Below are 72,089 nucleotides of genomic sequence, written 5' to 3'. Positions count from 1 at the left end.
ACTTTATTGCAGGAATGGCCACAGTTTTTATTTAAACGTATATATGTATACCAAAAACTCGTGGCCCAACATGCCACTCAATTGTTAAACTTAACCTTATACATATATACCCGTATAACCAGAAACCCCGATAGATCCATCCGAGAGGCCAACCATCATTCCTAACCCCCCGGCCGTAACCTCCAAACCGGCCCAGAGGACCACCTCGGCCGTGACCACCCGGCCCAAGGTGAGGGGTAACAACGTTCCATCGTTGATTACCCCTACCCAGAACCTGCGGGCCCTCCGCCCACAAGTTCCCATCCAGTCCGAAGCCACTCCCCTTGAGCGACTTCGTACCAACAAACCGACTGTCGGTACTCCCAACCTCTCAGACGGACCTATCACCCCGCTGTGACAACAACAAAATTGGCAAATCAACCTTGCATTCTCATTTATTCCTCTTTTCTTTGTTCTTTTTTTTTTTTTTTTAAATTTTTTTTTTTTTTTTTGAAAAAACCATCACTTTTCATTATTATTTTTTTTTTTGTTATAAACATATACATATACATATATCAGGGCGGGCGGGTGGGACACAACTTTCCGGCGACAAAAGGGGAGGTAAACAGTACACCCCCTCTCTTATACCTCCCCAAACTCCCCACCCCTTCCTTGCTCCCCTCCCAATCCCCTTACAGCTCCCTTCCACCAATCCTATAGCCCCATATATCCCCTATCCATGTAAACCAAATTAACCCCTTCCTAATCTGGCACCCTCCCGATCGTCATGGGGTCCGTTCACCCCTATGGGGCTCACTGCCCTTCTTGACGTATCTATAAGGGATAAGCAGGTTATCATGCTAACACCCCCATACCAATCTACCTAAATAAAGACGAGAACCACGACTTTATTGCAGGAATGGCCACAGTTTTTATTTAAACGTATATATGTATACCAAAAACTCGTGGCCCAACATGCCACTCAATTGTTAAACTTAACCTTATACATATATACCCGTATAACCAGAAACCCCGATAGATCCATCCGAGAGGCCAACCATCATTCCTAACCCCCCGGCCGTAACCTCCAAACCGGCCCAGAGGACCACCTCGGCCGTGACCACCCGGCCCAAGGTGAGGGGTAACAACGTTCCATCGTTGATTACCCCTACCCAGAACCTGCGGGCCCTCCGCCCACAAGTTCCCATCCAGTCCGAAGCCACTCCCCTTGAGCGACTTCGTACCAACAAACCGACTGTCGGTACTCCCAACCTCTCAGACGGACCTATCACCCCGCCACAGACCGGCCAAGTGACACCCTTACTTGGCCCGGGCCCCCCACACCCCTAGTGCTTGCTCCAGGCCATCCCTCAAACCCAACATCCATAAATCCAGACCCACATCAGTCAGATGAACCCCATCTCTCCTCAGATACTGCTCCGTGGACTCCTCCAATTCTCTATGCCGTACCACCAACCCTCCATTCCTCGCCACAAACCTACCAATTGCCTGGTTCAGCTTGCTCCGAGCCCTATTAATACGGTCCACCGACCTACCAAAACGCCACTGCATCCGAGCTATGATGTCCGACCACACAATAACTATGCCCGGGAACGCCCTCCACAAATGTAACAGGTCCAGCTTTATGTTCCTTTTCAACTCCCTTGCCGACCTTACTCCCAAATCGTTCCCACCCACGTGCAAAATTAACACATCAGGGTCACGATCCATACGGCTATAATAAGCCACCTCTGGGCGCACTCTACCCCAAGTCATGCCCCGAATTCCGAGCCACTTTACTCGGGCTTCCGACACCGACACTCCAAGCTGCCTACCGTCACGACGCACATCCGCCCGCAACGCTCCCCAATACACATAGGAGTGCCCGAGGATCCACACAAGGCACGGACCTACAAAATACAAAAACCACGAATAAAAACAGCAACAGCACAAGAAAAATTACCACAAATCAGCATCAAACACAAACCAGGAATCCCCCACCCCTGACCCTCACCTGACCAAGTGAGGCCTAATGTACAAACGAAACCTGGAAGACTCCCACCTCCCAATCCGCCGGATACAATCCTCACTCAAACCCCACCTGGCGGCTTCCGTCGCCGCCCCTATCCGAAAGGAGTGAGACCCGTACTCACGTGGCTCCTCCCCCACCCTTGCTAAAGCCATCTTCAGCACCGCATTGAATTGGTACCTCGACAAAGCCAATCCGTCCACATGTCTAAGAAAAACGCCAGGAAAACCGCCCCGCACCTTTAAAAACTCAGACACTTGTGCCACTGGGCACAACTGGTGCCCCGGTAAAGCAAACAACACTATTAAGCGCCCCCGACCTCTCTGATCCGTCTTCGAAAAGCGAAGGCGACATTCCACTCTGTCCTCCCCCAGCATTACATCCTCTAACAGCAACCCACCCATCGCTTGCTTGGTCTGGCTGACCAATTCACCAATGCGAAAGGCCCCAAAAAACGCCAATACAAAAGCTACTGAAAACAACACCCTCTCATAAGAAGACGAACACAATTCCCCCAAACACCCCACTAAACAAACCAACAATGGCAATGACACCGGCCGCCTCATGTCACGCGACTGGGCCCCCTTTCGAAAACCTTTCATTGCCTGCCGCACCAGAAAATCCTTAGTCGCGTCCCGAACCCCTTGCATCTGAAACAAGAAGGCCAATGCCGCCAACTTGCCACCAATCACCGAAACGGACCGACCTGCCGAAAAATCCCCACTAATTAACATCAGGACCCCCAACACTCGGCCCTTGTAACCCGACTCCAAAAATTCCCCTCTCTCCAACTCTGCCCAAGCTTGCCACACCGCCTGATATCGGCACCAAGTAGCTTCAGACACCGATCTCCTAATTCCCTCAAATGCTATACCGATGCCAGGTCCCACAGCCATTCCGGGCAAGGTTCTCCATCCGCGTCCGCTCCCGGCACCAGCTTCCTGAACCTGCAAAACTGAAACCGAGATAGCGCATCAGCCACCTCATTCCGAATCCCTGGCACGTGCCGAGCCACCACGCAAATGTTCAACTCCAAGCATCGCAACACCAGGTGCCTTAAATACCCCACAACCGGTGGGGATTTTGCCGACAGTGCATTGATGGAATGCACCACCGCCATGTTGTCACAATGCAAGCAAACCCTTCTTCCGGAAAAAACGGGGCCCCACAACTCGATTGCCACAATGATGGGAAACAATTCCAGGAGCGCCAAATTCCTCACCAAACCTGCTTCCACCCAAAGCCGTGGCCACTTTCCCACACACCAGCGCGTCTGAAAAATTGCCCCAAAACCTGTCGCTCCAGCCGCATCAGTATACAATTCCAACTGGCTATTGGACAATGCCTCGCTCATCCAAAGGGTCCGACCGTTGTACCGGTCCAAGAACTCCTCCCAAACCAACAAATCCCCTTTCATCACTTTGGTCACTCTGACAAAGTGATTTGGAGCTTTTACCCCCGCGGTTGCGCTCGCCAGTCTCCTATTAAATATCTGCCCCATCGGCATAATGCGACAAGCGAAATTCAATTTTCCGAGCACTGACTGCAAATCCCGCAACCGCACCTTCTAGGCCTGCGACAAAAACCGCACCGACGCCTTCAAATCCAAAAGCTTCCCCTCCGGCAACCGGCATTCCATCGCCAGTGTATCAATTTCGATACCTAAGAAACATAGGGCCGTCACCGGCCCTTCTGTTTTTTCTTTTGCCAACGGAATACCCAGACTCCGCGCGATCCGCTCTAATGTAAACAACAACAAGGAGCAAACCGAAGAGCCCGCCGGACCCACGCAAAAGAAGTCATCCAAATAGTGAATCACTGAATGGACTCCTGCCACCTCCTTGACTACCCATTCCACAAACGTACTGAATGCCTCAAAATAAGCACACGAAATGGAACAGCCCATCGGCAGGCAACGATCCACATAGTATTCACCATCCCACATACACCCTAAGAGATGAAGGCTCTCTGGATGCACCGGGAGTAAACGAAAAGCTGCTTCTACATCCGCCTTTGCCATCAGTGCCCCCCGCCCCGCAACCCTTACCAGCTCCAAGGCCCTATCGAACGATACATAACATACCGCAGACAACTCTGGTGATATCCCATCATTTACCGACAATCCCGCCGGATAAGATAAATGATGAATGAGCCGAAATTTGTTCGGCTCCTTCTTAGGTACCACCCCTAGGGGGGAAATCCGTAAGTTGGAGAATGGCGGGTCCTGGAAGGGGCCCGCCATCCTCCCCAACTCCACGTCCTTCTGCAGCTTTTCCTTCACCACCGCCGGATGTTCCTTTGCAGACCTCAAGTTTCCCGGGCGAAACACCGGCGCCTCAGATTCAAACGGAATCCGAAAGCCCTCCGTAAAACCGCGTTCCAACAACTCCGCCGCCCTAACATCCGGGTATCTATTTAAATAGGGAAGCATCGCCTCTACCCTCACTGGCGTCCTCCCTTTTTCCAGACCCCTCCCCCGCCTTTCCTTTTCCTTTCTTGAAGCACCTGGCCAGAGGGTGGGACCCTCCACATCCGGAACACTCATGTTTGAACCGACAAGAGGCCCCGAACTTACACTGTCCCTCGTTATATTGCCAACAAGCCCCTTTTTTCTGTCCTGCCGAGGACCCGCCACTCGCACCCGGGCTCCCGGCACCCCCTCGAAAGGGCTGAGCCGGAGCCGTCATTAACCGCATCCACAAAGAAATGTCCTTGTGGCCCCACTGGACACCCGGCCGCAGAGCCTTCCGTTGCCGGAACTGCTCATCATATCTCAACCACCCTAAACCGCCGTACACTCTATACGCTTCCCCTATCGCGTCCATATATCCAAATAGGGCGGAACAATGCTCCGGCTCCTTTTCCCCGATCACGCTGGCTAAGATCGCAAAGGCCTGTAGCCAGTTAGTAAACGTCCTCGGGATCAACCGATACCTCCGTTTTTCCTCATCCTCTTTCTCCTTTTTTGTATCACTGGGTTTCACCTTATCCAAATTAAACTTTTCCAAAGGAAGCAGGGAAAAAATTTCCACATACTCCCCTTTCCAAATCTTTTCCCTCACCTCCTTTTTTAAATGAACCCCTAACTGACCTTCAAAACACACATAAATTTCACTACGCGCCCTATCATCCAAACGCACAACCTCATCCTCCTTTTCTTTTTCCTTTTCCTTTTTCCTGCCCTTACTCGCACCCACGTCAGCTGCCCCTCCAGCCGCCTGTCCCGTACCTACCGCCGAGGTAGGATCCCGTGTCGCAACCTCGCGCACCGTCGCCTCCGTCTGCACCACCTCCGTGGGGCCCACCCACGCCCCCACCGGGGCCCCAGGCCCAGTCCGACTAACCCGTTCCGCAGACAACCCCTGCAACACCCCCAAAAGCTCCCCCCAAAACTCCGGGCCCGGCAAACCAGACTGACCGACCGCCCCCACTCCCTGCGCGACGCGTCCCGCAACGGAACCCCCGCCCCCGCCCGCGCTACCCACAGAATACAACATTTCTGACGTCCGCTCACCAGGCTGCCGTTGCACCGACTCCGGACCAGCCGTGCCACGATCTTCCTGCTGCCGCTCTGTCCGACCTGCCGCTGCCGTTGCTCCTTCTTCCTCGCCGGATTCCGACGAGCTGGCGAAATCCTCAGGGGGGACCAGCGAGGGGACAGCACGCACCTGGCGGCCATCAACCCCCACGGTCACCGCACCCTGCTCGTCCGGGCGACTCCTGCTGGACCTCTTCCTCTTTGCCCGCCGTGGCGCCCTGCCGCCGTCCTTCCTTGCTGACATCATGACAGACTGCTGCGCCGCTACCTCTCCTGTCGCTCTCAGTGGGCTCCCTCCCTGCCGACTGCAGGAAGGCCGTGCAGAACTTGACCTTCGCTGGGAACGCCCCCCAGCCCGATCCTCGCTGGGGGGGACCGTGATTACAGATCTCATCCCCGTCTGCGGGCCACTGTAACCCTCCTCTGATCTCCCCACGTCGCCGCTCCCATCCGCTCCAGCCCTCCGTCCTGTGTCTCTCCCCTGCGGCCTGCAGGGAGTCTCATCCGACCGTCTGGAACGCCGAGCGCCACCCCCAGCCGGCACATCACTGGGGGCTGCTGTGATCATCGCTCCGGTCTGCGGCTGGGCAGGCCGCGGACCGGAAGTGGGCCTCGCCGAGGCTCCGCCCACCCCCGACCCGCGGGATCTCCGACGAGGATTCCTCCCGGTGGCCGGCAGCTCCCCTGGGTGAGTAGAAGGGCTCCGCCTCCCCGGAGGGTCCCCGCAGGGGCTCCTTGATCTCATTCTCCCCCTCCAGCTGGGGGAGTAGCGCTCCGGCGGTCGCGCCCGCCGAGCACGTAGCAACGGGCCGGGCGCAGGAGCAGCAGGCAGCGCCGCTCCAGGGCCACAGACCGCCGCCAGCTGCTGCCGCAGAGCATCCACCCCGACTACCTCGGAGGCCCCACGCACCATCTCAAGCAGCTCAGCTAAGGCAGCCATGGCAGCAGGCAGCAATACGTCCTGGGGACACAACTTTCCGGCGACAAAAGGGGAGGTAAACAGTACACCCCCTCTCTTATACCTCCCCAAACTCCCCACCCCTTCCTTGCTCCCCTCCCAATCCCCTTACAGCTCCCTTCCACCAATCCTATAGCCCCATATATCCCCTATCCATGTAAACCAAATTAACCCCTTCCTAACCTGGCACCCTCCCGATCGTCATGGGGTCCGTTCACCCCTATGGGGCTCACTGCCCTTCTCGTCTTTCTCAAGGGGGTTTTGCTGAGTGTGTGCAGGGGCTTGAACTCCACATGTACTCCATTCCGAGCTTATATCGTGTTAAATGCTTATAGATCTCCCTGCACAAATCATATTAAGCTTCCCCTGGTTTGCATTACATAAACCCAGGACATAATTAAATGGAGCCTTTACTGTAAGGAACACTGTCTAGGAACCTGTATTTTCTGCCGCATAGACCTTATGACTACACCATACAGTTGAAACTAGGGACCAAATTGCCCAAGTGCAGACTGTATAATCTGTTTGGTCCCGAGATAGAGTATATAACTAAGATTTTGGCTAATGGACACAATAAGCCATCCTCGTCTCCTGTGGCTGGGGGATAAGAAGAAGGATAGTGATCTACGACCAAAGCTGGACTTCCCTGCGCTTAACCAGTTTATAATTCTTTTTCCGTATCCCATGCCTCTCATTCTACAGCCATTTAATCAGATTGCCGGTGTTAAATGGTTCTTTAAACTCGACTTTAGGTGGGCCTATAATGTGATCCGGGTCAGAGAGGGGGATGAGTGGAAGACGCCATTCAGTACGACAGATGGGCATTTTGCAATTTTAGTGATGCCAGTCGGTCTGACCAACGCACCTGTGGTTTTCAGCATTTTGTTAACGATGTGTTTTCCCACCTGTTAGGGAAATTTGTTATCATTTATCTTGATGACATTCTCATACAGTATATTCACGGGATTTCGAGTTTCATAGGGAACATGTCATACCGGTATGGCAAATTCTCAGACAAAATAAGTTGTACGCAAAATTGGAAAAGTGTCTTCGCTGTTCAGGAACTTCTGTTTTTGGGTTACATAATTTCCGCTTCTGGTTTTAGGATGGATCCCTCTAAAATATAGGCTATGTTGAAATGGGACTGTCCTCAGAATACTAAAGTTTATTAAGATGTTCTCTGCCATAGCAAGACCCCTGACTGACGTGACTAAAAAAAAGGTACAGACTTTTCAAACTGGTCTGAGGGTGCTATGTACGCATTTGACTGTCTAAAAAAATGTTTCAGGGAGCGGATGGGATGATCTCTTCGTCAACTCCATTAGGCACTAAAGGACACACAGGGATAACATACAAGGTAAAACAACAACCAACTTATCTCTAGTTGACTAGGGAGAGAAGCTGCAACAACCACCAAAATTCTCCAGATGTGTACAAGCCGACTGCTTGCACTGAAGTCTTGATAAAGATGCATCAAATATTACCAGCACTAATAGGAAATGAGGGTATATAAAGACAATGGAAGTACTGATGAACAGCAGCTGACAGGTAGAAGAACCCCACAGGGTCCCAAAGGGAAAGGGATAAAAACCAAGCTGGACTGATAGAAGGTCAAGGAGCAGTTTGTGCAACCAAACGCTGTGACTTTCTATAGCCGGACACCACAGTATTGTCTGTCACCCATGAAAGTCATTCAGATAGAGAAGGAGAGGACATTGTAACAGCAGCAGTACTGCCAAGAGCTAAGGGAGCTAAGAAATAGTCTGCAGTAGATGATGTGACTGAAGTACTGTGCCCAACTGTTAGTAAAAGACTGTTGAATGAGAAAACTGAATCTGTGTCCATCAATCCTCAGTGGGAGTCTCCTGGATCTTCCAAGGGCCTGTGGAGAGCTGTGGCTTGTACACATAAAGTCCATACACCCCTCCAGGAGCCCTGCCAACCACCCCTTTACTCTCGCTCTGTGAAGGGTACCGGAGCCCACACCAAATAGAGAGAAGGGTCTATCCACAGTAGAAGACCTGAGTCTGCCCCGCAGCCGCTGCCTCCTCTCTACAGGTACTATGTTCGGAAGTCCCTGCATAGATTGTGCTCTCGGTATTTGCATTCTGTGAAATATTGTCTTTAAACAGCCATCATGCACCGGTGGCAGAGCCGGTAGTGGCTTTGTCACGCCCAAGGAAGGGGGTACTAGTTCCCGGGCGGTTGCAAATGTGGATGTCACTGTGGTGGCCGTTGCCTGGTCCTGTGCCCTGGGGCTTCTTTTGTATAAGAGGGTAATATGTACAGGGGGGATAAGAGTTAATGTTCGTGACGCCACCTGCGGGTTGCGGTTAATGATGGAGAACCGCCGCTCCTAAATGTGGGTACTCCCAGAGCTGTTGGTGGTTGCAGCAATAGTGTTAGGCCCTCCGCAGGTAGGGCTGTGCCTGGGAGATGTGACGGAGTAATAACGGAGACCACACCAGGTTGTCTTGAACAGTCTCTACTCACTCAGGTCCTTGGATTGCTGGTTCAGGTCCCTTGGAGTATCAGTGCTAATGTAGTGACCAAGGTTGCTCTGTCCCCGGCACTCTCTGTTGATTGGGTCCCCGTAGCATGGAGCGTTTGGGGCCTGACTGTCTTTTTTAGGGGGTACAGTCACCTTCTCCGTACGGTGGACAGTGCGGACCCTGTGGGGAGGTAAGTGTCCGAACCCCGATCCTAGTTTACTGCTGATGGCCCCGGATTATTTGGTTCGGTGAAGTCCATGAAGGTGTCCTCACCGGGCAGATATTTATCAAGCCGTGTAAAACTGACGGCTGATCTAGGCCCCTGTGCCCCGTGCGTGCTCCGGTCCCAGCAGTATCTCCGGTACCCGACCTGGCGACCTTTCTCCCGTGCCCCGGGGTCACCGCTGCACGGACCCAGCTCCGGCACGTTCGCACACCTCTCTGTGTGCCTCACTTCACTAGACTGACTGCTGACCCCTCCCACCAAGCTGGCTAATCCTGAGACTCGTTCCTTCCATGGCGACCATCCCCTTACATGGTTAACCCTCTATGCCCGGTGTGGAGTGGACAACTAGTATTTTGGTTGTGCTTTGGTGGTATTGGCACTGGTACTCCAGGTCCCAGGGGGTAGGTCCTGCATCCCCAAGAGGATGCAGTTCCCTGTAGTGCCCAGAGTGGATCAGGGGCGCTACAGCTTTACCTTCAGTCATTTTGCAATGAGTGGTTCTTTCTCTACGAGTGACGATCTGGTCTGAATACAGAAAAGGATTAAATTACTGCGCTGCTGACTAAGAATAAAGGCCGGAGGGAAAACGAACAGTGATCACACCTCGTTTTACCTCCAGCCTTTCTTCTTACACGGCAGCACAGTAATTTAACCCCTTTCTACCTCTTCTCATATGTATTTGCCTATGGGGACCGCAGCAACTCTTACCATCATATACCCTTCATAGTGGTGGTGACTGATCTCAACTACTCCAGGTGAGCGATTCCTCTTTGGTTTACTTATCCGATTTCCACTTGGATAAGACCCTATCTGAGCCCTTTTTTGTCTTTACAGACTTTTTCCAGATCTGGTCTGAATACACTCATAATCATGAATGTTGATCCAGTCTGTCGGACACTTGAGATCCCAAGTGATGGTCTCGTCTCTGACACTCGGGATCCTGGATTCATGATTTGGTCGGATCCACACTCGGATTTATGAATGTGAATCTAGCCTTTACCTCAGTGTTGATCCCGAATAACGATCAGGTCTGATGGAAACTCGTGATCGTAAACCTTGATTCAGTCTGATGGACACTCGTGATCGTGAAGGATGATTTAGTGTTAAGGACAATCGGGATTAGAAATAGATAAAGTCTGATCAACATTTGGGATCAAAAGGGAACTTTTTACCTTTAAGGGCAGATTCCCTCACACTTTGCTCTTCTTTCTAGTTTACTTTGAAGCAATCATGGAGAAAATCCTTCTACATACCTCCGCCCTTTTCTTCATTCACATTTTTTCCCATCGCATTTCTCTTTTATGTAATTATTTAACATTGACGCTGCACAGGCGGCCGCCTTCAGTATCCTATGGGCTGGGCTAAGGTATAGGAAGGACTGGATAAATACAGGCAGCACATTGTGCTCGTTGAGACACCAGGACACATCGCACCATGGCTCTGAAGCCGGACTCCTACGTGGTCCTGAATGATGGGTATAAAATGCCAGTGATCGGATTTGGCACCTACGCCCCGGACACGGTGAGTTCACTAGACAGGGGCTGCACCACTGAATCCAAAGCCCCGCGCCATTACTGCTCGTCACATGCCACCTCAATGTTTCTGTATTTCAGACACCATTCAACAATTGCGCCATTTACCCCATAAATTGTGCCCGATTTTCGGTAACGCTGAAATTTACCCATGACTTATAATGGTTGCTCCTTATTCCGCACAGTACACCAAAGAACAGGCAGGTGAGAGCACCAAGGTGGCCATTGAGGCCGGATATCGCCACATCGACGGCGCCTTTTTATACAGGAATGAAGTCCAGGTCGGCCAAGCCATTCGATCAAAGATTGCCGATGGGACGGTGAAGAGGGAAGAGATATTTTACACTGGGAAGGTGACTGCAAAATTTTATGTACTGACCAGTCAAAATATTATTTTTTTTCTCTTTCTCATGGCCACTAGGGGGCGAAGCTGATCCATTATTGGTGTTTAATTTATTCTACAGCTTTGGGGCAATAACCAAGCTCCCGAAAGGGTCCGAATTGGGCTGGAGAAATCTCTGAAGGATCTTCAGCTGGATTACTTGGATCTCTTCTTGATCCACACACCCATGGAGTTTAAGGTTTGTGGATCTTTGTGTGGGATCGGTCGTGGCTCCTGTGAGTAGAGCACAAGACGTGATACTTTGTGAATTGAAGGTGAATTCTTTTTTCCTCTCCAGCCCGGAGATGATCTCTTCCCCAGGGATGAAAATGGGAAATTCATTTTTCATAACACAGATATCCGGGAAACATGGAAGGTAAATGATCTCCCGGCAGGACGACTTCTCCTTCCCCAATGCAAGATAAGATTCCCAATTTTGGATGGACCATATCTCTGATTATCCAACCCCCAATTTTCTAGGCTATGGAGGCGTGCAGAGATGCCGGGCTCACCAGATCCATCGGCGTCTCCAATTTCAACCGAAGGCAACTGGAGCTGATTCTCAACATGCCCGGACTCAAGTACAAACCAGTGTGCAACCAGGTACATATCACACACCGGTGAGGATAAAGCACGCATAAACACGTACCGAATAGGAAAAATTTGTATTCTTTTCTTTAAAAAAAAGCAAAAAAAAAACCCAAAAAAAACAACCCAACTCCACTCTTCTCCCAGGATGTGTGTGATTTTGTAGTTCAGCCCATTCACCTGATATAACCCATAGACAGGTGCGGTCTGTTTCTGGGATAAAAATACAAAGGCCATATTTTATAGCAGAATTTTAACCTTTGAAGAAGACGATATGTTGTGTAGAGTGAAATGTTCTTCCAATAATTGCACATTGTACACAGTGTTATATACTGTAATGGTCCATTATATCTCTGCACAGGTGGAATGTCACATATTCCTCAACCAGAGCAAATTACTGGAGTTCTGCAAATCCCAGGACATCGTGCTGGTGGGATACAGCGTGCTGGGGTCCAGCAGAGTAGAGTTCTGGTAAGAATGGGGGCAACATGGGTGTATTATATGCGATGGTACTCTAGAAAGAAGGCAAACATAAGAATATAACTACTATAATACTGCCCCCTTTGTTCAAGAACTATAACTACTATAATACTGCCCCTGTGTACAAGAATATAACTACTATAATACTGCCCCCTATGTACAAGAATATAACTACTATAATACTGCCCCCCTTTGTTCAAGAACTATAACTACTATAATACTGCCCCCTATATACAAGAATATAACTACTATAATACTGTCCCTATGTTCAAGAATATAACTACTATAATACTGCCCCTATGTACAAGAATATACCTACTATAATACTGCCCCTATGTACAAGAATATAACTACTATAATACTGCTCCTATGTATAAGAATATAACTACTATAATACTGCCCCCATGTACAAGAATATAACTACTATAATACTGCCCCCTATGTACAAGAATATAACTACTATAATACTGCCCCCTATGTACAAGAATATAACTACTATAATACTGCCCCCTATATACAAGAATATAACTACTATAATACTGCCCCTGTGTACAAGAATATAACTACTATAATACTGCCCCCTATGTACAAGAATATAACTACTATAATACTGCCATCTATGTACAAGAATATAACTACTATAATACTGCCCCTATGTACAAGAATATAACTACTATAATACTGCCCCTATGTACAAGAATATAGCTACTATAATACTGCCCCCATGTACAAGAATATAACTACTATAATACTGCCATCTATGTACAAGAATATAACTACTATAATACTGCCCCTATGTACAAGAATATAACTACTATAATACTGCCCCCTATATACAAGAATATAACTACTATAATACTGCCCCTATGTACAAGAATATAACTACTATAATACTACCCCCTATATACAAGAATATAACTACTATAATACTGCCCCTATGTACAAGAATATAACTACTATAATACTGCTCCTATGTACAAGAATATAACTACTATAATACTGACCCTGTGTACAAGAATATAACTACTATAATACTGCCCCTATGTACAAGAATATAGCTACTATAATACTGCCCCCATGTACAAGAATATAACTACTATAATACTGCTCCTATGTACAAGAATATAACTACTATAATACTGCCCCTATGTACAAGAATATAGCTACTATAATACTGCCCCCATGTACAAGAATATAACTACTATAATACTGCCCCCATGTACAAGAATATAACTACTATAATACTGCTCCTATGTACAAGAATATAACTACTATAATACTGCCCCCTATGTACAAGAATATAACTACTGTAATACTGCCATCTATGTACAAGAATATAACTACTATAATACTGCCCCTATGTACAAGAATATAACTACTATAATACTGCACCTATGTACAAGAATATAGCTACTATAATACTGCCCCCATGTACAAGAATATAACTACTATAATACTGCCATCTATGTACAAGAATATAACTACTATAATACTGCCATCTATGTACAAGAATATAACTACTATAATACTGCCCCTATGTACAAGAATATAACTACTATAATACTGCCATCTATGTACAAGAATATAACTACTATAATACTGCCCCTATGTACAAGAATATAGCTACTATAATACTGCCCCCATGTACAAGAATATAACTACTATAATACTGCCATCTATGTACAAGAATATAACTACTATAATACTGCTCCTATGTACAAGAATATAACTACTATAATACTGCTCCTATGTACAAGAATATAACTACTATAATACTGCCCCTATGTACAAGAATATAGCTACTATAATACTGCCCCCTATGTACAAGAATATAACTACTATAATACTGCCCCTATGTACAAGAATATAACTAATATAATACTGAATGAAACAGACAATAGTCTAGCACTGATGTCTCCAAAAAAAAGGTAGTTATTCCTTTGCTTCAAACGATAAAAGTTCCCAATTTACAGCTTTTTAAAAGTTAATAACAGACGCGTTTCGGTATAACATCTTTATTCATTGAGTGTTAGTATTACAAGAGGGGGGCGCTTTACAATGTATTGCTAATCCGGTTGCGCCTTCATGAAAGGATCTGGTTTCTTGGAAACTTCAGCTGATGCGTCTAATTAATTCCATGTTGTTCCATGGTAAATACAATTTCTAACTACCGTATATGCTAATTTAATCTCTAAACATAATTAATTCATTCATAATGATAAATTAAATCCTGACATTTCTTGATACCCAGGGGGACTGGTGTTTTTAGTAGATAGATCACCGGTCTCTCTGTTAGGCCTGGTTCACACCTTTGTGTCTCCAGTACATGTGTTGTCCATTTACACAAATACAGGAGATGCGTTCACATGCATACATACTAATTAAAATGAATGGTTATCTTCACATCTCTGTGTTTTCGCGGGTACCGTGTCTCCATGTAAATCACCTGTATGTCTGTATGATTCAAACATCGACAAGTTAATTTTCTTCCGGCAGCATGAGTCAAACACGAACATTACACAGATGGCATTTGTGTGACATCCGTGTGACAAGTACCAGAAAAAAAATAGATGATACTGAAGCGCAACACAGGTAAAGCAGCAGCTGCAACCTCAGCTGTCTGCTGTACCTTAGCTGGCTATCAAATTAGAGGAGATCCCATGCTGTTTTTAATTATTTAACTAAATAATTAAAAATAACAGCATGGGATCCCCCATTTTTCATAACCAGAGAATGTAAAACAGACAGCTGGGGGCTGGTATTATTAGGGAGGGAAGGTCCATGGATATTTGGCCCTTCCCAGCCTAAAAATAGCAGCCCGCAGCAGCCACAAAAGTTGATTAGATTCATCAACTCTGGCTCTGTACCCACCTCTTCCTGTTGCCCTGGTGCCATGGCAATCAGGTTAATGGTTTATGGGGTTGATGCCAGCTGGGAATTGACAGCTGGCATCAAGCCAAGAGTTTAGTAATGGGGAGGAGTCTATCAGACAGCCCCATTACTAACCCAGGAGATGTAAATAGAAAATAGCACACAAAAAAATGTTTATTTGGAAAAACACCCTCCAACTTGATCCCTCATCTACCAATTTATTATATATATAAAAAAAAAAGAAGTTTTGAAGTAATCCAACTAATCTGAAGTAGTCGACAAAAGCAAAATATACAGACAAAAAAATAGATTAAAGAAATAAAAATAAGACATAGTCTCTATATCATCAATTTGTTAAAAAAAGAAGTTAACAACATAATCAACATGGAGGTGCTACGACGTTGCCCAACTCAGTGTCCCAGCCTATGAAGAAAGTTCAAAGAACGTGCCCCATAGGCTGAGACAGCAGCCATTGCCGGCTCTCATGCTGCGCTCTGTTGGCAGTAAACTGTGGTGACCTCATGAGGTCATTGTAGTACACAGCAGCTGGCTGACACCGTAGCAAGCGATGATGTCATGAGGTCACCGCCGTTCACTGCCTCCAACAGTTCTCATGGAGCATAGTGTGACGTTTATTGACTATTTTGTTGGTGCTTATTGGAGTACCCTAAACAAATGTGTCTACCATGTGGCCAAAATTTTGGTAAGAGTTTGTTTTAATTCTTACAGGGTTGATCAGGATTCCCCCAAAGTACTTGAAGACCCCATCTTAAATACAATCGCTAAAAAGCTGAGCCGCTCTCCAGCGCAAGTGGCCATGAGATATTTGCTACAGAGGGGAATTGTCGTCTTGGCAAAAAGTTTCATCCCCGAGAGGATCAAGCAGAACTTCCAGGTAAATGAAATTGTTCCAGTTCCAATAATTTACTTAATCTTAAGTAATAAAAAAAAATCTTCATTATTTATTACTTTTCGCTTACAGGTTTTTGACTTTGAATTAAGCGATGAAGACATCAAATCTCTAGATGGAGTCAATAAAAACATGCGTTACCTTATTGTCGATGCGTAAGTGTCTTTCCTGACGTTCTAGTTATTAAGAACTTATTTATTCATTATATTTTTCTTAATATTTTATTTTATTAATTTATTAATATTTTTTATAAATATTTTGTACTACACTTTTATTTATTGTCTATTGTTTACTTTCATTATTTACTCATCTATTTTATAATTATTTATTTTTATATTTTAGCTGGAAAGAAAGCCCTAAGTTTCCCTATAATGATGAGTATTAAGAACATTGGTCAAGATCTCTGGTTTCCTTCTGTTAAACCACTCCATCTTAGTTTTTTAATCTAGGAGATTCTGATGTACAGAGAAGATACGATCTATGATATGGATTCAGACTGTGGTATAACGTTTACTATGGCTCATATTTGATATTACAGCATATAGAGACATTTTTTTACATGCATTCAAATATTTAATGGCTGAGTTTAGATGCTAAAAAAAATTGAAAAAAATCCAGCACTCAAAGCATTCAACTGAAATTTTTATATTTTATTCATTGATCTGTGTAATTATTAAAGACGTTTCGGTCATCCGACCTTCATCAGTTTACACTACAATAAAAAGATACATAAAAATTTTTTAAGTATACAGAAATAATGGCATTATACAATCATGGTAACAAAAAAGGGCAGAAATATTCACCACATTATAATGCATGAACCATAAACTATGATATACAAAAAATGTCAACAAAAAGACAAAAATGAAGAATCTGTCAGTTGAGCCGCTTCACTAGCAGATATAATGTCCACCTAAAGATATAATTGAAATACAGATAAAATGTAGCATAATAGAACCATTATACAACAAAAGGGGAACCAAACAGGAAACCCAAAAATGTATCCAAAAAATGTATATCTTGCTAATATAGAAGGACAAAGAGCCTAAGCACCAGCACTGAGACACTATTCTAATCTAATAAAACAGACAATACACAGAAATGCCATGTAATGAACTCACCAGAAAAGGCTCTGTAGAAATATATGGAAAAGCTGGACCAGAGGAAAAAGCTGCCCGTCCGGGTCTGCAGTCAATGTAATCTGACAGTCCAATGTCCAGATTTAAATAGACCGCTCAATTAGCTCATTAACAAGTTACAGAGCGTCACTTCCGGTCCGAAGACCGGAAGTGACGTCACGGAGCGTCACTTCCGGTCCGAAAACCGGAAGTGACGTCACCGGCTGGCAAAGTGTAAATCCTGATGGTTGGCAACTGTAGACATACACAGACAGCCGCTCCTCACCACAGGACGTCACTTCCGGTCCGCAAACCGGAAGTGACGATCCTGGTTGGCAAAATGTAAACCAGATGGTTGGCAAGCGCTAAAATTGCGCTGACTGGCAATATCACCTTATGCAATAACCATGAAATAAGGGTAATTAAGCCCAAACTAGTGTAATGAATAAGAGACTCTATGGGTAACATTATTTAAAAACAAATTACCTAAAAGATCAAATGAAAGAAAAAATAAAAGAAATAAAATAAGAGGACTAAGGGAATGGTGTATTTATTCAGAATCAATTTAATAATTTTTTAATTTTTTATCAACTATAATCAACCCTAGTAAAAAAAGGAAAAAAGAAAAAAAGAAAAGAGAAAAGCTAAGAGGAATATACCCTTGATCCCTTTTTTCCATAGTCTCTCCTTTCCCTTTCCCCTTCCCTCCAACTTCCCCTCCCCCCCCCTCCCTCTTCCCTTCCCAATGCCCACCCCCTTTTCCTTTCCCTTCCCTCCCCCCCTTCCCCCCCCCTCCATTTCCTTACGTATATTCCTCTTAGCTTTTCTCTTTTCTTTTTTTCTTTTTTCCTTTTATTGGATAAATTTTTGGGTTTCCTGTTTGGTTCCCCTTTTGTTGTATAATGGTTCTATTATGCTACATTTTATCTGTATTTCAATTATATCTTTAGGTGGACATTATATCTGCTAGTGAAGCGGCTCAACTGACAGATTCTTCATTTTTGTCTTTTTGTTGACATTTTTTGTATATCATAGTTTATGGTTCATGCATTATAATGTGGTGAATATTTCTGCCCTTTTTTGTTACCATGATTGTATAATGCCATTATTTCTGTATACTTAAATTTTTTTTATGTATCTTTTTATTGTAGTGTAAACTGATGAAGGTCGGATGACCGAAACGTCTTTAATAATTACACAGATCAATGAATAAAATATAAAAATTTCAGTTGAATGCTTTGAGTGCTGGATTTTTTTCAATTTTTTGATCTGGGGTGGGACCCTATCCAAGCACCAGCGACTATAGAAGGAGTGCCACATTTCTATATTCTATTGAGTTTAGATGCTGCAAATTCACAATTCCACTGGATAATCTCTTTGTGCTCTTAGTAATGAGTATAACATTCTTCTGTATATTGCAATAAAATAAATTATATGTGGTTAAAACCTAATGTAATTCAATTCTTTAAATGATCTTAAATTTCTGTTTAACTCAGTATCCATGTCAGTGTTTTCAGTTTCCCACACAGCTGTCAAATAGTTGAGAATTTGTAGTGGCATCTGTGATCGTACCCATAGCGGTCCCTCAGCATTTTAAACATCCTAAAATTAATATGGATCGTTTGTTTTACTACTACTACTACTATAGCTTCTCATACACTTTGCACTGACGAGGTGCAATCACCCCGAAACACCGTGTCTGCCAATTGAGGTTCTGATCTGGCATAAATCCTAAGTCACATGAAAAGGCTCATTAAAGGGTCACTTATGACTTTTAGGATTGATACTTCCAATAGGTTGCACTACAGTTTGTCTCCATCTTCCCTGAAGAGACAATTTGATTATTTCCCAAAGGAGCATTGCAGCTATAAGACTCCTCAAGGGCAGCTATATTGGTTTGTCAGTCTCCGCAAGGAGAAAAGTTTTCCCCTTAGACTCCATAGACTTTAGTCATCTGAGCAGTAAGCACAAGTATAATGAGATCACGCAGCTGCAGGAGCTAGATGTCACGCTTGTAAGACAGTCCTGTTATGTCCGGCTATAGAAGGTCCCAGCGTTTGGCTACACAAACTGCTCCCTGACATTCTTTTCTTCTTTGTTTGGGGTTATTTCCTTTACCTTTAGGACCCTGCGGATTTCCTCACCTTTCCATTGTTAATCATCACCACTTCCCTTTGTATACTTAAATACTCTCATTCCTCCTTGGTCTTTGCTGGTGAGTTAAACACCTATACAGGCCTTGAATGCAAGCAGTTGGCTTGTATCCATCTGGAGAAACCCTGTTGTTTGTTGCTGTACCTCTCCCTGAGTCTTCCAGGAGATATTTGTTCATGTGCTTTCCCCTGGTTGTGCTCCCTGTGTCTTCTTTAGAGCTTAGTGGGGTTGACTAAGTGCTCATCCCATCTGCTCCCTACCTATGGCCCAGTTCTATGGTCATTCAGGGTCAGGTATCCTGTTCGGCGCATAGGTGCAGAACCTATCTAGGTTGGTCAGGGGAGCTAGTTGCCAGTGGAAGGTTCGGTCAGGGGTCACCATCTCCCCTTTCCCTCCCTAGACACAGAGTTTCCCTTCCCTGTCGCCATACCTGTATTACTTCCCCATACTTAGGGTGACACTAGGAGACCAGCTATCAGACACAGCCAGACTCACAATAGAGAAGGCAGATATGGTTCAGAACTGTCTCTGCCTTCTTTTTATTTCTGTATACGGCGCTCTGAGTGAGTATAAACTATCAGAAGTGCAGGGGGGGAGAAGAAGCAGGAAGCAGGGGCCGCTGGGTCCTAGGAGACCGAGTCCATTCTAATACGCAGCCAGGAAGCTGAATTTTCACTGTAACTTGGGCTAACAGCCCCGGTTACAGGGGGAATAAGAATAATAATAAAAAAATAATTGTTCAAATGCCCCCAAAATATTTTATGAGCCTACAGGGGGGGCATAAGGTGTAAAATAAATGAAACAAATGAATAAATAAATAAAGAAACAGTAGGATTAAATAAAATCCACTGACAATCCATATCCCTTTTGCTGTAGGAAAAAGAAAGAAAAACATTAGGGATGATGGAATACCACAAATATTCCGCAACGCCCATATTCGCCGAATAGGTCGCAACTATTTGACGATTTGCGAATATTCGATGCGCAATGTATATCTATGGGAAACCCGAATAGTTGACGAATAGCAACTATTCGGGCTTCCATTGTGCATCGAATATTCTCATGGCGGCGAACTATTCGTCAGATATTCACGAAGCCAAATATTGCCGAATATTTGTGATATAAAAAAATAAAAAAAAATAATATTATACCAGACACGTTTCCTTTTACTTTCCCCAACATTCTTGTACACTATCTGCAAAAAAAAAAGAAAAAGCTTTTTGTCAGTGCGCTCACTGAATGTGATGATGGGGTGTACTCACTTTATTTGACTGATCTTTCAAAATGTAAAATAACTTAATCTGATCGGTAAATGGCAGAACAAGAAAAAAATTGCAACATTGCAATACAATAAGAAGCAATCACAACATCGTATGCACCCAAAATGGTAAAAACCCAAACTACAATTGTGGAATTGCCCTTTTCTTTTTTTTTTTTTTTTTTTGCAATTTCACCGCACTTGGATTTTTTTCCCCTTGTTTTACAATACATTATGTGCTAGGAATGAATGATATTCAAAAGTACAACTTGTTCTGGCACCCTCAATCTGTGCTTTGGAAGATGAGTTGACAGACAGCTTAACTCTTTCCCATCAATGCACAGATTGAGGGTGCCAGAACAGTAAAACGACTGCTATAAACGGGGTTGAAGCATAGACGCCGACTTCTATCAGAGAGCAGTCAAGCCGCATACAGACACCATGTCAGATAGAGGATCTGAAGTTTATGTGACACGCTCCCATGTAAGCTCGTCAGCTTCAAGGGAGTCTGTGAGCAGCGCTGCAATTGCCACCGCCAGGGCGAAGGCGGAAGCCGCCAAAGTGAGAGCTGCCTTCGCTGAACAAGAGTTGAAATTAAAGACAGAAAAAGCACGTCTAGAAGCTGCCTTCGCTGAACAAGAGTTGAAATTAAAGACAGAAAAAGCATGTCTAGAAGCCGACCTTGCAAAACTTGCTGTAGACACAGAAGCAGCAGCAGCAGAAGCTGAAGTACAGGCTTTAGAAGAAGCAGCATGCAGCGACGGTAAAAGTTTCAGGTCAAGGCTCGGACCCGAACTTAGTCATCGGGATATCTCACAACGCACTTCGGACTACGTGCTACTGCATACCGCATCAGATGATCGTCTACATTCAGCTCCAAGAGAGAGACTTAATCCTGCCATTCAGCCATCAACCTTCATTCAACAAACATCCCATATTAAGCATGAAGGTAATTCCATCCACTTAACACCATCAGTGTCACTGTTTCGCCCGGGGACCAGGGGTACTCAGATCCGGGCCACAGAGTCACTTCTGCGGGTATCACGGTGGCGTGAACCGGTCTGTGATCCCAGGCTCCACAGTAAAAGGGGTATTTGGGTGTGGGGATATTGTCCGTGACGCCACCCACGGTTGTGGTGATGTGTAGCACCACCGCTGCTCAATACGGGGATCCCGGGGATGGTGAAGCGGAGCAGCTAGGTGTTGTGTTGCCCCTCCGTGGGTAGGGGTTGGTGATCCCGGGGCCCGGTGATGGGGTAAGCAGGGAGCAGGGCGCAGTGCTGCAGTGCGGTGCCCGAGGGCACGGGTGTACTCACAAGAAAGTCACACGGAGTCACTGGTAAACTAGGAATTGCCGGTGTTCGCAGCCTTCGGTACGGGGGGTGTTAGTATCCCACACACGGTGCAGCAGCCCTTGTTGTTCTTTCCCTGCAGCCAGGTGCCTTTCTCTCCACTCTCTTCCTCTTTCTCCTCAGCCGGGAACGGGGAATCACTCCCCTGTAGTGATCCGGGTACCCAGGTACCGAGGGGCCACCGCCCTGCTCCGGCTACCTGTTCTGGCCCCTTCCTCACTACGGCCTGTCCCGGCCCTCTCAGAGACGCCTCACTCCCCACCTGGGAGCTACTACTTCAGACCTCCGTCCTGTCTGCTCTCCACACACTGTCTGCTCCAGCCCCTCCCCTCTCCTCTGCTTTTCCCTTACACTGGGGGCTGTGCTTTGTCATGCTGCACCGTGTGAGATCAGATTACCAAGAAGGATTAACTCTTTCTGTGACAACCTGGCTGTGCCAGGGCGTCACACACCCCCTTGGTAAAACACGGCCCGTCCTCGGGCCGGCTAGGCACCGACATTTATTAAAACTGGAAAAGAATAAAACATTTTAAACATTTTCAATCTTCCCACAGCGGGATGCACATTGCTTCAACATTGCAACAACAAATAACACTTTTAATAATGTCAACATAACGGGTCCTTTAGTCACCCACCCAAACAACCTAGCCTTGGTGCTGCCCCTAAAACCCAGGCAGCACCCCTTGACCCCAGTCCAGAAACGGTTCCAGGTTGGTCAACGGGACCGGTACTTCGCTGCCGTTGCGGCCGGGCGGACTGCCGGAGCCGTCGTCATCTCCGTCGCGGCCGGGCGGACTGCCGGGGCCAGTGGCAGGGTGGTGACAAAGGTGAGGCCTGGGGACCCCAGGTCTGGGTCCTCCCCAACAGGCGCTGCGGGCTCCGCTACCGGTAACAGGGGTAACGGCTCGGTGCATCGCTGCGGCGGCCTCTTCCAGGAACCAAATGCTGGCAGAGTCCTGGCGTCCCTGCTTCCACAGTCTTTGTTACATAAGCTGCAGTTCCTTCTTTCTGCTCCCCCTTGGTACTCGGGAGCAGTCCCTCCAGCAACTTTTAAAGTTTCCCTTTCGCTTCTGGTCCTCCGGAGCTTCACTTCCGCCCGCGTTCTCGGGGGGGCGGAGCCTCTTTTTCGCGCCCAACGCTTGGGGAAGAAGGTGCTGGGCGGGAGATTTTCGCGCCCAAAATGGCGGCAAAGATGGTGACTTTAAGATTTTTGCAGCGGATCACCGCTGACAGTCCAGAATAAGGCGCACTTCCTCCAGGTAACTGGATGGGTTCGATCCTGTTCGTGACGCCAAATGTTTCGCCCGGGGACCAGGGGTACTCAGATCCGGGCCACAGAGTCACTTCTGCGGGTATCACGGTGGCGTGAACCGGTCTGTGATCCCAGGCTCCACAGTAAAAGGGGTATTTGGGTGTGGGGATATTGTCCGTGACGCCACCCACGGTTGTGGTGATGTGTAGCACCACCGCTGCTCAATACGGGGATCCCGGGGATGGTGAAGCGGAGCAGCTAGGTGTTGTGTTGCCCCTCCGTGGGTAGGGGTTGGTGATCCCGGGGCCCGGTGATGGGGTAAGCAGGGAGCAGGGCGCAGTGCTGCAGTGCGGTGCCCGAGGGCACGGGTGTACTCACAAGAAAGTCACACGGAGTCACTGGTAAACTAGGAATTGCCGGTGTTCGCAGCCTTCGGTACGGGGGGTGTTAGTATCCCACACACGGTGCAGCAGCCCTTGTTGTTCTTTCCCTGCAGCCAGGTGCCTTTCTCTCCACTCTCTTCCTCTTTCTCCTCAGCCGGGAACGGGGAATCACTCCCCTGTAGTGATCCGGGTACCCAGGTACCGAGGGGCCACCGCCCTGCTCCGGCTACCTGTTCTGGCCCCTTCCTCACTACGGCCTGTCCCGGCCCTCTCAGAGACGCCTCACTCCCCACCTGGGAGCTACTACTTCAGACCTCTGTCCTGTCTGCTCTCCACACACTGTCTGCTCCAGCCCCTCCCCTCTCCTCTGCTTTTCCCTTACACTGGGGGCTGTGCTTTGTCATGCTGCACCGTGTGAGATCAGATTACCAAGGAGGATTAACTCTTTCCTCCCTGCACCTAAGTTTGTAGATCCCTACTACACAGCGAACCGCCACAAGATGGAGGACCCCGATGGTGACTATCATGGTGACAACGTATTTGACGGCAACAATAACTCACTGGGACCTCATCATAGTGACATGTATCCGGACCACCCTCTCAGAAATCAAGAGCTACCAGCTTTCCTCAAGTTCTTCGCACGCCGTGAGTTACTCACCAAAGGTCTCTTAAAGTTTAACGACCGTCCTGAAAGTTACAGAGCGTGGAGAGCTTCCTTCAGAAATGCCACGGCCGGCCTGGACATCTCTGCCAATGAAGAGATCGATCTCTTGGTCAAGTGGCTAGGAAACGAATCGGTAGAACATGCAAAACGCATCAGGGATATCAGCATCAACCACCCGAGCAAAGGTTTGTTCCTGTTATGGGAGAGACTTGATGAGTGCTATGGCTCTTCAGAAAGGATAGAAGAATCCCTCTTCAAAAGGTTGGAGGACTTTCCCAAGATCTCTAATAAGAGCTTTCACATGCTAAGAGAATTAAGTGACCTCTTGGTAGAACTCCAAGTCGCCAAGTTTGAAGGAGACCTGCCAGGCCTCGTGTCCCTAGATACAGCCAGAGGTATTAAACCCATAGTGAATAAGCTGCCTTACAGTCTGCAAGAGAAATGGTTGAACCGGGGTTCAGATTACAAACAACGTCACAACGTTCCGTTTTGTCACGGCCGGGCGGTCGGGCAGACCCAGGAGGTGGATCCACTGGACCGAACTCTAAGATGGAGGTAGGGAGTCCGGCAGCTGAAGCACTGAAGGGCAGCAGGATAGTCCGTGCAAGTGAAGACAGCGGAGGAGTCCCTGGGACCACGGAGTCACAGAAGGTAGTCTTGGTGACGTAGCTCAGGTTCGGAGGCCGAGATGATATCAGGCGGAGTCCGGAACCTCTGGAGCAAGATGACGGGTCACCGCAGGGATCCGAGATGGCAGGTGCTGTCGGATGGCAGACGGACAGCGTGCGGGGTTCGGGATACGGCAGACTGGATGGCGAGGCAGGTACGGCTCTACAAAGAGAGATAGGTGAGTACAGGCACATAAACACCAGGAGACCTGACTCCTAGCTCAGGGAACACGAAGATCAGGCCCCGCCCCCTTGGACAAGAACCCCCTTTATACCCTGAACCTGACTAACCTCATTTCCTGTTACTGGACGCTGGCCCTTTAAGAAAGGGTCAGTGACCGCGCGCGTGCCCTAATGCGCATGCGCGCGGCCCGGGTGCCAGAAGCCAGGGAAGGAGGCTGCGAGGAGGACGCAGGAGAGCCGGCCAGGGCCTGGGAAGATGTCGGACGCCGGGATCGGCGACCAGAGGACCTATGGAGGACGGGCACCGGAGGCTGGGATGAGGGGAGCGTGGCAGGTGAGCCGGGGAGCGGAGCTGAGGACCCGGGGAGGGGAGCCGAGGACCCGGGGAGCGTGACAGTACCCCCCCCCCCACGCCCCCCTCCCCGCAACCGGGACATGAAGGCACGGATAAGAGGAGTGCCTACGTTCTCCCTGGGCTCCCAGGACCTATCCTCAGGACCATACCCTGCCCAGTCCACCAGGAAGAACTGCCGACCTCGTACGGTCTTCATGGCCACGATATCCCTTACCGCATAGATGTCATCATCGGCAATAGGTGGAGGAGCTGGACTGGCAGCAGCGGAGAAGGGACCAAGGACCACCGGCTTGAGCAGGGAGACGTGGAACGAGTTGGGTATCCTCATCGTGGCCGGGAGCTGCAGCTTGTAGGAGACCTCATTGATCCTGGTGAGGACTTTAAACGGCCCAATGTAGCGAGGACCCAGCTTGTATGAAGGTATCTTCAGGCGGACGTACTGGGAAGAAAGCCAGACGAGGTCTCCAGGAGAGAAACACGGAGGATCCAGGCGTTTCTTGTCTGCGTGTCTCTTCATCCGCAGGGAAGCACGTCCTAGAGACACCTTGACAGAGTCCCAAATGGTGGCAAAGTCACGGGCTACTGTATCTGCAGCAGGGACATCCGAAGAGGGGGATACAGGCAATGGGATGGAAGGCTGAAGTCCGTAAACAACATGGAAGGGAGAGCTGGAGGACGACTCACTGATGTGGTGGTTGTGGGAGAATTCAGCCCAAGGTAGAAGAGCGGACCAGTCGTCGTGATGGGCGTTAACATAGTGACGTAGAAATGAGGTCAAGATTTGATTGACCCTCTCTACTTGGCCATTAGACTGAGGATGGTATGCAGATGAAAAGTCCAGAGTCACTCCCAGATGGTTACAGAGAGCCCTCCAGAAGCGGGAGGTGAACTGAGTTCCTCTGTCTGATACGATGTGTAATGGAAAGCCATGCAAGCGGAAGATGTGTTGTATAAAAGCGTCCGCGAGTTCCTGAGCAGAGGGCAGTCCAGCCATAGGAACGAAATGGGCCATTTTTGAGAACCGGTCCACCACGACCCATATGACTGTGTGCCCGGATGACAATGGCAAGTCCGTAATAAAGTCCATTGCTATGTGTTGCCACGGAATCGAAGGTATCGGCAGAGGCAGAAGGCGGCCATGTGGGAGGTGTTTGGGCGTCTTGTTTCTGGCACAAGAGGAGCAGGCAGAGACAAAGGCGGCGACGTCCGTGCGAAGAGATGGCCACCAGTAATGGCGCACAATCGCACCCCATGTTCTCTTCTGGCCTGCATGGCCGGCTGTTTTTGAGGTATGACCCCAGTGTAAGACCGTTAGCCTGTCGGTCTCCGAGACATAGGTCTTCCCCGGTGGTATCTGGGCCAGAGTGACAGGAGCCACCGGAACAATCTTGCTAGGAGAGATGATAGGCTGGATAGTCTCCTCCTCCTGTTCCATGGGCATGAGAGACCTAGACAAGGCATCAGCGCGTACATTCTTGTCCGCTGGTCGGAAGTGGAGCTGGAAGTCAAACCTGGCAAAGAATAAGGACCACCTGGCTTGCCGTGGGTTCAGTCGCTGAGCGGACCGCAGGTATTCCAGGTTTTTGTGGTCCGTGTAGATAATCACGGGGTACACTGCTCCTTCCAGGAGGTAGCGCCACTCCTCCAGAGCCAGTTTGACCGCCAGTAGTTCTCGGTCACCGATGGTGTAATTACGTTCGGGTGCTGAGAAGCTCTTAGAGAAGAAACCGCAGGTCACCATCTTCCCGGAGGAGGATTTTTGCATGAGCACTGCTCCGGCTCCTGAGGAGGAGGCATCCACCTCCAAGGTGAACTGGCGGTTTAACTCCGGTCGGTGGAGTACAGGGGCGGAGGCGAATGCTCGCTTCAAAGAACAAAATGCGGCGTCTGCCGCAGGTGACCAGTCCTTAGGATTAGCCTCCTTTTTGGTCAAAGCGGAGAGAGGAGCGGTCAAGGCAGAGAAGTGCGGGATAAACTGGCGGTAGTAGTTGGCGAATCCCAGGAAGCGTTGGATTGCCTTCAGTCCAGAAGGCGGAGGCCAGTTGATGATGGCGGAGACCTTCTTGGGGTCCATCTGCAGTCCAGTATCAGAGATGATGTACCCCAGAAAGGGGAGGGAAGACTGCTCAAAGACACACTTCTCATACTTTGCGTACAGGCGATTCTCTCTCAGTCTTTGTAAGACCAGCTGTACGTTTTCTCTGTGGGTTTGGAGGTCCGGAGAGAAGACAAGGATGTCATCTAGATAAACAACCACACAGATGTAGAGAAGGTCCCGAAACACGTCGTTCACCAGTTCTTGGAAGACGGCAGGAGCGTTACACAGACCGAAGGGCATCACGCAGTACTCATAATGTCCATCGCGCGTATTAAACGCGGTTTTCCATTCGTCACCAGAGCGGATGCGTACCAGATTGTAAGCACCCCGAAGATCCAGCTTGGTGAACACACGAGCTCCTCTAAGCCGGTCAAATAATTCGGGAATGAGCGGCAGGGGGTATTTGTTTTTCACGGTGATTTGATTGAGACCCCGGTAGTCTATGCATGGGCGTAAGTCTCCCTCTTTCTTCTTGACAAAGAAGAAACCTGCTCCAGCAGGAGAGGAGGATCTCCGAATGAACCCTCTTGCTAGGCTCTCTGAGATGTAATCTGACATGGCCCTGGTTTCGGCTGGAGATAAAGGATATATCCGTCCTCTAGGTGGGGTTGTCCCTGGAAGCAGGTCAATGGCACAATCGTATGGACGATGTGGCGGCAGTACCTCGGATTCCTTTTTGTCAAAGACATCGGCAAAGGACCAATAGGCCGAAGGCAGCCCCGTTAGGGTCTCAGGAACCGGAGGTCGTCGGAGGGGTGGTATGGACTTTAGGCACCTCTCATGACACGAAGAGCCCCAACGGGTGACTTCGCCAGTACCCCAGCTAACCGATGGTTCATGTGTCCGCAACCATGGGAGTCCCAACAGGATCTGGTGGGACATGTGTGGGAGAACGTAGAGAGCGATGTTCTCGGTGTGAAGAGCACCGATGCGTAGTTCGACAGGCCTGGTGATCAAGGAGATGGTATCAGAGAGAGGCCTCCCATCCACCGAGGCAATCACTAGGGGTTTGTCGAGTGGCATGACAGGCACCCGGTACTTGTCCACCGTGGCCTGCTGGATGAAATTGCCTGCTGCCCCGGAATCGAGGTAGGCATCAGCCGTGAACCGCGTCTCTCCCGTGGTCACTTGCACTGTCCATGTAACTGGGTCAGAGAGGGTCCCAGCACCTAGGGTGGCCTCTCCTACCAACCCTAGGCTTTGGAGTTTCCCGGCCTCTCTGGACAGGAGCGTAGCAGGTGGGTGTCCTCACCACAGTAAAAGCAGAGGCCCTGGGCGAGCCGCTCTGCTCGACGTCGTTCAGACTGCCGCACTCGGTCGATCTGCATGGGCTCGTGGACGGGAATCCCAGCTGTTGATGACTGAGGAACGGAGGACTTCTGCGGAGGGGGAGAATGCCGTACCGGGCGTCTCTCCCGAGATAGCTCTTTGGAGCGCTCCTGAAAACGTATGTCCACACGAGTTGCTAGGGCGATCAGTGCATCTAGGGTGGAGGGCACGTCCCGACCCGCCAACTCATCCTTGATGCGACTCGAGAGTCCTTCCCAGAAGGCGGCTGTTAGGGCCTCATTATTCCACCCGAGTTCTGAAGCCAAAGTGCGGAAACGGATGGCGTATTGACCCACCGTCAGTGTCCCTTGACGTAGGCGGAGGAGTGATGAAGCAGAGGCAGAGGCGCGTCCTGGCTCGTCAAAGGTACTGCGGAAGGCCTGTAGGAACTGTTGAAGATCCTTGGTCATGGGGTCCTCCTTCTCCCACAAGGGGTTCATCCACGCCAGCGCCTCGCCCTCTAGGTGGGACATTATAAAGGCGACCTTGGCTTGGTCGGAGGCGAACAGATGTGGCAGCTGCGTGAAGTGAAGGGAACATTGGTTTATGAAGCCCCTGCAGGTCTTGGGATCTCCAGCATACCGAGGAGGTGACGCCAAACGGAGTCGGGAAGCATCTGAAGAGGCTGCCACTGGTACGGGAGCCATGGCTTGCCTGGCGGGGGACCTGGGTGCCGCAGGCGTCATTGATGCTTGTAATGTGTACAGGCGGGTGTCCACGGAGGTCATGAATTGCAGCATGCGGGTCTGGACTTCACGCTGGCGTTGGAGTTCCTCTTGCAGGGCCATTAGTGCAGCAGCGGGATCCATGGCCTGATCTTACTGTCACGGCCGGGCGGTCGGGCAGACCCAGGAGGTGGATCCACTGGACCGAACTCTAAGATGGAGGTAGGGAGTCCGGCAGCTGAAGCACTGAAGGGCAGCAGGATAGTCCGTGCAAGTGAAGACAGCGGAGGAGTCCCTGGGACCACGGAGTCACAGAAGGTAGTCTTGGTGACGTAGCTCAGGTTCGGAGGCCGAGATGATATCAGGCGGAGTCCGGAACCTCTGGAGCAAGATGACGGGTCACCGCAGGGATCCGAGATGGCAGGTGCTGTCGGATGGCAGACGGACAGCGTGCGGGGTTCGGGATACGGCAGACTGGATGGCGAGGCAGGTACGGCTCTACAAAGAGAGATAGGTGAGTACAGGCACATAAACACCAGGAGACCTGACTCCTAGCTCAGGGAACACGAAGATCAGGCCCCGCCCCCTTGGACAAGAACCCCCTTTATACCCTGAACCTGACTAACCTCATTTCCTGTTACTGGACGCTGGCCCTTTAAGAAAGGGTCAGTGACCGCGCGCGTGCCCTAATGCGCATGCGCGCGGCCCGGGTGCCAGAAGCCAGGGAAGGAGGCTGCGAGGAGGACGCAGGAGAGCCGGCCAGGGCCTGGGAAGATGTCGGACGCCGGGATCGGCGACCAGAGGACCTATGGAGGACGGGCACCGGAGGCTGGGATGAGGGGAGCGTGGCAGGTGAGCCGGGGAGCGGAGCTGAGGACCCGGGGAGGGGAGCCGAGGACCCGGGGAGCGTGACACGTTTCCTCCATTCCACGTCTTCGTAGATTTTGTGCGCCAGCAAGCCAAGATCAGGAATGATCCGAGCTTCGACCTTTCCACCGCAGATCCCATCAACCCACGAACAGGTAAGCCTGCTCCAGTCCGCAACCCTCGAGGCTCACCTATCACTGTACACAAAACTAATGTGTCTGCTACAGATTCATCTCGCAAGACCCACAGTACAACAGAACCTGAAGGGTCACTAACAATTGACCCAGACAAAGAGTGCCCCCTACACAAAAGACCTCACCCACTGCAACAGTGCAGGAGTTTTAGAGGAAAATCTCTTAAAGACCGTAGAATCTTCCTCAGAGAAAACAACATATGTTACAGATGTTGTGCATCCACATCTCACTTAGCTAGAGACTGCAATGCCAGTATCACTTGTTCGGAGTGTAACAGTCAAGAGCACAGCACAGCTCTACACCCAGAGCCAGAGCCAGCCCCACAGAACCCCACGCACATAGACCGACATTCAGAGCACGGCGGGGAGGAGACAGACAGTACACCTCCTGAAGTGTCACCCCAGTGCACTCAAGTTTGTGGAGAAGGTCTTGCTAACAAATCCTGCTCAAAGATCTGTCTGGTTACAGTTTACCCTATAGGCTACAGAGAAAAAGCGGTTAAACTCTATGCTATACTCGACGACCAGAGTAATAGATCACTCGCCAGCTCAGCTTTCTTTGACATCTTTGGAATCAAGGGACTTAGCTGCTCCTACTCACTGAAAACATGTACAGGAGTGAGTGAAGAATCTGGCAGGAGGGCAACAGGTTATCAAATCGAATCCCTAGATGGGAAGACATCCTTACCCCTTCCTACATTAATCGAGTGCAATGCCATCCCGAACAATAGAGAGGAAATACCCACTCCAGAAGCGGCACTACACCATCCCCATTTGAGAAACATAGCGCATCTCATTCCTGCACTTAATTCTCAAGCCAAGTTGGTCCTTTTGCTGGGGAGAGACATCATCAGAGTTCACAAGGTGAGGAAACAGATAAAGGGTCCTCATAACTCGCCCTACGCTCAGAAGCTAGATCTAGGATGGGTAGTTATAGGGGACGTCTGCCTCGGGAATGCTCACAAGCCGAACAACGTCCAATCTCTCTACACGAACACATTGGAGAGTGGCCGTCAATCCTTTTTCCTACCCTGTCCCAACAAATTCCTAGTGAAGGAGAATCTCACACTTAAATGGTGGGGAAGACAGATACGCCATGGATGAATTGTGCGACGGAGACAAAGATCATCTAGGGTGCGCTGTCTTTCAAAAGACCAAAGAAGATTATAAACTAGCCCATTCCATTGAAGATGAGACCATCCTGGAGATAATGGATCAAGGATTTCACAAGGATGAAAATGACAGCTGGGTGGCTCCACTACCATTCAAGCCACAAGGACCCCGTCTTCCTAACAACAAAGAGATGGCACTAAAGCGCCTTACCTACTTAAAGCCCAGTTTCTCAAAGAAGCCAGAAATGGAGGTACATTTCTTTGCTTTCATGGACAAAATATTCAAAATACCAACCGACCAAAATCCTGCAGACCATGCGACCAGAGCGGTATCGGCACCACGCCTCAAAGACACTAACTGGCTAGTCGGACCTGCATTTCTGTATCAACCAGTACCCACTGCTCACGAGACACATACTCATGAACTCTTCGAACCCGAATCAGATGTAAAGATACGGCCTCAAGTTTCCACACTTAGCAAAACGATCACCAACAGGCACCTTGATTCTCGCCGCTTCCTCAGATTCTCTACCTGTAGATCGGCCTACAGAGCCTTGACTTGCCTGATCCATGTCATTAGATCCTTTAAAAACAGACAATCGAGACCAGCTCCATGCATAGGCTGGCATCTTTGTCATAAAGCTTACTCAGTGGAAGAGCTCACGCAAGCCAAACACGCAATCATCTGTCGTGTACAGCACGAAGCTTATACCCGGACTCTAGAGTCCCTCCGGAACCACAGAGGTGTCCCAAAAGATAGTCCCCTTAAAAATATGGGCACTCCAGTCCTTTAACTGGGTGCCTTTGACTGCTGTGACCAGCATTGATGGGGTTAATTCTGTCCCATGCAAGTTCTCCTCCCCCTTGCCTAATGTGGTCCAATGGGAGTCTCCCCCCACCTTTCCTCCTCCTTATATTCCCAGTGTCCAGCTTGTCCGGTCTCTCCTTGCTGTTGCAAGACCCGGAGGCAGCTGTGTCGCTGTGCACCTGGAGAGAGTGAGTAATGGCGGACGCTCTAACCGCTGCCATCCTGGAGTGCATCAGGAGGGAAGGGGATGCATGGCTGTCATCTCTTGTTGTTAGCCAGCGTCCCGTCCTTCCTGACAATACAGCTCCTGCCCCTGTGTTCATCCCTGCCAGCAGGCGGTCAGCGCGGCGCGCTCGCCCCCCTGTGCGCTTAAGCCCTGATTCTGCACCCCAGCGCCGTGCGCAGCGTTCCCGGTCCCCAGGTTCCCTTAGCCCCCCTTCACAACCTCGGCGTTCACGCCGCACTGTTAAGCCCCCTGCAGCCATAGTCGCCCCCCCTGCAGCCATAGGCGCGCCCCCTGCAGCCCCAGTCAACCCCTCTGCACCGCCTACCTGTCAGTTAAGGAGCGCGGTAGCCGCGCCCCCAGCTCACACTTCCAGCTTGGCTCCCCTGCGTCTGCAGCCGCAGCTCTGTGAACTCCCGCCTACTTACCCGGCCACGCCTACGCAGCGGTCACGTGGGACGCGACCCGCTCTTTTTCAAAACTTACTGTACACCCAAGCACGATTGCCTCCTCCCACCTGCCAGTCACTAAGTGCGGTGGCCGCGCCTCCTGTTTGTCACGTTGGGAGAGCGGCGCCGCCATTATCCACTGTCCCTAGCACTACTTTCATTAACCCCCTCAGCCCCACAGCTCTGCTGCAATATCCTCCATTGCCAGCTGCTATAATGGGAGCACAAGCTAGCTCAAGTGGATCCTCCAGCGAGGTCCCTGTTTCTCAGCCTCAGACAGTTGCTGAGGCTGTTACTATAAACCCCCCTATAGTAAATGCAGCCGTTGTTACTGCTCCTGCTGTTATTAACCCCCCCACCACCCACCCCCTTTCTGGCTGCTTAGGTGCTGCTCCTTTACTTCCCATACCCCCTCACCCCTCTTTATTAACCCCTTGTCTGCCTGCGATGCCCCCTGCTGGTACGGCTGCTACCATCCTACCCCGAGCCACCGATCCTGAACGTGCGGGTGCTGGATCCCCGTCACGCCGTCATCGTCACCGTGGTTGTGGTACCCGCTCCGCACGGTCCTCCTCTGCTTCTTCCTCGCTCTCTCGCACCGCTGGCCGGCGTCGCCCGCGTAGCCGGGTTCATGGTAGCCGGAGCAGCCGTTCGCGGCGTCACAGGGCTTCAGCCAGGAGCCATCGTTCAAGATCTTCACGGTGGCGCTCGCCGTCTTCTTCTGACAATTCGTCATGGTCATCAGAGAGTCCACGCCGCAGCGAGGGTCGTAGGTCTCATCGATCGTCTCGCCAGAATAGAGCTGAAGTGGACCTGCCGATGTCACCTGCTCCCACCCAGCCTCCCCCGGTTCCTCAAGGAAGTGGTGAGTACTCTTATGCTGGGGCTTGGGGGAATAATCCGTCTATCATTCCTATTTTAAAAGCCTTAACCACTCAGGTCCAACCCCCTGGGCCTAATAAGGTTCACATTAACCCCTATTTCAACCAAATTACTCAAAAACCCCCCCCGGTGCGTGCTGACATACACAAGGATGCATTCTTCTGTGGTGTTTCGCCCCTTGGCTCTCACTTAGCCCAAATTTTGTCTATTGTTTCCTGGTCTAACGACTACGTAGATATTTGGTCCCTGGTGTCTACTGATCAGCATGCGGTCGATAAGGAGCGCAGAGCGGGCGATAAGCCTTTTGAACGTAGACCGAAGGTTGCCCGTACCATGAACAATTGGCTTCAGGCCTTTGCGGTTTTAGGTTGTGTCATGGGGCAGAAACACCCTGAGCGATGTTCCGAGTTATTCATTTACTTAGACTCCATTTATAATTCATATAAAGCCCATGGTGGTTCGGCCTGGTGGAAGTATGATGAGGAGTTTCGCAGGCGCCTGGCACTCCAACCACACTTACGCTGGGGTGTGAAGGCGACTGATTCGTGGCTTCGCCTTATGTTAGCTCAAAAACATACAACCCCCTTTCACGCAGCGGCCCCTGGTCATGCAGCCGGATCAGGGCCAGCGGTCGTCCGCAGGCCCGGCTGCTGCTGGTTATACAATGAAGGCCACTGCAGATTTTTCGGTCTCTGTAAGTACAAGCATGAGTGCTCTGCCTGTGGGGGCCCCCACGCTGCAGTCAAATGCAATCGCGCCCCTTCAAAACTGCCGGCAAAATCTTCACAAAAATCCGAAGCCAAGGACCCCGGTGAGCGTAGCGGCGATGGGGCCTTGGCTCGACCGTTACCCCAATAAAGACGCAGGTTCCCAATTACGTTTCGGTTTTACTTTTGTTTTTTTCATCCCTTTTCATTTTTCTAGGAGCCCTGTTTTTGCAACCAATTTGAAATCCGCCAAGGACGCACCTTTTGTGCTGCAAGAAAAGCTGCAGCACGAAATCTTAATGGGCCGAATCATTGGCCCCTTTCATAACATCCCCTTTCCTAATTTGCGTGTTTCTCCTTTGGGCGTTGTCCCAAAAAAAGAAACAGGCAAATTTCGCTTAATCCACCATTTATCCCACCCAAAGGGTTCTTCAGTGAATGACGGGATTTCTGAAGCGGATGCATCTGTTTCATGTTTCTTTTGACAGAGCTGTCACCCTACTGAAGGAGGCGGGGCCAGGGGCGTTGATGGCCAAGTCTGACATTGAGTCGGCCTTTCGCCTTCTGCCAGTGCACCCGGATTGTTACCACCTTCTAGGGCTTTCCGTGGACGGTTTTTTCTATTATGACACCTGCCTCCCCATGGGTTGCTCTATCTCTTGTCATTACTTTGAACTTTTCAGCTCGTTCCTAGAATGGGTCCTCAGGTGTGAAACGGGAATTCGATCTGTCATTCACTACCTCGATGATTTTTTGTTTGTTGGCCCTCGGGATTCCCAGGTCTGTTTGACCCTTTTGGATTCTTTTCGTTCCCTCATGTCCGCTTTTGGTGTCCCCCTTTCCGCCGATAAAACTATTGGTCCCGTGACCTCGCTGTCCTTTCTCGGAATTGAAATTGATTCTGTTGGTATGTTTTTTCGCCTCCCACAGGGGAAGGTTGCTAAGCTCCTTGAGCTCATCCAAGGCTTTTGTTCTGTTCGCAGCGTTACTCTGCGGCAAATGCAGTCTTTGCTCGGGCTATTAGTTTTTGCTTGCCGTGTCATGCCCATGGGCAGGATTTTCTCCAGGCGTTTGTCCCTTTCCACCAAGGGTATTCGCCTTCCCCATCACAGGATTCGTATAACGCCCCCTCTTCGTTCGGATCTAATGGTTTGGAGAGAATTCCTATTGTCCTATAATTGCCAGACCTACTTACAGACATCAGAGGTGTTTAATGACGACTTACCCCTTTTTTCTGATGCGGTGGCATCCTCTGGTTTTGGGGTTATGTTTGGTGACGAGTGGTGTGCGTAGACATGGCCCGCAAGCTGGCACAGCTCAGCAGTCATAGGTAATAATACTCTTCTTGAGCTCTTTCCCATTGTGACAGCAGTTGTCATTTGGGGATCCGAGCTCCGCAATAAAAAAATATGTTTCTCCTCTGATAATTTGAGTGTCGTCCATGCTATTAATTACTTGACATCTTCTTCTCCCCCGGTTATTAGGCTTATCAGATTTCTAGTATTGAAATGTTTGTTTTTGAATATCTTGCTTCGGGCCCGCCATGTTCCTGGCGTTCATAATGCTTCTGCTAACTCTCTTTCTCGCTTTCAGTGGCAGGCATTCAGAGAGCTGTCCCCTTCAGCCCAGTTGGAGGGTCTTCCGTGCCCATCGTACCTGTGGGATCTAGTGGAGCCCAATTGATGCCGTTAATGAGATCTTCGGTGACACAGTCAACCTGGCAAGCATACGGTAAGGCATGGTCCGAGTGGTCTGTTTTGGCTAGTGATAGGCCGGTTATGTCCTGTGACGCTAGTCGTCTGGAGGCCACATGTGATTATTTATTCCACCTTTTTCAGTCAGGCTTTTCAGGTTCTGTGGCGCAGCATCGCCTCTCAGGCGTGTCTTTTCATTTTCGTCTCCGTGGCTGGCCGGATGTTACAAAAGTATTTTTCGTTCGTCAGGTGCTAAAAGGTTGGAAAAGAAGCAAAATCTCGGTAGAGAGCAGGCGCCCTATTTCGATTTCTTTATTGCAGCGCTTGATTGCAGTCATTCCCCACCTTTGCTCATCTCCGTTTGAATCCGCCCTTTTTTCAGCTGCGTTTGCCTTGGCGTTTTTTGGTGCACTTCGCATTGGGGAGCTGGTCCCTTTATCAAAGAATAGACCTGGTGGTTTGCGTTTTGACGACGTTTCTTATTGCGACGGGGGTCTGCGCATTCGTATAAGGAAGTCCAAAACTGACCCTGCGGGCATTGGGTCCTGGGTCCCTTTGTATGCCATCCAGGGCGCGGTTTGCCCTAGAATGTTGGTTGCTACATATCTATCCTTACGGCGTGACGGTTTTTGTTTTTTCTCCCATGAAGATGGTTCCCCCCTCACTCGTTTTCAGTTTTTGTCTATTTTTCGTAAATGCTTGTGTAACCTGGGCTTACATCCGGCGGAATTCGGTACCCATTCCTTTCGGATTGGCGCGGCTACCGAGGCCGCTCGCGCAGGCCTCTCCAATCAGGAAATTCAGAGGATTGGTCGTTGGCGTTCTTCATGCTTTGCTCGTTATATTAGACCTGAGTTATTACTGTTCTAATATGTGTTTCTTTATAGGTTCAAACCCGGTGGTCTGCATATTGGGTCACTCGTATGTGTTTTGGGCGTCACAGCGTGCGGAGCAGCGCCCCGGTGGAAGATGCCTTGGCCTTCGTGGAGTGGAAGTGTTCTGGAAGGGTATTCGGGGCCTTACATGGCCTCAGGTGCTGCCAGAAGTGGTTTCGCTGTCCCGCATTGTTTCAGCCCCGCTAATTCTCATCATTCATGCGGGGGGAAATGACCTATGTTCCGTCCGCTTCGCCGAGCTGTGGACTATGATGCGTTCCGACCTTGAAAAATTTCATGGATTTTTTTCGGAACTTATCTTGGTCTGGTCGGAGATTATTCCGCGTGCCGTTTGGCAGGGTGCTCGGAACGCAGAGGCGGTGGAGCGTTCTAGACGCAACCTTAATGCCAGAGTGACGAGGCTAGCTCGATTAAGAGGTGGCCTCGCCATTCGGCACAGACAGCTTGAGGGTAACAATGTGTCCCTCATGTTGCCCGATGGGGTGCACCTTAGCGACATAGGCCTTGACATTTTTCTTTCCGACCTACAGGACGGAATTGAGCAAGCCCTTCTCTTGCTGGGTGGGGGTCGGAGCACAGTATAAATACTTTGCTCCTCCTTGGCGGTCATGCAAATGTTTACAACGCTGATTTGCTGCTCTTCCGCCGGGAGTCCGGCTGGTGCTTGATATTTGCACTGAGATGTGCTTTGGCCTTTTGGCCCGTTATGAGAGTTTTATAAGGTTTACAATTTATGGCTGTGACCGACCTCCATCCATTAAAGGAGTGTTTTGTTAAAATTTTGGTGTGGTCTTTTCCTTGCATGGGACTAAGGGTTTTTTAAGGGGTTCATGGTTCGCAGCAGTCTATGGGCACTCCAGTCCTTTAACTGGGTGCCTTTGACTGCTGTGACCAGCATTGATGGGGTTAATTCTGTCCCATGCAAGTTCTCCTCCCCCTTGCTTAATGTGGTCCAATGGGAGTCTCCCCCCACCTTTCCTCCTCCTTATATTCCCAGTGTCCAGCTTGTCCGGTCTCTCCTTGCTGTTGCAAGACCCGGAGGCAGCTGTCCCACCCTCCCTCCCTTGTTGCTTTACAGGTGAAGTTCCGTTGGTAGAAGTCACAGCGCGGTCATGCAAATGTTTACAACGCTGATTTGCTGCTCTTCCGCCGGGAGTCCGGCTGGTGCTTGATATTTGCACTGAGATGTGCTTTGGCCTTTTGGCCCGTTATGAGAGTTTTATAAGGTTTACAATTTATGGCTGTGACCGACCTCCATCCATTAAAGGAGTGTTTTGTTAAAATTTTGGTGTGGTCTTTTCCTTGCATGGGACTAAGGGTTTTTTAAGGGGTTCATGGTTCGCAGCAGTCACTGGATCCGTTTGTAGATACTCAAGGACTGCTGAGAGTCGGGAGACGAATTTCAAATGCAAAGCTTGAAAATAACGAGTGTACTCCAATCATTGTTACTCACGGCCATGTTGCTTCCCTGCTGGTTGAGCATTATCACGCACAGGTTAGACATCAAGGACGCTTGATAACTGAAGGAGCCTTACGGGAAGCGGGATTCTGGATAACAGGAGCTAAGCGACTTGTGAGTAGAGTCATCTTCAAATGTATCATCTGCAGGAAACTCCGTGGTTCTTGTCAATCCCAAAAAATGGCAGACCGTTTGAGTACCAAACCTCCTTTTACTAATGTGGGCCTCGATGTGTTTGGTCCCTGGTCAGTCGTCACACGTCAGACTAGGGGAGGACATGCAAACAGCAAGCGCTGGGCCGTCTTGTTCACATGTTTGAGTATTAGAGCCGTACACATAGAAGTCATTGAGACAATGGACACATCCAGCTTCATAAATGCCTTCAGACGATTAATTTCTCTCAGAGGACATGTAAAGCATATACGCTCTGACAGAGGATCTAACTTTGTAGGAGCATGTGGTGAACTAAAGATTCCCTCAAATCTGGACATTAACCAAGTAGAAAGACGTCTTTCAGAACTAGGTTGTACGTGGACCTTTAACCCACCGCACTCGTCTCATATGGGAGGCGTGTGGGAGCGCATGATCGGCATCGCTCGCAGAATCCTCGATTCTATCTTTCTGCAACTTGGTCCTTCGAAGCTCACTCATGAGACTCTAACAACCTTCATGGCCGAGGTAGTAGCCATAATGAACGCCAGACCACTGGTTCCCATATCCAATGACCCTGATGACATATCTCTGCTCACCCCTTCAACTCTCCTCACCCAGAAGTTTAATGTGAGTATGCCGACTTCCGGAGAGTTTACTACAAAAGACTTGTACAAATCTCAATGGAAAAGAGTTCAAATGTTAGCAGACCTTTTCTGGACCAAGTGGAGAAAACAATATCTCTCTACATTACAGACAAGAGACAAATGGCAAGATAGTAGACCCAACATGAAACCTGGGAATGTCGTCCTAGTGAAGAACACTCAGTCTAAAAGGAACGAGTGGCCTCTAGGATTTGTAACCAAGGTCTTCCCAAGTCAAGACGGACAGGTCAGGAAAGTGGAAATCAAGATTCCCAAGCAAAGTAGAAAGCTGTTTCTTAGACCTGTATCTGAACTTATTCTATTGCTCTAGTTTAAGTTTGTGGCATTCCCCTGGATGCCAGACGGGGAGTGTCATGCCTTCATAGAAATGCATATAATTATTTTATTATGCCATGTAATAAGATTACATTTAGTAATTGACATTGATACTGTCCACTTGTCCAGTGATATCCAACAGCGCCATCTGTTGACAATGTTGTCTTACTGCAGTTAGTTTAATGTTTCACTGGTTACTGTGCAATGAAAATTGTCCTACCAAGGCTTATGTAGTTACCCATCAGACCTTGCATAGGCTCTGCCCCTTCTTCTTCAGCAGCCATTTCAGTTACATGGACACAGACATTTGCATGCTGATCATCTCTCCAGATCTCTGCTCCTTATGTTTGCCTCTACATAGCACAGTTGGTGAGTTATGATCCCCTGGTTAGGGCTCATCAAATAATGTAGTTGGTCTGTTCTACAAGTATTATCCTGTCATTAGCTAATATGTATTCGCCATGTAGTGCATTTACCCTGCATGTACTGTATCAAATGGAATGCTATGTATCTCAGATATGTTGTATGTTGTACTTAGTATTTTCATTTATTTCTTGTAGTTTTACACTGATCTCATTAATAAAAGTTGTAAAGGACCCCCAGCGTCCGAGTCAATGCATTGATGGGAAAGAGTTAAGCTGTCTGTCAACTCGTCTTCCAAAGCACAGATTGAGGGTGCCAGAACACAACTCATCCTGCAACATACAAGCCCTCATATGGCTATAAGGACGGAAAAGTAAAAAAAAGTTATGGCTCTTGGAAGAAAGGGAGGAAAAAAACAGAAAATTGTCTGGATGTGAGGGGGTTAATGAAAAAATAATATTATTATTGAGCAAAATTAATTTCAGCCTATATGTTTTGTCCTCCACAACATCACAGTCTCTCATGTGGCTCCTTTGGAGAATTAATTGCCCACCCCTGTTATAAAGCCATCTTCTCGGCTGGAAGAACAATAATGTGAAGAATCCAGTCGAAAACTGTTCTAGAACGGGCCACTCCCAATATAGAGAGTAACAGTTACCCCTGTAGGACAGGTGTGTAATTACACCCCTGGAAACTACTTTGTTCCGTTATCTGCACTGCCTATAGTGATGAGCGGGCACTACCATGCTCGGGTGCTCGGTACTCGTAACTAGTGATGAGCGGGCACTACCATGCTCGGGTGCTCGGTACTCGTAACTAGTGATGAGTGGGCACTACCATGCTCGGGTGCTTGGTACCAGTAACTAGTGATGAGCGGGCACTACCATGCTCGGGTGCTTAGTACTAGTAACTAGTGATGAGTGGGCACTACCATGCTCGGGTGATCATTCATCATAACTAATGATGAGCAAGCACTGCCATGCTCCAGTGCTTGGTACTAGTAACTAGTAATGAGCGGGCACTACCATGCTCGGGTGCTCAGTACTGGTAACTAGTGATGAGCGAGCACTACCATGCTCGGGTGCTCAGTACTGGTAACTAGTGATGAGTGAGCACTACCATGCTCGAGTGCTCAGTACTCGTAACTAGTGATGAGCGGGCACTGCTATGCTCGAGTGCTCAGTACTCGTAACTAGTGATGAGCGGGCACTACCATGCTCAGGTGCTCAGTACTGGTAACTAGTGATGAGTGAGCACTACCATGCTCGAGTGCTCACTACTCGTAACTAGTGATGAGCGGGCACTACCATGCTCGGGTGCTCAGTACTGGTAACTAGTGATGAGCGAGTACTACAATGCTCAGGTGCTCAGTACTAGTAACTAGTGATGAGCGGGCACTACCATGCTCAGGTGCTGAGTACTGGTAACTAGTGATGAGTGAGAACTACCATGCTCAGGTGCTGAGTACTGGTAACTAGTGATGAGCGGGCACTACCATGCTCAGGTGCTCTGTACTGGTAACTAGTGATGAGCGGGCACTACCATGCTCGGGTGCTCAGTACTGGTAACTAGTGATGAGCGGGCACTACCATGCTCGGGTGCTCAGTACTCGTAACTAGTGATGAGTGGGCACTACCATGCTCAGGTGCTCAGTACTGGTAACTAGTGATGAGCGGGCACTACCATGCTCGGGTGCTCAGTACTGGTAACTAGTGGTGAGTGGGCACTACCATGCTCGGGTGCTCTGTACTGGTAACTAGTGATGAGCGGGCACTACCATGCTCGGGTGCTCAGTACTGGTAACTAGTGATGAGTGGGCACTACCATGCTCAGGTGCTCAGTACTGGTAACTAGTGATGAGCGGGCACTACCATGCTCAGTTGCTCTGTACTCGTAACTAGTGATGAGCGGGCACTACCATGCTCAGGTGCTCAGTACTGGTAACTAGTGATGAGCGGGCACTACCATGCTCAGGTGCTGAGTACTGGTAACTAGTGATGAGCGGGCACTACCATGCTCAGGTGCTGAGTACTGGTAACTAGTGATGAGCGGGCACTACCATGCTCAGGTGCTCAGTACTCGTAACTAGTGATGAGTGGGCACTACCATGCTCGAGTGCGCCCTTGCCCTGCTCTAGTGGCATGGTGCGCCCTTTACCAAAAAAACCCTTCAAATGATGATCAATGGAGATTACATTATTTCTGACAGACATTGTTCTCTAATTTTCATCTCCATTATAACTTACATCAGCAATTGTAGGGAATATCCAAGATCTTCATATTTTTTAAAACATTTTTTTCCTTAAGAAACACATTTACTTCTGAAAATTATGCCATAACCAATAACACTGAGCCATAAAGACTGCTTTGTGGATTGTACTGAATATTCGGACACGTTTAGGATGTTGGATTTCGTGCACACTTCCATATGCGGTGAGCGGTGAGCGGATTTTATGTATAAACCTGTTCAGAGGTCACATACAGAAGAATATGCCGAAGAGCGATGACAAATCAGATTTGTTTAGGTGTCTTGTGCCCCCAGAGGCTGAAGATAGGTAAATACTGGAGAGAACCATATACACCGAGCAGGATGTCACATTACATAATATATATCATATTAATAATAGGCCTGTAGTGTAGGTCCCAGGGTCTACACTCACCTAATGAGGAACATTAGTATTTGATCCTCTGCCGATTTTGCACATTTTGCCACCGACAAAGAATGGGGAGGTCTACATCCAGAATATCACATTGCATGGTTTTTAAATAATTAATTTGCATTTTGTTGCATGAAATAAGTATTTTATCACCGTCCAACCAGCAAGAATTCTGCTCTCACAGACCTGATATTTTTCCTCCTACTCTGCACCCATTACCTGTATTAATTGTACCTGTTTGAACTCGTTACCTGTAGATAAGACACCTGTCCTCACAATCAATCACACTCCAACCTCTCCACCATGGCCAAGACCAAAGAGCTGCCTAAGGACACCAGGGACAAAATTGTAGACCTGCACAAGGTTGGGAAGGGCTACAGGACAAATGGCAAGCAGCTTGGTGAGAAGGCAACAACTGTTGGTGCAATTATTAGAAAATGGAAGAAACACAAGATGACTGTCAATCTTACTTGGTCTGGGGCTAGATGTAACCACGGTAAACATCGGGTAACCAAGAAGCCCTTACCTTGGTTACCCGATATTTACCTTGGTTACCAGCGCATACCACTTAGCACTGGCTCCCTGCACACCTAGCCACAGTACACATCGGGTTAATTACCCGATGTGTACTCTTCTACGTGTGCAGGCAGCAGGAGCCGGCTTCTGCGGACGCTGGTAACCACGGTAAACATCGGGTAACCAAGAAGCCCTTACCTTGGTTACCCGATATTTACCTTCGTTACCAGCGTCCGCCGCTCTCAGCTGTCAGTGCCGGCTCCCTGCTCCCTGCACACATAGCCACAGTACACATCGGGTAATTAACCCAATGTGTACTGTGGCTAGGAGTGCAGAGAACAGGAGCCGGCACTGACAGCTGAGACTGCTATTTTATATATTGCTTTATCGCAGGTATTCTAAGCACTGTCTGGCTTAGTGAGGCATTGTATTACCTGGTCTGCCTTAGGTGTGAACAGTGTGCCATTGTGCATTTATTCAGTACTGTTTCCCATATATTGTGTATATACTTCCATTTCCCAGCCATTTGTTTGGTGTATATAAAACTGACCACTATCAGTCTGTATAGTATTATATCTTATTGGAGTATTTGATACACACATTTGCACTTGTCCCATTTATTCCAATAGTGTTTAGTTCACACAGGACTAAGCCCTTGACCCACCCTTATATGTATTGTATTGTACTATAGCAGGCCAGTACTAATTTGTTAGTCTAGCCAATGTGATTATATCCTTGCTATAGCTGTAACTGCATTAATATATGTATTCTATCGGTCCCTTAGGCATTGCCCTATCTATATTAATAAGGAAATTTGACCTAGTCTTATATTCATTACGACCATAAATAAAGGCAAGATGCACAATAATATTTTGCAAAAATATAAAAATATTTTTATTTTTATTTTTAATTGCATACGTGATTAGAGAAGACATACACAAACAGAAAGTGAATTAAAATCAACACAACAAACAAGATGGACGGTGTGATAGGTAGGGGGCTTCTCCTATTGTAATTCATAGTATAAGAGCCTCCAATAATATAGGATATGTGATTTTCTCCAGAATGGATAATAGTTACAGAGCTCCTGTGATAGTTTTAAAGAAAATCACAATCCTATGTTAGTAATGAATATACATAATCACAAGGGAGTAAATAGTCATTCAGAGCCGATGATTAAGTAGAATCCCGGTAAGAGGATTAAATATATCCAGCCGGGATGGAGAAAGCTCAATGAGGGGGAGATAATGCTCACCAAGATAATGCCCCCACCAGGACACACCGCCCACACCTCGACGCGCGTTTCGCAACTGCTTCGTCCGGAGGTCGCCTCCATTGGTATTATTGGCAAATGGCATACTGGATCTATTATTAAGATTTATTATTGATTAATCATTATATAGTGATATCATGACTTCATAATTGATTCTTTTTATTGTGTTATTTGTATCCAAATATGTAACTAGTTTTGCTATGCTGCAACAGTGATTATGTATATTCATTACTAACATAGGATTGTGATTTTCTTTAAAACTATCACAGGAGCTCTGTAACTATTATCCATTCTGGAGAAAATCACATATCCTATATTATTGGAGGCTCTTATACTATGAATTACAATAGGAGAAGCCCCGTACCTATCACACCGTCCATCTTGTTTGTTGTGTTGATTTTAATTCACTTTCTGTTTGTGTATGTCTTCTCTAATCACGTATGCAATTAAAAATAAAAATAAAAATATTTTTATATTTTTGCAAAATATTATTGTGCATCTTGCCTTTATTTATGGTCGTAATGAATATAAGACTAGGTCAAATTTCCTTATTAACATATGTTATGGTGACTTCAGTCATTTCTAATAATTAATAAATATCATGTATTCCTGTATTCTATTGTTAATAATTGCCCTATCTATGTCTCTTCTGAGGAGCTACATGTGAACATTACTATTCTGTACTTATTTTGCATCTTTTTTCCAGATACTATGTATAGCTATAGGCCTTAATTAATTACATTTGTTTTTTTTTGTTTTGTTTTGTTTTTTTGCCTACCGGTTTCATTATAGAGAGGTTCCTACAAGCATTTTACATGCTACTATTTCATAGAGGGTTGTGACTTTGAACTGTATGCCTGATTGGCTTTTTTAATTGTTTTTAATCTACATTTCTTGTGTGTCCCACACTGCCAGTGTGTTCGGTAGTGTGGTTTCTGTGCTCTCAAATAAAGATTATGTATCTATTTAATACATGTGTTTGGTGATCCCTTTTGTGGTATACTCTTTTTCTTGATGGTCTAGCTAGCTGGGGCTGGTCACTGGTGAGAGCTGCCTGTGTGACAGCTGACCAGCAACCCGTGTAGCGACGCTCCAGCGATCCCTATCAGGTTGTATCGTTGTTGGGATCGCTGGTAAGTTGTTTAGTGTGACTGGGCTTTTTAAACTGGGCAAAAGTGCGGCCCGTGGGCCACATCCGGCCCGCCTACTGTCTGAGCGGCCCGCCTACTGTCTGTGAGCGGCCCGCCTACTGTCTGTGAGCGGCCCGCCTACTGTCTGTGAGCGGCCCGCCTACTGTCTGTGAGCGGCCCGCCTATTGTCTGTGAGCGGCCCGCCTACTGTCTGTGAGCGGCCCGCCTACTGTCTGTGAGCGGCCCGCCTACTGTCTGTGAGCGGCCCGCCTACTGTCTGTGAGAGGCCCGCCTACTGTCTGTGAGCGGCCCGCCTACTGTCTGTGAGCGGCCCGCCTACTGTCTGTGAGCGGCCCGCCTACTGTCTGTGAGAGGCCCGCCTACTGTCTGTGAGCGGCCCGCCTACTGTCTGTGAGCGGCCCGCCTACTGTCTGTGAGCGGCCCGCCTACTGTCTGTGAGCGGCCCGCCTACTGTCTGTGAGCGGCCCGCCTACTGTCTGTGAGCGGCCCGCCTACTGTCTGTGAGCGGCCCGCCTACTGTCTGTGAGCGGCCCGCCTACTGTCTGTGAGCGGCCCGCCTACTGTCTGTGAGCTGCCCGCCTACTGTCTGTGAGCGGCCCGCCTACTGTCTGTGAGAGGCCCGCCTACTGTCTGTGAGCGGCCCGCCTACTGTCTGTGAGCGGCCCGCCTACTGTCTGTGAGCGGCCCGCCTACTGTCTGAGCGGCCCGCCTACTGTCTGTGAGCGGCCCGCCTACTGTCTGTGAGCGGCCCGCCTACTGTCTGTGAGTGGCCCGCCTACTGTCTGTGAGCGGCCCGCCTACTGTCTGTGAGCGGCCCGTCTGTCTTAGCTCAGAGTTGGGGGCGTGGCCTGATCTACACTGCTGAGAGCAAACGCAGATATCGTCCAGATACACCGTTGCCAGGTGGACCTCTATTACAGAGTCCGACCTCGCGTCGTACGTTGTCCTGCGGACAGGCTGGCGTAATGCCCCCTGGGCTGGAGACTCAGCAGGTGTTTCGGGCCGCCCAACCGTCTCTTGATTTTGACCGCGCACTGTTGTCCTCATCCCAGTACAGTAGACACACCCACACTGTACTTGGTGGGCAGCGTCTGCGGCAGGAGAGAAGTCTGTGTGCAGGAGGAGGCGGTCAGCACAGGGCAGGCAGGAGGTGACAGGATCCGGCTCTCCTGGTATGGTCGCAGCAGCTGGCTGCAGTCGCTCTATCTTGGGCACACCCTGATGTATTCTAACAGGTGAACTTTGACACAGATCTTGTCGGCTGTCAGTGGGAGTCATCGGCTGCAGCGTCACAAGATCTATGTGTAATATGTCTGAAGCAATAACTCACAGTAAGGCTACTTTCACACATCCGGTTTTTGCTCTGCGGCACAATACGGCGCTCTGCAGAAAAACCGCAACCGTTTTTTTTGCCGCCGGTTCCGTTTTTTTTTTGCATAGACTTACATTAGTGCCGTATTGTGCCGCATGGGCTTGCGTTCGGTCCGGTTTTTGCCGCATGCGGCAGATTTAGCCGCGGCCGGATGCAACGTTTTTTGCTCCAGCAAAAAAAACGCATCCGGCCGCTGCGGCACATTTTTCAATGCATGCCTATGGACGCCAAATGCGGCGCGATGCGGAAAAAAACCGCATCCGGCCGCCGCATGCGGTTTCTTCCACTGCGCATGCTCAGTAGCATGCCGCAACCGGAAAAAAACGGACCGGCCGCATGTAAAAACTTATGCAAAGGATGCGGTGTTTTCGCCGCATCCGTTGCATAGGTTTCACAGCCGGATTGAGCCGCACTATATAAGAGTATAGAGACAGCAGGCAGGAGAGCACAGCGTCCTACACTGAACCTTAACCTGGCTCCAGGATGTCATATAGTATAAAGTTTATAGACCCAGATATTACAGCATGTGAGATCCTGGTGCAGGTATCAGATCAGTCAGTGCACAAATCATTGTATATCTGTGCCCAGTATAACACATCCAGTGTACACATTGTTATATACATTCTGATGTCTGTAGCCACTGTGTAGTATATACTAATCTGAATTCTGTCTGTGCTGTACTGTACGCCCTTCACCATTTGATGTCTGTGCATAAATATGGTTCAAAATATGATGCAGGGCCCCCACCAGCATGTTAGTCAAATATATAAGCCCTATCCTATAATAAGGTCCTCCATCTGTAACAATGTACCTGTCCTGTAATCATGTCCCTTTACTGTGCTCTCCCTATGTGATAATGTCCCCGTCCTGTAATAACGTGTCTGTCCTGGGCCCTGTATGTAATAACGTCCTTGTCATGTAATAATGTCCCTGTCCTGGGCCCTGTGTGTAATAATGTTACGTCCGGGTGGTGGAAACACTGGACCGTACACCGGATTCCCCTGGTGAGGCAGCCAGGCCGGTCACCCCGCCAGAGGGCCTTGATGCACGGCAGCCGAAGCACTACTGGTAGCAAGACAGTCCGTAGGAGAGCTGGAAAGTAGATGTCCCTGGGAACACAGAGTTCTAGACGGTAGTCCGGGTGACGAGGCTCAGGGTCTGAGGCCGGGTTGTAGGGTCAGGCGGAATCCGGAACCAGCTGAGCGAGAGGACAGGTCACCAAACGGAGCCAGGAACCGGAGACTGGCGGAGCTGAAGAGGTGGTGGAACATCAGCCGAAGTCACCGTCAGGAGTACTGGAACGGACGTGGTCAGGACCGGCTGGCGTGGCAGGACAGGCTCTGCGAGACAGACAGGGGTTAATACTGGGCAAAGCAATACGGGGACCTGAACTCCTAGCTTACTAAACACGTAGAACAGGCCCCGCCCACCAGGAAAGAGAATCCTAATATACCCTGTACCTGTCTATGCAATATCCTGTTTCTAGGTGCTGGCCCTTTAAGAGAGGGTCAATGACCGCGCGCGCGCCCTAATGCGCATGCATGAGGCCCGTGTGCCAGAAGCCAGTACAGGAAGCGGTGCAGAAGAAGCAGGAGTGCCCGGCAGTGTGTCCTGCGTCGCAGAGGAGCGCCGGGAGCGGGGAGCAGGACACATGGGGGGTGCAGGCGAGGAAGAGGAAGCCGGGACCGGAGTGGTGAGCAGGGGACGCCGTCGGGAACCGGAGAGCGAGGCACGGGGACCGGAGAGCGGGGCACGGGAACCGGGAAGCGTGACAGTACCCCCTCCCCCACGCCCCCCTCCCCGCAACCGGGACAGGAAGGCACATATCAGGGGAGTGCCAACATTCTCCCGGGGCTTCCACGACCTATCCTCGGGGCCATAACCTGCCCAGTCCACCAGGAAGTATTGCCGACCTCGCACGGTCTTCATGGCCATGATATCCCTTACCGCATAGATGTCATCGTCAGCGATGGGAGGAGGAGCAGTACTGGCACCAGCGGAGAAGGGACCAAGGACGACAGGCTTGAGCAAGGAGACATGGAAGGAGTTGGGTATCTGCATCGTGGCCGGGAGCTGCAGCTTGTAGGAGACTGCATTGATCTTGCTGATGACTTTAAACGGCCCGATGTAACGAGGACCCAACTTGTACGATGGTAGCTTCAATCGGACATATTTGGAGGCAAGCCAGACCAGATTACCTGGAGAGAAACACGGGGGATCCAGGCGCCTCTTGTCCGCATGTCTCTTCATCTGCAAGGAAGCACGCTCTAGGGAAGTCTTGACAGAGTTCCATATAGCTGAGAAGTCCCGGACTAGAGCATCTGCAGCAGGGACATCTGAAGCCGAGGATACTGGTAACGGGACGGAAGGCTGAAGTCCGTAAACGACCTGGAAGGGAGAGCTGGAGGTGGACTCGCTGATGTGCTGGTTATGGGAGAATTCAGCCCAAGGAAGGAGCGTGGACCAATCGTTGTGATGGATGTTGACGTAGTGGCGCAGGAAGGAGGTCAGGATCTGATTGACTCGTTCCACTTGGCCATTTGACTGAGAGTGGTAGGCCGAAGAAAAGTCCAGGGATACTCCCAGATGTTTGCAGAGGGCCCTCCAGAAGCGCGAGGTAAACTGAGTTCCTCTGTCGGACACAATGTGTGCAGGAAAGCCATGCAATCGGAATATGTGTTGTATGAAGGAGTCAGCGAGCTCCTGGGCAGAGGGCAGCCCGCCCATGGGAACGAAGTGAGCCATCTTTGAGAAACGGTCCACCACAACCCATATGACCGTGTGTCCGGAGGACAAGGGTAAGTCCGTAATAAAGTCCATTGCAATGTGTTGCCACGGAATGGAGGGAATGGGCAGAGGCAAAAGACGACCATATGGCAGGTGCTTGGGCGACTTGTTCCGGGCACAGGATGGGCAGGCTGAGACGAAGGTTGCGACGTCTTTACGGAGGGACGGCCACCAATAGTGACGGACAATCGTACTCCAAGTCTTCTTCTGACCAGCATGGCCGGTGATTTTTGAGGCATGACCCCAGTGTAGGACTCTTTGTTTGTCAGTATCTGAGACATAGGTCTTCCCAGGGGGTATCTGAGCCAGAGTGACAGGGGCCACCGGAATAACTGGGGCTGATGATGGGCTGGAACGTCTCCTCCTCCTGCTCCACGGGCACGAAGGACCTAGACAAGACGTCTGCCCGCACGTTCTTATCCGCGGGCCGAAAATGGAGTTGGAAATCAAACCGAGCAAAAAACAAGGACCAGCAGGCTTGTCGCGGGTTCAGTCTTTGGGCTGACCGTAGGTACTCCAGGTTCTTGTGGTCCGTGTAGATGATCATGGGGTATACTGCTCCCTCCAGGAGGTAGCGCCATTCCTCCAAGGCCAGCTTGATGGCCAGTAGCTCTCGATCACCGATGGTGTAGTTGCGTTCGGGTGCCGAGAAGCTCTTGGAGAAGAATCCGCAAGTGACCATCTTCCCGGTGGAGGATTTCTGCATTAGCACTGCCCCGGCCCCTGAAGAGGAGGCATCCACCTCCAAGGTGAACTGTCAGTTCAATTCAGGGCGATGGAGAACCGGGGAAGAGGCAAACGCATGTTTCAAAGAGCAGAATGCGGCATCGGCCGCAGGTGGCCAGTCCTTAGGATTAGCTCCCTTCTTGGTCAAGACAGAGAGGGGCGCAGTCAGGGCAGAGAAGTGCGGGATGAATTGACGATAATAGTTAGCAAAGCCGAGGAAGCGTTGGATGGCCTTCAGTCCGGAAGGAGGAGGCCAGTTGAGGATGGAAGACACTTTCTCTGGGTCCATCTGCAGGCCTGTGTCAGAGATTACATAACCCAGGAAGGGAAGAGACGACTTTTCAAAGACGCACTTCTCGTACTTGGCGTACAGACGGTTTTCTCTAAGCCTCTGGAGTACTAGCTGCACGTTCTCTCTGTGGGTCTGTAGGTCCGGAGAGAAGACCAGGATGTCGTCCAGATACACCACGACACAGACATAGAGGAGGTCTCTGAACACGTCGTTCACCAGTTCTTGGAAGACTGCCGGAGCATTACACAGACCAAAGGGCATTACACAATACTCGTAGTGCCCATCCCGAGTGTTGAATGCGGTCTTCCATTCGTCTCCAGAGCGAATGTGAACCAGGTTATAGGCACCACGGAGATCCAACTTGGTGAATACACGAGCTCCTCGGAGCCGATCGAATAGTTCGGGGATGAGCGGCAGAGGGTATTTATTTTTCACGGTGATCTGGTTTAATCCCCGGTAGTCAATGCAGGGGAGCAGATCACCTTCCTTCTTCTTGACGAAGAAAAAACCTGCTCCGGCAGGGGACGAAGATCTCCGAATGAACCCCTTTGCCAGGCTCTCGGTGATATAGGCAGACATGGCCCGTGTTTCAGCAGGGGACAAGGGGTATATCCTTCCTCTAGGAGGTGTAGTTCCCGGCAGTAAGTCGATGGCACAGTCGTAGGGACAATGAGGTGGTAGTACCTCTGACTCCTTTTTATCAAAAACGTCCGTGAAGGACCAGTAGGCAGAAGGCAGTCCTGGTAGAGACTCCGGAACCGGAGGTCGTCAGATGGGCTGTATGGATTTCAGGCATCTCTCGTGACACGAGGAATCCCATCGGGTAATTTCACCTGTACTTCAGCTGACCGACGGTTCGTGTGCCCGTAACCATGGGAGTCCCAGCAGGATCTGATGTGACATGCGCAGGAGGACGTAGAAGGTGATTTTCTCGGTGTGCAGGGCACCGATCCGTAATTCCACAGGCTTGGTGATCAACGAGACGGTGTCAGAGAGGGGTCTCCCATCTACAGAGGCGATCACCAGCGGTTTTTCTAGTGGGAGAACAGGCACCTGGTACTTATCCACCGTAGCCTGCTGGATGACGTTGCCTGCTGCTCCGGAATCGAGATACGCCTCTGCCGTGAACCGGGTCTCTTCTGTAGTCACTTGAACAGTCCATGTAACGGAGTCTGAGAGAGTCCCAGCACCTAGGGTGGCCTCTCCTACCAAGCCTAAGCTTTGGAGTTTCCCGGCTTCTCGGGACAGGAGCGTAGCAGGTGTGTGTCATCTCCGCAGTAGAAGCAGAGACCCTTTGCTAGTCGTTCTGCTCGGCGTTGCTCAGACTGCCTCAAGCGGTCGATCTGCATGGGCTCGTGGGCAGAAGCGCCAGATGACGCCGACTGGGGAGTGGTGGACTTCAGTGGTGGGGAGGAGTGCCGTATCGGACGCCTCTCGCGGGACACCTCTTTGGATCGTTCCTGAAAGCGAAGATCCACTCGGGTCGCTAGAGCGATCAGGGCATCCAGGGTGGAAGGCACGTCACGACCAGCCAGTTCATCCTTAATACGGCCCGAGAGTCCCTCCCAGAAGGCGGTGGTTAGGGCCTCATTGTTCCACCCTAATTCTGAGGCCAAGGTGCGGAAGCGAATGGCATACTGGGCCACCGTCAAAGTCCCCTGACGTATCCTGAGGAGCGATGAGGCGGACACGGAGGTGCGTCCGGGTTCGTCAAAGGTAATACGAAAAGCCTGCAGGAATTCCTGGATGTTGGTGGTTACCGGATCCTCCTTCTCCCACAAGGGGTTCATCCAGGCCAGTGCCTCTCCCTCTAGATGGGACATCACGAACGCGACCTTGGCTTGGTCAGAGGCAAAAAGGTGCGGCAGCAGCTTGAAATGGAGGGAGCACTGATTTATGAATCCCCTGCAGGTCTTGGGATCTCCGGCGTACCGGGGTGGTGAGGCCAAACTGAGTTTGGAAGTATCCGAGGAGGCTGCCACGGGAGCTGCGGACGTGGATTGAGTCGCCAGAGATGTGGCAGTCGCTTGCAGCGTATTCAGGCGGGTGTCCACGGATGTCATGAAGGCCAACATACGGGATTGGGTCTCACGTTGTCTTCCGAGTTCCTGCTGCAATCCAGCCAGCTGGGATGCTAGTGCTTCGGCGGGATCCATGGCCTGTTCTAGCTGTTACGTCAGGGTGGTGGAAACACTGGACCTTACACCGGATTCCCCTGGTGAGGCAGCCAGGCCGGTCACCCCGCCAGAGGGCCTTGATGCACGGCAGCCGAAGCACTACTGGTAGCAAGACAGTCCGTATGAGAGCTGGAAAGTAGATGTCCCTGGGAACACAGAGTTCTAGATGGTAGTCCGTGTGACGAGGCTCAGGGTCCGAGGCCGGGTTGTAGGGTCAGGCGGAATCCGGAACCAGCTGAGCGAGAGGACAGGTCACCAAACGGAGCCAGGAACCGGAGACTGGCGGAGCTGAAGAGGTGGTGGAACATCAGTTGAAGTCACCGTCAGGAGTAATGGAACGGACGTGGTCAGGACCGGCTGGCGTGGCAGGACAGGCTCTGCGAGACAGACAGGGGTTAATACTGGGCAAAGCAATACGGGGACCTGAACTCCTAGCTTACTAAACACGTAGAACAGGCCCCGCCCACCAGGAAAGAGAATCCTAATATACCCTGTACCTATCTATGCAATATCCTGTTTCTAGGTGCTGGCCCTTTAAGAGAGGGTCAATGACCGCACGTGCGCCCTAATGCGCATGCGCGAGGCACGTGTGCCAGAAGTCAGTACAGGAAGCGGTGCAGAAGAAGCAGGAGTGCCCGGCAGTGTGTCCTGCGTCGCAGAGGAGCGCCGGGAGTGGGGAGCAGGACACATGGGGGGTGCAGGCGAGGAAGAGGAAGCCGGGACCGGAGTGGTGAGCAGGGGACGCCATCGGGAACCGGAGAGCGGGGCACGGGAACCGGAGAGCGGGGCACGGGAACCGGGGAGCGGGGCACGGGAACCGGGAAGCGTGACAAATAATGTAATAATATCACCCGTTATCTTATAATATCCCTTCGTGGGCCCTTCAAACAATAATGTCACCATCCTGGCGCTTTCCTCAAATACATTTAAACACAAGAAATAAACAATTCCTCTCATCTTTCCTTGACCCTGCGGCAAGTAGCTTCTTCTTTCTCCTCCATAATAGACGCAAAGGGGATGGTGGGCGGCACCTAGCAGTAATGTCATGCCCTGTATGATGAGCATGCGAACGTCAGCTGCCGGTCTCTGATAGGCCTGCGGTCAGTACAACACATTAAGCGAAAGACAGGGAAACCACTGGCAGCCCCCTAACTCCATGGGCCTTGTCATGGTCTCTCCCTCTGCTACCTTGATCGATTTCCCCCTGCAGGTATTATATACAGATATATACAGGATAATTTTCGTCTGGTATAATATTTGTTTCTCTGTAGTTATCACATATTGCTTACTAATACAGTTGTGAAAAATCTATTAAAGGGATGTCGGTCTTTGAAAAACGTGCTATTTTAGGTCAAGATGTGATATTAGTTTTTTAAACACTGTAAAAGTTGACAATTTTCTAAAGTGAACAATCACAAGTTCATTAAAGTTCATCTCATTAAATGATGTAATTAGGTCCTCCATATTTTCATTGAATCGTTGTATTGTTTAACTTACTGTTTGTTTATGAAGGGATAGTATATATACTATATACAGTATGGGGTAAAACGGAGTTAAATATATTAGTCCGGCCGTCTACAACCATCCCAATTTTTCAAGCGGCCCCATGGGAAAATTAATTGCCCACCCCTGCCTGCTTTACACGTTGAAATTTCGCATACGATATCATATGCGATTTGCCACGCCCCCATCGTATGTGAGGCACGGTCAATTTGTTGAATGTGCCGCACAAACGATTAACCCCCGTCACACGTACTTACCTTCCATACGACCTCGATGTGGGCGGCGAACATCCACTTCCTGGAGTGGGAGGGACGTTTGGCGTCATATCGACGTCACGTGGCAGCCGGCCAATAGAAGTGGGGGGGCGGAGCTGAGCGGGACATAAACATCTCGCCCACCTCCTTCCTTCCGCATTGTGGGCCGGGAGCCGCAGGACGCAGGCAAGATCTGTTCATCGTTCCCGGGGTGTCACACACTGCGATGTGTGCTACCACGAGTACGATGAACAATCTGACGTTCAATTCGTCAGGAATGAACAACATGCGTGCGATGAACGTTTTTTCGTTCAATCGCAATTGCACGTCGCTGTTACTCACTACAACATACCTTATGATGCCGGATGTGCATCACTTACGACGTGACTGTGCCGACACATTGTAAGATATCTTGTAGCGTGTAAAGCGGGCTTAACACTTTGAGTCCTTAGGGTAATCATCTCTTCTGTTAAGGGGGCTTTACACGCTGCGACATCGCTAATGCGGAGTCGTTGGGGTCGCGGAATTTGTGATGCACATCCGGCCGCATTAGCGATGTTGCTGCGTGTGACACCGATGAGCGATTTTGCATCGTTGCAAAAACATGCAAAATCGCTCATTGGTGACATGGGGGTCCATTCTCGATTATCGTTACTGCAGCAGTAATGATGTAGTTCGTCGCTCCTGCGGCAGCTCACATCGCTATGTGTGACGCCGCAGGAACGAGGAACCTCTCCTTACCTGCCTCCCGGCCGCTATGAGGAAGGAAAGAGGTGGGCGGGATGTTCCGGCCGCTCATCTCCGCCCCTCCGCTTCTATTGGGCGGCCGCTGCAGTGACGTCGCTGTGACGTCGCACGGACCGCCCCCTTAGAAAGGAGGCGGTTCGCCGGTCACAGCGACGTCGCCGGGCAGGTAAGTATGTGTGACGGGTCTGGGCGATGTTGTGCGGCACGGGCAGCGATTTGCCCGTGTCGCACAACAGATGGGGGCGGGTACCCACACTAGCGATATTGGGACCGATATCGCAGTGTGTAAAGTAGCCTTTAGAGAATGTTCCCCAGTGTAGTTCATACAGGCACAATACAGATTGGAGATGACGTTTTTGGTCACATCTTCTTCTTCTAGGCCTTCATTTATGTAAAGGGGTCAATAGTGCCTCCATACAAGTTTCTCATATATTGTTATCATGGGTAGACATACGAAAATGGCTCGTATTCATCCTCTGAGCCAGGTACACCCATAGATTCTGTTTGGTTTTTCATAAGGCCACATTTTCCATGGTTGGTCTCTGTTTTCGGTCTGAAGGTTGCTTGGCTTCTGACGGAAGTAGATCCATGCCCATGGTGGCGCCAATGATGCAACATTTCCAGATTTTGATCTAAAGGGACAAAAATACACATATTACTCATCTGTCAGTTGGGATGTATTCCCACTTGTCTTGTTTCATAACTGTCAGCACATTGTCTGCTCCTCGAGCAATGACTTCAGCAGGGTCTGGAATATCTTTTGTCACTCAATTGTTTCACCCAAGTGTCTGCACAATCATTGATCGGATGTGAAGATCCAAATCATCTATCTTCTCTGCAGAACTGAAGGAGCCCTCCCTCTGACTATCTACATTTTAGAAATAGACAGTACCATCAACTGATTAACATGTCACAGTCTCCACTATTCATTAGAATTACCTTAATTAATAATCCTGATCTATCCCTTCTCTCATTACCTGAGTTCAGTTGAAGGCCAAATCTGACCTTTGGACCATGAGACCATCATACTGAGAGGGCATTTACAAGCCTATTGTGGTCCTGATTGAACAGACACATAAAACAAACAACAACCATTAGGTAAATACAATACCCATTCATCACAGTGGGATGATTACTTGTTTCATTGTTTTAGCCTGATTGCTCTAATAACATGTAAAACTCTGCTCTCCAGTCTAAAAAGAAAGCACAAACATGATTAGAATACCAGCTCAAACAATACACAAAACACAATTGTATCCAGTCCATTATCCATATGCTGAAAGATTCACATCTAACTTGGCAGCCAAAAAAGCTCACTATTTACCCAACCATATTGGTATATTGTGCTGTATTAATTATCAGCATGGGTATGTAAATATATGACCAACCAAATAATAGCAAAAATAATTGCCCTTCCAATAGACTGAACACAGGGATCCTGCTGGGTTCTAGTCTCTCCTTTGTGAACATTTGGATGGCTCTGTATTGTTTATGAGCAGGAATGGCTTTTGTAATACTTATCTCTTTACATATCTCTGTACATTCTGTATTGGTGGCAATCTCATCTGTGGTCTCAACATTACCCTTATCTTCCCCCCCCCATCTATCTTCCATTTCAGATGGAGACATCTTGGGCTACTTTCACACTTGCGTTGAACGGTATTCGTTGCTTTGCGTTGTGTGACGGATGCAACGGATGTGTTGCATATAGTGGCACAACAGATGCAGCGGATGCTGCAAAACAACGCAATCCGTTTTGGGTTTTTTACAGTTTTACCGTCGGCAGACTATTGTGAATGATCAGCTGATCGCTCACAGTAGCCGGCTGCCGGGTGATCAGCTGATCACTCACAGTAGCCGGCTGCCGGGTGATCAGCTGATCACTCACAGTAGCCGGCCGCCAGGTGATCAGCTGATCACTCACAGTAGCCGGCCGCCAGGTGATCAGCTGATCACTCACAGTAGCCGGCCGCCAGGTGATCAGCTGATCACTCACAGTAGCCGGCCGCTGGGTGATCAGCTGGTCACTCACAGTAGCCGGCCGCCAGGTGATCAGCTGATCACTCACAGTAGCCGGCCGCCAGGTGATCAGCTGATCACTCACAGTAGCCGGCCGCTGGGTGATCAGCTGATCGTTCAGTCGCCAACAATGTGTGCGGGGGGCGGAGTGCAAAGTGGGTGGAGCCGACCAGGGCCATGGCTGAGGACGTCAGTGCCGCTGGGACTGCATCACTGGGGACAGGTGAGTGAGTGTGAGAGTGTGTGTGTGCACGCGATTGTGTGCGTGTGTATACATACGGAGTGCAGGAGGGGGCGGAGCATTCAGCGGAGTCCGTCACTATGGAGAATAGCGCAGTCCGTTAACGCACTGCGCTATTCTCCATAGACTTGTATGGATGACGCACTGTAACGCAAGTGTCAGCGCTGCATCCGCCGGACGACGCAGCGTCGTTATTTTGACGCTGCGTCGGGCGGAAGGAACGCAGCATGTAACTTTTTTTGAGCAGCGGAATCCTTTGGATTTCACTGCGCATGCTCTCTCTGGCTCCCTCCACCCGTAACCGGGGTACACATCGGGTAACCAAGGAACCCTGGTTACGTGTGCTGGGAGCCCGACACTTCCCCGCTCGGCTCCGCCCCCTCCCCGCACTCCGTATGTACACACACACACTCTCACACTCACTCACCTGTCCCCCAGCGATGCAGTCCCCGCTGCACTGACGTCCTCAGCCATGGCCCCGCTCGGCTCCACCCACTTCGGACTCCGCCCCCCGCTTCCGCCCCCCCGCTCCCGCCCCTCGCACACATTGTCGGCGACCGAACGATCAGCTGATCACCTGGCGGCCGGCTACTGTGAGTGATCAGCTGATCACCCGGCGGCCGGCTACTGTGAGAGATCAACTGATCACACGGCGGCCGACTACTGTGAGTGATCAGCTGATCGTTCACAATAGTCTGCCGACGGTAAAACTGTAAAAAAAAAACAAAAAACCCAAAACGGATTGCGTTGTTTTGCAGCATCCGTTGCATCTGTTGTGCCACTATATGCAACACATCCGTTGCATCCGTCACACAACGCAATGCAACGGATACCGTTCAATGCAAGTGTGAAAGTAACCTTATTCTGACACTGTGCTGTGACCAATGCAGTCTGGGCCTCACAAAACTGTCTCTCTAATTCCTGAACTTTTGTTACCATACGTATCTTTTCCTGATGCTGTTTTCTATATGCAGACAACAGGATCCATCCACGCCTACCAACAGCGCCCAATTCTTTACCTTTTTCCACTTTCACTTTCTGCAAGCATTCAACCACATCTACAGGTTCAGCATTTTTCAAACATTTGTCCCATGGTTCACTGAAACCAACACTGTGCGACCACTTGGTTGCTAAAATATCATAGGGAGTCTGTTCCCAACCTGGAATCTCAATGCATTCACTCACAACCACTTTTTTCTTAAAAAGAGGCATATTTTACGCAATATCACACCAACAAAAATAACTAGATGATGTTCCAAAGCTCCTTGGTGATGTAAGTATTTGACTGTACTTAACCTTTGTATGTTCAATATACAAAAGTGTACGCAATATCATACTTTTACTTTAAGTTTGTATTTCATATTAACCTTTATAATAAAATTACTTAATTACCTTCTTTAAAGCCGTATCTGAAGCTTAGTGCTAAAAATATAGCAAAACAAGTACCGGGCTACGCTGTGATGGGCTTCAGCCAATCCCGGATATGTCGGAGGTCGAAGCCGATGTTTCCTTCTATGCGTCTCCTTACGATGGTTTCATTCTACCCCTGCTCTTGGGCCGTGGAAAGGGGCACGGGTGCTTTCTGCACTCCGGATGAACCCTAAGATTCCTCTTCTTTTCCTAAGAACTCCGGTCGAGCCTCCGGCTCCAGACCACAAGCCCTTAACTTTTCGTGTCTGTGCTTGTTCCTAAGTGCGTCCTCACTCGGACACTGTCCGGTGCTAACTGCCTATTGTGTGTTGGATGGCTCCTAACTTCCCCTTGTAGTTACCCCGCCTCCCGAGTCCCTGAACTAGTGGACATGAGGTCCCATACCTCGTGATGGCCATCCCAGCACTTACCCTAGCCTGGTTCCAGTGACAGAACCCCCGTGTTATGTGTTGGTGAGTGTGGCTGTGGTTGTTACCAGCGACGATCTCCTCTGTATCCAAGATGAATACTGCACCTTAAGTGAGTTGCGGTACCTGTGGCGCCTGAAGCCGCAGGGGTGCCACATTAAAATCCTGCAGGGCACACAAGGACACGCTCACATTTGCACATGTCCAGGCCCGTGTGAAGTTTTCCAATGACCATCTGGATGATCCAAAGGAGCCATAGGAAAAGGTCATGTGGTCAGATGAGACCAAAATAGAACTTTTTGGTATCAACTCCCCTTGCCGTGTTTGGGGGAAAAAAGGATGAGTACAACCCCAAGAACACTATCCCAACCCTAAAGCATGGGAGTGGAACATCATACTTTGGGGGTGCTTTTCTGCAAAGGGGACAAGACACCTGCACCGTATTGAAGGGTAGATGGATGGGGTCATGTATCACAAGATTTTGGCCAAAAGTCTCCTTGTGCTCTGGGTATTTACATTCTAGGCAATATTGTCTCTAGCAGCCATCATACACCGGTGGCACAGTCGGTGGTGGTTTCCCCTTTTACAAAGAGGGATTCTTCCTCCACGAATGATGATCTGATTTGAATGACTCTCGTAATCATGAATGTTGATCCAGTCTGTTCGACACTGGTGATCCCAAATGGTGGTCTGGTCTTGTTGACACTCGGGATGGTGATTATTAGGATGGACATTCGGGATCATGAATATTCGGATGGACACTCGGGATCATGATTATTTGGATCGACACTCGGGATCATGAATATTCGGATGGACACTCGGGATCACGATTATTCGGTTCGATACTCGGGATCATGAATATTCGGATCAACACTCGGGATCATGATTATTCGGTTCGATACTCGGGATCATGAATACTCGGATCAACACTCAGGATCATGATTATTCGGATGGACACTCGGGATCACGAATATTCGGATGGACACTCGGGATCGTGAATATTCGGATCGACACTCAGGATCATGATTATTCGGATTGACACTCAGGATCATGAATATTCGGATGGACACTCGGGATCATGATTATTCGGTTCGATACTCGGGATCATGAATATTCGGATCAACACTCGGGATCATGATTATTCTGATGGACACTCGGGATCATGATTATTCGGATGGACACTCGGGACCATGATTATTAGGATGGACATTCGGGATCATGATTATTCGGATGGACACTCGGAATCATGATTATTCAGATGGACACTCGGGATGATGATTATTCGGATGGACACTCGGGATCATGAACATTCGGATCAACACTCGGGATCATGAATATTCGGATCAACACTCGGGATCATGAATATTCGGATCAACACTCGGGATCATGATTATTCTGATGGACACTCGGGACCATGATTATTCGGATGGACATTCGGGATCATGATTATTCGGATGGACACTCGGAATCATGATTATTCGGATGGACACTCGGGATGATGATTATTCGGATGGACACTCGGGATCATGAACATTCGGATCAACACTCGGGATCATGAATATTCGGATCAACACTCGGGATCATGAATATTCGGATGGACACTCGGGATCATGATTATTCGGATGGACACTCGGAATCATGATTATTCGGATGGACACTCGGGATGATGATTATTCGGATGGACACTCGGGATCATGAACATTCGGATCAACACTCGGGATCATGAATATTCGGATCAACACTCGGGACCATGATTATTCGGATGGACACTCGGGATCATGATTATTCGGATGGACACTCTGGAGCATGATTATTCGGATCAATATTTGGGATGATGATTATTCGGATTAACACTTGGGCCCCTGGATTAATGACTTGGTCGGATCCACACTCGGGATTGTGAATGTGATTCCAGCCTTATCACATTATTGATCCTGAGTAACGATCGAGTCTGATGGACACTCATTATCGTGACTCTTGATCCAGTCTGATCGACATTTTTGATCAAAAGAGAACTTTTTACCTTTGAGGTCAGATTTCCTCAGACTTTATGTTTTCATTTCTAATTGACTTCCCATGAAGCAATCGTGCAGAAACAACCTTCTACGTTTACCTTCACCCTTTCCCTTCATTCACATTTCTCCTATCGGATTTCCCTTATATGTAACCTATCTATAATGACGTTGCACAATCCCTGCTGCACAGGCGGCCGCCTTAACTGACCTATGGGCTGGGCTAAGGTATGGGAAGGACTGGATAAATACAGGCAGCACATTGTCATTGTGCTTGGTGAGACACCAGGACACATCGAACCATGGCTCTGAAGCCGGACTCCTACGTGGTGCTCAATGATGGGTATAAAATGCCAGTGATCGGATTTGGCACCTACGCCCCGGATACGGTGAGTGCACCAGACAGGGGCTGAATCCAAAGCCCGGCGCCATTACTGCTCGTCTTGTGCCACCTCGGTGTTTCCCTTTTTCAGACACCGGCGCCATTTACCCCATAAACTGTGCCCGATTTGCGGTAACTCTGCAATTTAAACTATACTTATCATGGTTGCTCTTTATTCCGCACAGTACACCAAAGAACAGGCTCTTGAGAGCACCAAGGTGGCCATTGAGGCCGGATATCGCCACATCGACGGCGCCTTTTTATACAGGAATGAAGTCCAGGTCGGCCAAGCCATTCGATCAAAGATTGCCGATGGGACGGTGAAGAGGGAAGAGATATTTTACACTGGGAAGGTGACTGCAAAATTTTAAGTTCTGACCAATCAAAATATTATTTTTTTTCTCTCTAACATGGCCACTAGGGGGCGAAGCTGAGCCGTTACTGGTGTTTAATTTATTCTACAGCTTTGGGGCAATAACCAAGCTCCCGAAAGGGTCCGAATTGGGCTGGAGAAATCTCTGAAGGATCTTCAGCTGGATTACTTGGATCTCTTCCTGATCCACTTCCCCGTGGAGTTTAAGGTTTGTGGATATACGAGGCTCCAAATCTGATCTGGATGTGATGAAAAAAAAATTATGTCTGAATTATTTTTTCCCCTCCAGCCCGGAGACGATCTCTTTCCCGTGGATGAAAATGGGAAATTGATTTTTCATAACACAGATATCCGGGAAACATGGAAGGTAAATGATCTCCCGGCAGGACGACTTCTCCTTCACCAATGTGAGGTAAGATGCCCAATTTTTGACAGTGGATCTCTCTGATTATCTCACCCCAATTTCTAGGCTATGGAGGCGTGCAGAGATGCCGGGCTCGTCAGATCCATCGGCGTCTCCAACTTCAACCGAAGGCAACTGGAGCTGATTCTCAACATGCCCGGACTCAAGTACAAACCAGTGTGCAACCAGGTACATATCACACACCGGTGAGGATAAAGCACACATAAACATCATAAATAATTAGAAATATACATTTTTATCTTTAAAAAACAAAAAAAAAAACCCTAAACAGCGCCACTCATTCCCACAGGTCGTGTGAGATATTGCAGTTCAGCCCCATTCACCTGATATAACATGTTTTTCTAATATTATACCATGATTGTAACTTGTCAAGAAGACAACATGTTGTGTAGAGTGAAACGATCTTTACATAATTGCACATTGTACAGAGTGATATATACTGTAATGATCCATTATATCTCTGCACAGGTGGAATGTCACATATTCCTCAACCAGAGCAAATTACTGGAGTTCTGCAAATCTCAGGACATCGTGCTGGTGGGATACAGCGTGCTGGGGTCCAGCAGAGTCAAGGGCGGGTAAGAAAATATAAGAATATAACTACTATAATACTGCCCTTATGTACAAAAATATAACTACTATAATACTGCCCCTATGTACAAGAATAGAACTACTATAATACTGCCCCTATATACAAGAATATAACTACTATAATACTGCCCCCTATGTACAAGAATATAACTACTATAATACTGCTCCTATGTACAAGAATATAACTACTATAATACTGCCCCCTATGTACAAGAATATAACTACTATAATACTGCCCCTATGTACAAGAATATAACTACTATAATACTGCTCCTATGTACAAGAATATAACTACTATAATACTGCTCCTATATACAAGAATATAACTACTATAATACTGCTCATATGTACAAGAATATAACTACTATAATACTGCCCCTATGTACAAGAATATAACTACTATAATACTGCCTCTATGTACAAGAATATAACTACTATAATACTGCTCCTATGTACAAGAATATAACTACTATAATACTGCTCATATGTACAAGAATATAACTACTATAATACTGCCCCTATGTACAAGAATATAACTACTATAATACTGCTCCTATATACAAGAATATAACTACTATAATACTGCTCATATGTACAAGAATATAACTACTATAATACTGCCCCTATGTACAAGAATATAACTACTATAATACTGCACCTATGTACAAGAATATAACTACTATAATACTGCCTCTATGTACAAGAATATAACTACCGTACTATAATACTGCTCCTATGTACAAGAATATAACTACTATAATACTGCCCCTATGTACAAGAATATAACTACTATAATACTGCCCCTATGTACAAGAATATAACTACTATAATACTGCTCCTATGTACAAGAATATAACTACTATAATACTGCCCCTATGTACAAGAATATAACTACTATAATACTGCCCCTATGTACAAGAATATAACTACTATAATACTGCCCCCTATGTACAAGAATATAACTACTATAATACTGCCCCTATGTACAAGAATATAACTACTATAATACTGCCCCCTATGTACAAGAATATAACTACTATAATACTGCTCCTATGTACAAGAATATAACTACTATAATACTGCTCCTATGTACAAGAATATAACTACTATAATACTGCTCCTATGTACAGGAATATAACTACTATAATACTGCTCCTATGTACAAGAATATAACTACTATAATACTGCTCCTATGTACAAGAATATAACTACTATAATACTGCTCCTATGTACAAGAATATAACTACTATAATACTGCTCCTATGTACAAGAATATAACTACTATAATACTGCCCCTATGTACAAGAATATAACTACTATAATACTGCTCCTATGTACAAGAATATAACTACTATAATACTGCCCCCTATGTACAAGAATATAACTACTATAATACTGCTCCTATGTACAAGAATATAACTACTATAATACTGCCCCCTATGTACAAGAATATAACTACTATAATACTGCTCCTATGTACAAGAATATAACTACTATAATACTGCCCTCTATGTACAAGAATATAACTACTATAATACTGCTCCTATGTACAAGAATATAACTACTATAATACTGCCCCTATGTACAAGAATATAACTACTATAATACTGCTCCTATATACAAGAATATAACTACTATAATACTGCTCCTATGTACAGGAATATAACTACTATAATACTGCCCCTATGTACAAGAATATAACTACTATAATACTGCCCCTATGTACAAGAATATAACTACTATAATACTGCTCCTATGTACAAGAATATAACTACTATAATACTGCCCCTATGTACAAGAATATAACTACTACAATACTGCTCCTATGTACAAGAATATAACTACTATAATACTGCCTCCTATATACAAGAATATAACTACTATAATACTGCCCCTATGTACAAGAATATAACTACTATAATACTGCCCCTATGTACAAGAATACAACTACTATAATACTGCCCCTATGTACAAGAATATAACTACTATAATACTGCTCCTATGTACAAGAATATAACTACTATAATACTGCCCTCTATGTACAAGAATATAACTACTATAATACTGCCCCTATGTACAAAAATATAACTACTATAATACTGCCCCTATGTACAAAAATATAACTACTATAATACTGCTCCTATATACAAGAATATAACTACTATAATACTGCCCCCTATGTACAGGAATATAACCACTATAATACTGCACCTATGTACAAGAATATAACTACTATAATACTGCCCCTATGTACAAGAATATAACTACTATAATACTGCCCCTATGTACAAAAATATAACTACTATAATACTGCCCCTATGTACAAAAATATAACTTCTATAATACTGCTCCTATATACAAGAATATAACTACTATAATACTGCCCCTATGTACAAGAATATAACTACTATAATACTGCCCCCTATGTACAAGAATATAACTACTATAATACTGCTCCTATGTACAAGAATATAACTACTATAATACTGCCCTCTATGTACAAGAATATAACTACTATAATACTGCCCCCTATGTACAGGAATATAACCACTATAATACTGCACCTATGTACAAGAATATAACTACTAAAATACTGCCCCTATGTACAAAAATATAACTACTATAATACTGCCCCTATGTACAAAAATATGACTACTATAATACTGCCCCTATGTACAAAAATATAACTACTATAATACTGCTCCTATATACAAGAATATAACTACTATAATACTGCTCCTATGTACAGGAATATAACTACTAAAATACTGCCCCTATGTACAAGAATATAACTACTATAATACTGCCCCTATGTACAAGAATATAACTACTATAATACTGCTCCTATGTACAAGAATATAACTACTATAATACTGCTCCTATGTACAAGAATATAACTGCTATAATACTGCCCCTATGTACAAGAATATAACTACTACAATACTGCCCCTATGTACAAGAATATAACTGCTATAATACTGCCCCTATGTACAAGAATATAACTACTACAATACTGCCCCTATGTACAAGAATATAACTACTACAATACTGCCCCTATGTACAAAAATATAACTACTATAATACTGCTCCTATATACAAGAATATAACTACTATAATACTGCTCCTATGTACAGGAATATAACTACTATAATACTGCCCCTATGTACAAGAATATAACTACTATAATACTGCCCCTATGTACAAGAATATAACTACTATAATACTGCTCCTATGTACAAGAATATAACTACTATAATACTGCTCCTATGTACAAGAATATAACTGCTATAATACTGCCCCTATGTACAAGAATATAACTACTACAATACTGCCCCTATGTACAAGAATATAACTGCTATAATACTGCCCCTATGTACAAGAATATAACTAATACAATACTGCCCCTATCTACAAGAATATAACTACTATAATACTGCCCCTATGTACAAGAATATAACTACTATAATACTGCCCCTATGTACAAGAATATAACTACTATAATACTGCCTCCTATGTACAAGAATATAACTACTATAATACTGCTCCTATGTACAAGAATATAACTACTACAATACTGATCCTATGTACAAGAATATAACTACTATAATACTGCCTCCTATATACAAGAATATAACTACTATAATACTGCCCCTATGTACAAGAATATAACTACTATAATACTGCCCCTATGTACAAGAATATAACTACTATAATACTGCCCCCTATGTACAAGAATATAACTACTATAGTACTGCTCCTATGTACAAGAATATAACTACTATAATACTGCCCTCTATGTACAAGAATATAACTACTATAATACTGCCCCCTATGTACAGGAATATAACCACTATAATACTGCACCTATGTACAAGAATATAACTACTATAATACTGCCCCTATGTACAAGAATATAACTACTATAATACTGCCCCTATGTACAGGAATATAACTACTATAATACTGCTCCTATGTACAAGAATATAACTACTATAATACTGCCCCCTATGTACAAGAATATAACTACTATAATACTGCTCCTATGTACAAGAATATAACTACTATAATACTGCCCTCTATGTACAAGAATATAACTACTATAATACTGACCCCTATGTACAAGAATATAACTACTATAATACTGCTCCTATGTACAAGAATATAACTACTATAATACTGCCCCCTATGTACAGGAATATAACCACTATAATACTGCACCTATGTACAAGAATATAACTACTATAATACTGCCCCTATGTACAAGAATATAACTACTATAATACTGCCCATATGTACAAGAAGATAACTACTATAATACTGCTCCTATGTACAAGAATATAACTACTATAATACTGCCCCCTATGTACAAGAATATAACTACTATAATACTGCCCCCTATGTACAAGAATATAACTACTATAACACTGCCCCTATGTACAAGAATATAACTACTATAATACTGCCCCTATGTACAAGAATATAACTACTATAATACTGCCCCTATGTACAAGAATATAACTACTATAACACTGCCCCTATGTACAAGAATATAACTACTATAATACTGCCCCTATGTACAAGAATATAACTACTATAATACTGCCCCCTATGTGCAAGAATATAACTGCTATAATACTGCTACTATGTACAAGAATATAACTACTATAATACTGCCCCTATTTACAAGAATATAACTACTATAATACTGCCCCCTATGTGCAAGAATATAACTGCTATAATACTGCTACTATGTACAAGTATATAACTACTATAATACTGCCCGCTATGTACAAGAATATAACTATTAGTTTTCTTGCCAATATAATCCTTTCATATCATGTTTCATACAATAATACCAACTATCATGTGATACTACTAGTGATAGTATCGATGCATCCATCATTCCTGTGATGTGTTTGTGTCATTATCCATGAACATTTGGACATGAGGAAGTGATCCACAAAGTGGGTCCCCAAATGTCTGACAACAGATCAGAGAAGCAGCGAGTGAAAACTTCCTGCTCCATTTGTCAGCGTTTCCGGACTGATAAGAACTTCCTGGATCGACCGGTCACTATGGATGTTTGGATTTATTTTATGACCCTGAAAACAAGGAGCAGTCAAGAGTAGAGGCACAGTGGTTCTCCTCGTCCAAAGAAGTTCAGGGTGCAAAAAGTAGCCACTAAGGTGATGTTGTCTGTGTTCTGGGATAAGGATGGTGTGCTGCTAGTGAACTACCTTCAAAAGGGTTCCACTATCAATGCAAGGTATTACAATGAACTTTTGGACCAATTGAAGGCAGCTCTGAAGACCAAAAGGCGCGGCAAGCTGTCTAAAAGAATCTTGTTCCTGCAAGACAATGCCTCCGCTCACACTGCACAAGTGACCACGGCAAAACTGGCAGAGCTGGGCTTCTAGCTGGTGACGACCCACCTTATTCACCAGATTTAGCACCCTCCGACTATCATCAGTTTCCAAATTTGAAGAAACACCTCAAGGGTACCATATTTCACACCATTTCTGATGCCATGGCTGCTACGGATGCCTGGTTTAAGGCACAACCGAAATCCTTCTTTTTGCTAGGCTAAGGCTACTTTCACACATCCGGTTTGAGCCGTGCGGCTCAATCCGGCTGTGAAACCTATGCAACGGATGCGGCAAAAACACTGCATCCTTTGCATACATTTTTACATGCGGCCGGTCCGTTTTTTTCCGGTTGCAGCATGCTACTGAGCATGCGCAGTGGAAGAAACCGCATGCGGCGGCCGGATGCGTTTTTTTTCTGCATCGCGCCGAATCCGGCGTCCATAGGCATGCATTGAAAAATGCGCCGCAGCGGCCGGATGCGGCGCGATGCAGTTTTTTTGCCGGAGCAAAAAACGTTGCAGGCAACTTTCCATCCGGCCGCGCCATCGGCTAAATCTGCCGCATGCGGCAAAAACCGGACCGAACGCACGCCCATGCGGCACAATACGGCACTAATGTAAGTCTATGCAGAAAAAAACGCAACCGGCGGCAAAAAAAAACGGTTGCGGTTTTTCTGCAGAGCGCCGTATTGTGCCGCAGAGCAAAAACCGGATGTGTGAAAGTAGCCTTACAGAACTCGGAATACCGATGTAAGAAGTGTGTTGTCATCAGTGGAATAAACGTAAAGTTTCATCATCCTATCTCGTTTCTTTCTTGGTAAAGCCAAAGACTTATCAGCAGCCCCTCGTAAAAGTGTCTTTCATACAATGAGACATCACCAATGGAAAGTGACGGGCGAATAGTAACTATTTGGGTTCGGATTATTCTTAACAAATCCCAAAGTTCTACTCCGGAATTTCTCACGAATAACGAACCTTTTGCACGTCAGTGGGGAACCGGAGCATTTGTCTTGCGGTGACGAATACTGGAATAGTACTGGGTATTCGGTAAGCATTATCCGAACACAAATAGGTACTAATTGCCCATTTCTACTGGTGTGTAATGGCTATTTTGTTGGTGTATTTCGGAGTACCGTAAGCAAATGACCCTACCGCATGGCCAAAATTTTGGGAAAAGTTTGACATTTAATTCAGTTTCTTTTGATTCTCACAGGGTTGATCAGGATTCCCCCAAAGTACTTGAAGACCCCATCTTAAATACAGTCGCTAAGAAGCTGAGCCGCTCTCCGGCGCAGGTGGCCATGAGATATTTGCTACAGAGGGGAATTGTCGCCTTGGCAAAAAGTTTCACCCCGGAGAGGATCAAGCAGAACTTCCAGGTAAATGAAATCATTCCAATTCCAATAATTTACATAATCTTAAAAAAAAAATGTTCATTGTTTATTACTTTTTTTTTTTACAGGCTTTGGACTTTAAATTAAGTGACGAAGACATGAAATCTTTAGATGAAGTCAATAAAAACTTGCGCTACCTGAGTATCCATCCGTAAGTGTCTTTCCTGACATTCTAATATTAAAAAACATATTTATTTATTATTTTTTTCTTAATATTTTTTTTTTGTAACTTAACAATTTTACAATTATTTGGCAATATTTTTTTTTATTGTCTTAATTATTTATCTATTTTAAAATGTATTTATTTATTTATTTTCCTATTTTAGCTGGAAAGAAAGCCCTAAGTATCCCTATCACGATGAGTATTAAGAGCATTGGTCAATATGTATGGATCCATCCTGTTAAACCATTGCATCTTAGTATCTACGGAGAATATAAAATCTATGATATGGATTCAGACTGTGGTATAACGATTATTATGGCTCAGATTTGAAATTTCAGCATATAGAGACAATTTTAACACGCATTGAAAAACGCTAAGGCTCAATTCATATGATGCAAATCTACAACAATTCTACAAGGAAATCTCTTTGTGCTCTTAGTCAAGAGGACAGAATTCTTCTGTACATTGCAATAAAATAAATTGTATGTGATTACAAACTAATGTAATTCAATTATTTATATTTTCTTAAAATTTTGTTCAACTCAGTATCAATTTTAGTGTTTTCAGTCTCCCACATAGCTATCAAATAGCTGAGAATCTGAAGAGGCATCTGTGATCGTACCCATGGCGGTCCCTTGGCTTTTTAAACATAATAAAATTAATATGGATCTGTGGTTTATTATTTTAGTTTAGAACACTCTTTTAGGCCCCATTTACACGTCCGTGAAAATCACGCACGTGTTAAAGGTGCGTTTTCCCCTCCGTGAGCCGTGTTTATGGCACTCCGTGTGTTCTCCGTGTGTTATCCGTGATAACACATGGAGAACGAGAACTTTCAACTAAAGGCTACTTTACACACTGCGATATCGGTCCTGATATCGCTAGTGTGGGTATCCGCCCCCATCTGTTGCGCGACACGGGCAAATCGCTGCCCGTGCCACACAACATCGCCCACAGCCGTCACACATACTTACCTGTCCGGCGACATCGCTGTGACCGGCGAACCGCCTCCTTTCTAAGGGGGCGGTTCGTGCGGCGTCACAGCGACGTCACTGAAACGTCACTGAACCGCCACCCAATCGCAGCGGAGGGGCGGAGATGAGCGGGACGTAACATCCCGCCCACCTCCTTCCTTCCGCATAGCGGCCGGGAGGCAGGTAAGGAGAGCTTCCTCGCTCCTGCGGCGTCACACGCAGCGATGTGTGCTGCCGCAGGAACGACGAACAACCTCGTTACTGCTGAAGTAACGATAATTGGGAATGGACCCCCGTGTCGCCGATTAGCGATTTTGCACTGTTTTGCAACGATGCAAAATCGCTAATCGATGTCACACGCAACGGCATCGCTAATGCGGCCGGATGTGCGTCACGAATTCCGTGACCCCAACGACTCCGCATTAGCGATGTCGTAGCGTGTAAAGCCCGCTTAAGGGTACTTTGACACTTGCATTTATTTCCTTCCGTTACAATCCGCCCTTTTGGAAAACAGCGGAATCCGTTAACGGATTCCGCTGTTTCCCATAGACTTGTATGGGTGACGGATTGTACCAAAAGGACCTGCGTTGCTTCCGCTGGGCGACGCTCCGT

At 47.7% G+C, this 72,089-nt stretch overlaps 2 protein-coding genes across 2 annotated transcripts; both read left to right on the top strand.

Moving 5' to 3' along the window:
• The first annotated feature begins 10,586 nt into the window (after window positions 1-10,586).
• LOC142302682 (aldo-keto reductase family 1 member C1-like) lies at window positions 10,587-16,565 on the top strand. The gene is made up of 9 exons (XM_075343784.1): window positions 10,587-10,743; window positions 10,940-11,107; window positions 11,219-11,335; window positions 11,435-11,512; window positions 11,617-11,739; window positions 12,086-12,195; window positions 15,805-15,970; window positions 16,058-16,140; window positions 16,328-16,565. The coding sequence occupies exons 1-9, from the start codon at window positions 10,657-10,659 to the stop codon at window positions 16,368-16,370; spliced, it is 975 nt and encodes a 324-aa protein (XP_075199899.1). The 5' UTR covers window positions 10,587-10,656; the 3' UTR covers window positions 16,371-16,565.
• A 45,514-nt stretch (window positions 16,566-62,079) lies between these two features.
• On the top strand, window positions 62,080-71,145 carry LOC142302685 (aldo-keto reductase family 1 member C1-like). Its single transcript, XM_075343789.1, has 9 exons — window positions 62,080-62,200; window positions 62,379-62,546; window positions 62,658-62,774; window positions 62,856-62,933; window positions 63,036-63,158; window positions 63,459-63,568; window positions 70,160-70,325; window positions 70,409-70,491; window positions 70,667-71,145. Exons 1-9 carry the CDS (start codon window positions 62,114-62,116, stop codon window positions 70,707-70,709), a joined length of 975 nt encoding a protein of 324 aa, XP_075199904.1. The 5' UTR covers window positions 62,080-62,113; the 3' UTR covers window positions 70,710-71,145.
• The last annotated feature ends 944 nt before the right edge of the window (window positions 71,146-72,089 follow it).

This window comes from Anomaloglossus baeobatrachus, chromosome 4, assembly GCF_048569485.1.
Source record: "Anomaloglossus baeobatrachus isolate aAnoBae1 chromosome 4, aAnoBae1.hap1, whole genome shotgun sequence".
Lineage (NCBI taxonomy): Eukaryota > Metazoa > Chordata > Amphibia > Anura > Aromobatidae > Anomaloglossus > Anomaloglossus baeobatrachus.
Note: the sequence above shows the minus strand (reverse complement) of the source record. Positions and strands in the feature narration are given on the sequence as shown.

Bases quoted from the DNA above. Each gene is read 5' to 3' on its own strand.
- LOC142302685 (XM_075343789.1), top strand. From the start codon at position 62,114: ATGGCTCTGAAGCCGGACTCCTACGTGGTGCTCAATGATGGGTATAAA. The intron at 62,201-62,378 runs GTGAGTGCACCA...TATTCCGCACAG, and splicing joins GCACCTACGCCCCGGATACG to TACACCAAAGAACAGGCTCT. The intron at 70,326-70,408 runs GTAAATGAAATC...TTTTTTTTACAG, and splicing joins GGATCAAGCAGAACTTCCAG to GCTTTGGACTTTAAATTAAG.
- LOC142302682 (XM_075343784.1), top strand. From the start codon at position 10,657: ATGGCTCTGAAGCCGGACTCCTACGTGGTCCTGAATGATGGGTATAAA. The intron at 11,336-11,434 runs GTTTGTGGATCT...TTTCCTCTCCAG, and splicing joins ACACACCCATGGAGTTTAAG to CCCGGAGATGATCTCTTCCC. The intron at 11,740-12,085 runs GTACATATCACA...ATCTCTGCACAG, and splicing joins ACAAACCAGTGTGCAACCAG to GTGGAATGTCACATATTCCT.